The 72,089-nt window shown below is 30.0% G+C and overlaps 6 protein-coding genes and 1 non-coding gene across 10 annotated transcripts in view; 1 reads left to right on the forward strand and 6 right to left on the reverse strand.

Annotated features, from left to right (window-relative positions):
- The first annotated feature begins 6,276 nt into the window (after positions 1 to 6,276).
- LOC115706144 (protein OXIDATIVE STRESS 3 LIKE 1) lies at positions 6,277 to 7,364 on the forward strand. Its single transcript, XM_030633684.2, has 2 exons — positions 6,277 to 6,682; positions 6,762 to 7,364. The coding sequence occupies exons 1-2, from the start codon at positions 6,456 to 6,458 to the stop codon at positions 7,180 to 7,182; spliced, it is 648 nt and encodes a 215-aa protein (XP_030489544.2). The 5' UTR covers positions 6,277 to 6,455; the 3' UTR covers positions 7,183 to 7,364.
- Positions 7,365 to 9,746: 2,382 nt separating this feature from the next.
- Positions 9,747 to 23,955, reverse strand: LOC115706112 (myosin-15). Of its 3 annotated transcripts, none has more exons than XM_030633643.2 (39): positions 23,803 to 23,955; positions 23,563 to 23,691; positions 23,327 to 23,473; positions 22,249 to 22,394; positions 21,983 to 22,139; positions 21,589 to 21,647; positions 21,328 to 21,484; positions 20,949 to 21,098; positions 20,706 to 20,842; positions 20,218 to 20,364; positions 20,024 to 20,125; positions 19,573 to 19,630; positions 19,293 to 19,394; positions 18,938 to 18,975; positions 18,716 to 18,842; positions 18,436 to 18,609; positions 17,905 to 18,036; positions 17,390 to 17,499; positions 17,151 to 17,211; positions 16,864 to 17,041; positions 16,180 to 16,385; positions 15,766 to 15,885; positions 15,578 to 15,676; positions 14,715 to 14,936; positions 14,417 to 14,556; positions 14,066 to 14,174; positions 13,824 to 13,874; positions 13,646 to 13,735; positions 12,989 to 13,159; positions 12,672 to 12,824; positions 12,296 to 12,472; positions 11,967 to 12,110; positions 11,520 to 11,590; positions 11,316 to 11,415; positions 11,178 to 11,234; positions 11,008 to 11,064; positions 10,851 to 10,931; positions 10,674 to 10,756; positions 9,747 to 10,357 (listed from the first exon to the last, which is right to left on the reverse strand). In XM_030633643.2, the coding sequence occupies exons 1-39, from the start codon at positions 23,806 to 23,808 to the stop codon at positions 10,249 to 10,251; spliced, it is 4,557 nt and encodes a 1,518-aa protein (XP_030489503.2). In that variant the 5' UTR covers positions 23,809 to 23,955; the 3' UTR covers positions 9,747 to 10,248. The 3 variants fall into 3 exon arrangements, with proteins under 3 accessions (XP_030489503.2, XP_030489511.2, XP_030489533.1); XM_030633651.2 differs by having other exon boundaries at positions 23,822 to 23,948; XM_030633673.2 differs by lacking the exons at positions 23,327 to 23,473; positions 23,563 to 23,691; positions 23,803 to 23,955 and having other exon boundaries at positions 21,432 to 21,484; positions 22,249 to 22,389.
- An 18,962-nt stretch (positions 23,956 to 42,917) lies between these two features.
- LOC115706175 (LRR receptor-like serine/threonine-protein kinase ERECTA) lies at positions 42,918 to 49,384 on the reverse strand. The gene is made up of 26 exons (XM_030633726.2): positions 48,808 to 49,384; positions 48,549 to 48,687; positions 48,376 to 48,447; positions 48,191 to 48,262; positions 47,687 to 47,758; positions 47,488 to 47,559; positions 47,324 to 47,395; positions 47,154 to 47,225; positions 46,933 to 47,004; positions 46,779 to 46,847; positions 46,619 to 46,690; positions 46,456 to 46,527; positions 46,301 to 46,372; positions 46,130 to 46,201; positions 45,974 to 46,045; positions 45,802 to 45,873; positions 45,585 to 45,728; positions 45,431 to 45,502; positions 45,273 to 45,344; positions 45,101 to 45,169; positions 44,940 to 45,011; positions 44,785 to 44,858; positions 44,569 to 44,697; positions 44,133 to 44,483; positions 43,678 to 44,048; positions 42,918 to 43,590 (listed from the first exon to the last, which is right to left on the reverse strand). The coding sequence occupies exons 1-26, from the start codon at positions 48,875 to 48,877 to the stop codon at positions 43,213 to 43,215; spliced, it is 2,946 nt and encodes a 981-aa protein (XP_030489586.2). The 5' UTR covers positions 48,878 to 49,384; the 3' UTR covers positions 42,918 to 43,212.
- An 8,177-nt stretch (positions 49,385 to 57,561) lies between these two features.
- Positions 57,562 to 68,342, reverse strand: LOC115706181 (copper-transporting ATPase PAA2, chloroplastic). Of its 2 annotated transcripts, none has more exons than XM_030633739.2 (17): positions 67,512 to 68,342; positions 66,702 to 66,779; positions 66,307 to 66,404; positions 66,156 to 66,209; positions 65,785 to 65,871; positions 65,510 to 65,674; positions 65,112 to 65,222; positions 64,681 to 64,749; positions 63,014 to 63,123; positions 62,586 to 62,691; positions 61,884 to 61,950; positions 61,375 to 61,454; positions 60,843 to 61,294; positions 60,565 to 60,739; positions 60,321 to 60,452; positions 59,986 to 60,136; positions 57,562 to 57,892 (listed from the first exon to the last, which is right to left on the reverse strand). In XM_030633739.2, the coding sequence occupies exons 1-17, from the start codon at positions 68,167 to 68,169 to the stop codon at positions 57,801 to 57,803; spliced, it is 2,685 nt and encodes an 894-aa protein (XP_030489599.2). In that variant the 5' UTR covers positions 68,170 to 68,342; the 3' UTR covers positions 57,562 to 57,800. The 2 variants fall into 2 exon arrangements, with proteins under 2 accessions (XP_030489599.2, XP_060962969.1); XM_061106986.1 differs by lacking the exon at positions 57,562 to 57,892 and adding an exon at positions 59,820 to 59,881 and having other exon boundaries at positions 59,912 to 60,136; positions 67,512 to 68,304.
- On the reverse strand, positions 63,800 to 63,916 carry LOC115703442 (small nucleolar RNA snoR143). The gene has a single exon (XR_004009206.2). It is a non-coding gene; the product is annotated as a small nucleolar RNA snoR143 (small nucleolar RNA).
- A 2,151-nt stretch (positions 68,343 to 70,493) lies between the features above and the next one.
- LOC133031962 (protein FAR1-RELATED SEQUENCE 9-like) lies at positions 70,494 to 71,444 on the reverse strand. The gene has a single exon (XM_061105764.1). It carries the CDS (start codon positions 71,442 to 71,444, stop codon positions 70,494 to 70,496), a length of 951 nt encoding a protein of 316 aa, XP_060961747.1.
- A 92-nt stretch (positions 71,445 to 71,536) lies between these two features.
- Positions 71,537 to 72,089, reverse strand: part of LOC133031963 (protein FAR-RED IMPAIRED RESPONSE 1-like) — an 11,514-nt gene continuing 10,961 nt past the window's right edge. The window contains exon 2 of the mRNA XM_061105765.1: positions 71,537 to 72,089. This exon is cut by the window's right edge and continues 234 nt beyond it. Within this exon, the coding sequence (XP_060961748.1) occupies positions 71,537 to 72,089 (553 nt within the window).

Raw genomic sequence — 72,089 nt, forward strand, 5'->3', positions numbered from 1 at the left:
CTGATTATGTTTCCTAATAAAGTAAACAAAATAAATCACTATCATTTTATTTCCAATTAATTTGATAAATAACATATTATAAATATTGAATCCGAATATTTTTTATTTATTCTGTTACATTTTTTTATTACTTTATTTTGATTCTGAATATTGTGTAGTAAACATACTATTAATATAGTGAAGATTTTTGTGAGAGGAGAAAAAAAAAATAATAATTTTAATTGTTGAGTTGAGAAGTACATAATGGTACTCTCAATTCAAATTTGATTATGAACAAATTTAAATTTCTAATGACATGTTTACTAATAAATAATGAAAATCAATAAAAAAGAATCATTTCTTTATATTTATTTATTAAATTTAAGGGAAAAAAAAAACTTAATTAAATAAGGGAGGAAAAAAAAAACTTTCCTCACTAATTTTTTAAAAAATGCTATTGAAGGTAATCAATTTTATTTATTTTTATTTTATTCTTTTAATATAATAACAATTTTATTATTTAAAATATGTCTTACAAAATAACCACCATATATTATAGTTTAACTTAAAAAGGTAATTTAATCAATTTAAACATTCTGATTATGTTTCATAATAAAGTAAACAAAATAAACACTATCATTTTATTTCCAATTAATTTGATAAATAACATATTACAAATATTGAATCCGATTATTTTTTTATTTATTCCGTTACATTTTTTTATTACTTTATTTTGATTCTGAATACTGTGTAGTAAACATGATATTAATATAGTGAAGATTTTTGTGAGAGGAGAAAAAAAAAATAATAATTTTAATTGTTGAGTTGAAAAGTACATAATGTTATTCTTTCTGTTTTAGACTTATTTACAAGAATTCACAATTAGATAACCAAACCAAATTATCTTTATAAACTAATCTAATGTCTATTTGTATAAATGAAAAAAAATATGGATAACCACTTATATTTAAATGCAATAATTATTAACCACTTATAAAAGTAGTAAAAAATAGTAATATATACCATTAATATCAAGTTAAATGTCATAAATGATGAAGTAACACCTATTAATTAAATGTTATATATATATACTAGATAGATGTTACCTGACTTTTAATTTTATTTTAGTTTTTAGTTTTTTTTAATATCATAATTTTAAAATTAATAATATTTAATGTAGTGATAATCATTGAAATTTCAAAACATAATAGTGATTTAAATAAAAATAAAGATTACTATTATATTTTGTAATAGTAATTAAAAAAAATTATTATTCGTCCTAAATTTATCTTCAGAATTAATGAAAATGCTCATGTGGTTAAACTATCAAAACATTTAAATTTAATTTAAAATAATATTTAAAATTTAACTAATTTTAAATGTAGGGTGATGACCCTTTGCGTGACAACATCTAATAATTTGTTATTTTTTTTATTTAAAAAAAAAAATTCACCCAATAATTTCTCATAAACCAATAAATGTGGAGCCAAACAATTATAACCTGATCGAGCCAAAAAAAAAACAAATAGAAAAATTCTTTAGCAATATATATAATATATAAATAGTAGTAAATTCTTATTTAGAATAAAATCCAACTAAATAACATAAGTATATTTAGAAAACTTAATCGTAGATGTACAAAAGCAAAAACCCAATTGTATTTTTTTGGATTTAATGGGATTTAATTTATTTTTTATATTATATATAAATAAAAAGTGACTCATGATTCTCATAAATCATTTTATTTTTAATAATAAACCATTTTATTTTTTATTAAATAAAAAGTCACCCATAAATTTCTCATAATCCAAGAATTCTGTTATATAAACACACTTTATATAAAAAATAGATATATGTTGCTTCTAAGTCATCCATAGTTTTTTTTTTTTTTTGTGAAAATAATTCATCCATAGCTAATTCATATTAGGAATTCTTTTAAAAATATTTTTTTTATTTATATATATATTTTATTTATAATTTTACGATGTAAAGTTTTTAGTTACAAAGATATTATTATTATTATTATTATTATTATTTTGTAAAAAGTAAAAAAATAATTAAAAAATAACACACAATAATTATATATAAACTATAAAATAAAAAAAATTAACGAAAAAATTAACTTCATGCCATCTATAAAAAAACAAAAAAGAATATAGAACAGTTTAATAAAATCTATATTTTTGTAAATAAAAACAATTAATCGTAAAAGTGAAATTTTTTCCAACGTATTGTTATTAATTTTTTTTTAAAAAAAAATTAGTTTATTATGCAAATATTTCTAAATATTAATACTTCTAATAATATTTTCAAGCATTAGTAATAAAATTATTACTCTTTTTTAAAACATTTTTAAATAATAAATATCTTAGACCATCTTCATCGAGAGATGTAAAAATTAAGTTATATTTAGTATAAAAAATAATTTTGTGATATTTTTACATCAATTTTAAGTATTGTGTTTTAATGTATAATTATAAATATTGATGCAAAATTTAATACTTACTTAATAATTAATTAAAAAATATAGAATAATAATACAACCTTAAATAGGTGATTGACGGATTATATTTGTATTAATCGTGTTAATCCAAATACAATCCTTTTATTAAACAGGTTAGACAAATCAATCTAAACACGATCCAAACCTATTTAAGAAAAACCCAAATTCACTAAGGGCCAATTTGGCACAGCTGTGCTGTGGGAAAAAACAGTTGTAGTTGTGTTGTGAGCAGGCTCGGCCCTAGGCATAGGCGGGCTAGGCCTGTGCCTAGGGCCCACCTAGCCCAGGGCCCAAAAAAAAATTTCCCTTTAAAAATTCTACAATTTTTTTTTATTTTGAAAAATACCACATTTTTTTCTAAATAAGGGCCCAAAATATTTTTTTTTTCTATGGTCCACTAAATTTTTGAGCCGGCCCTAGCTGTGAGAAAAAGCAACTGTAACAAAACTGTAGAAAAAGACCGAGTTGAGTGTTTGGTAAATTATAAATTTTAAAGTACTGTGAGTTGTTAATAAATTCTAAGTTGATGTTGTTTATTAATATTAAAATAAAATTTTTTATATTATTTTTTTTTAAAAAAAAATAAGAGATTTAATAATTATTTATTTTATTATATTTATTTATTTTTATTTTGGGTAAATTATGGCATAAATGCTTAATATTTCAGAATTTATACACTTAAATACCTAATGTTTATTTTTGGAGGCAAAAATACCTAATGTTACAATTCTCTTACACCGTTACTACTATTTCCGTTAACTCATAAATATAGACACGTGGAGGGTTCAGATGCATTACATTTATTTTTACTTTATTTTAAAACTTAATATTCTTAATATCAGAAACTAAATGCTACTTGTTCCAAAAAAAAATCAGTTCTTATAACAATTTTCACATGATATTGGTACTTCAATTCGATAATCATGTTCCATATACTGCACTGGTTCACTCAGCTATAGTAATTTATCTCTCTTTTTTTTAACAAGTAGTATTTAGTTTTTGATTTAAGAATATTAAATTTTAAAATAAAATAAATAAATGTAATGCATTTGAGCCATCTACGTGTCTATATTTATGATAAGTTAACGGAAGTGGTAGTAACGGTGTAAGAGAAATGTAACATTAGGTATTTTTGCCACCAAAAATAAACATTATGTATTTAAGTGTATAAAATTTAAAATATTAAGTATTTATGCCGCAATTTATCCTTTTATTTTTTTAATATGTAATAAATAAGTAAATATGATTTTAGTACAAAAAAAATTATTATAGTCTTTTAATCAAAATAATTCTTTTTAAAAGTTGTATTAGATGTAGTTTTTCTAAAAAAATTTCAAAAAACTATTTTTTGACGGTTTGTCAAACACATTTTTATCACAATTTTTTCAAAAAATAACTTTTAACTTTTGTAAAAGTTGTGAGAAACGAGTCCTCACTCTCATCTACTTACCAATGGCAATGTTCATTATCTCGAAGAAAAGTAAATAATTGTGATGGATAACATGGCTCGGCTCGGCTTAAGCTGATAAAGAAAATAGAAATAATAAAATATTATTATTGTTATTTATGGAGAAAGGGTAGAGGTAGTTGGGACCCACCAACACAACCCAATATGGATAAGGCTTAAAAATGCCACGTAATATCCTCCACCCGACAATATATTCATTAAACCTAAGTAGACCAAACCAAACCAAACCCCATACTCTTCTCCTTCTGCCACGTGGACACACACTCTCTTCTCTTTTTCTTTTCTATCCTGTACTTCTATTACTATACCAACTATTTTCTCAGCCCTCTGATTTCATATCCCACATGATCTTTTTTTGTTTCTTTTTTCTTTTCTTTAAAATAAAAAATATATGAGTTTTTTTCTACTAAAGCCTTTCAATTATTATTACTTGTTTAAGTTTAACTTTTAATATTAAAAACTTTTATTAATAAATTTAAAGTACTATCTATTTTTCATAATTAACTGCTTATATGTACATTCTTATCACGCGACATATTTATATAAGTACACTTAATACTATTATTATAAAATTATAAGACAATTTATAGTATTTTTCTTTTATTTTTTTAAATATTTTATTTTATTTAATTTTTATAATTTTGAAATAATAATATTAGATGTAGTAATATAAACGTACAGAGCCGACCCTGAAACAAAGTGGGCCACAGGGAAAAAAAAATTTGGGCCCTTATGTTAGAAAAAATTTGGTATTTTTCAAAATCAATAAAAAAAATATATAATTTTAAAAGAGGAAAAAAAAAATTGGGCCCCTGGGCTGGGTGGGCCCTAAGCACAGGCCTAGCCCGCCTATGTCCAGGGCCGGGCCTGTAAACGTATCATGTATACAAAAGTATATATATAAGCAGGGGATAACTTCAAGAATACCTGTTTTTTGTGTTAGTCAATCAAAACTACCAGCAAACTATATTCATTTAAATTATATCCACTTTTATAAGGAGATTGCCTAATATACCCCCACATTAACATTAAAGATTGAAAATTAAGTCTTTCTGTTTTGGATTGAAGAAAAGGTATTATAGGAACATTAACTATAAAAGTGGGTAAAAAAAAATGAAATATTAAAAAGAGGATAAAAATTAAAATGGTTAACTTAAAGTGGGTACCCCACGCAATTTCCTCTATAAGCAGTCCATAGTAGCAATTAACCATATGACGTCTTATATTTACTAACATTTCAATAGTTTTGAAAATTTTACCGCTAAAATTTAAACTTAAAGAGTTAAGTGAAAGTAAAACCATAATTGAGAGAGTTTAACTGCAAAAAAACTCAAAATGTGGTGAAATTATACTTTTAAGAGAGATAAATTTGAAATAATATTTTTGAAAATTTCTGTGCCGATCCAAAATGTAAAATTTTAAATTGCATTGGATGAACACCTTACCCAATAAAGTACAAAGAAACTCGTTACTCTCAAATGATCACCACTTTTAAAGCCCAGGATAAGTACTATCACGGGGACTCAAATTCTGAAAGACAACTAAATGAGGGACATAACGTAAAGTCATAATTTCCTAATTATTATTATTATATGAAAAAAAAACAAATTTGTTTAAAATTGGTGGCAACAAGAAGCGAGGTTGTTAAGTTAGTTATGCAATAACAAACTTAACTAATTATCCTTAGAGCGAGATCTCCATGTCAACATATGTATGAGTGCTTCTAAAAGCGTTTATGAGGATTTCTAGAATCACAAACCAAGGTACTTGCCAGAAGAAAAGAGTAAGCTGGAGTCGATTATCTAAAACTCCTTTCTAAGAAGAATAACTAGCCATCTGAAATTCCTTTTCGAAATTTTCTTAAAAGGACAAGAAAGTCTTTCAAGACATGCTTGCGCAAACAAGTTTTCAAAAATGTTAATAACTTTTAGAGATATTTTTATTTAGAAGAACTATTTCACTAAAATACTAAGTCATAATTTCCCTAATTATTATTATGATATGAAATAAAAAAAAAAAAAACAAAATTTATTTAAAAAAATATATTAATTTGGTGATGTGATTGGAAAAAGGGCAATGTGGGGTTACACTTTAAGAAGAATGTGACGTGAAGCAGAATAACACACCACAATTTCATTAATTTATTAAATTAAATAAAAAAGAATTTGAAAGCAACGTATTTATACAAAACGAAACGTTTCGATTACCCAAAAGTACAATTGCTGACCTGTAAGGATAAGATCCCATCCCATCAAATTAAAACCTTTAATTAAAATTTAAAACACTATTATTAAATATTATCTTATCTTAATAATAATAATTACTCACTTTATCCACTAATTATAATTAATTAAAAAATTAATATAAAAGGTTGTTACTCACTCCAACTTTACCTTTCTCTCTCTTTAAGCTCTGATAAGGTTTATCCATGGCGGTTTTCACTTTTCTCTGAATAACAATTTGAAGACTCTCTTAAAGATCGATCGATTCATTGATCTGTTCAGCATGGAAAGTAATCGGAGGAGGATTGAATCGGAAACGGGAGAAGACGGAGCCGAAGACGGAGCGGAAGACGCGACTTGTTCTTATTCTTCTTCTTCGTCTTCGTCTTCGATCGGGAAGAATAGCGATGTGTGTACGGAAGTAGAAGATGATGATGATTCAGAGGCTCAGAGTTCGTACAAAGAACCACTGGAAATGATGGAGTCGTTAGAAGATTCATTACCTTCAAGGTATTATTATTATTATTATCTTCGATTCTTGTTTTTTGACCTAAAAACGAAACAGATCTGATCCGATTTTGTTTTACAGGAAAGGAATCTCGAGTTTCTACAATGGAAAATCGAAATCGTATACGAGTTTAAGAGACGCAATCACAACAACATCGTCAATTTCAGACATTGCTAAACCTGAAAACGCTTATTCGAGAAGACGAAGGAATCTTTTAGTATTCAATCAGATTTGGGAGAAGAATCGGAGTTACGGCGGAGGAAGGATATCGAAGAGACCGATCAGTTTGAGTAAAAGCACTTTGGCTTTCGCTATGGCTGCCATGAGTAATGGTGGTGGAAGCAGTAGTAGTAACAGTAGTTGTTGTAGTTCGGAGAACAGTGATGAGTCTTCTCCGTCGCCGGCTCCGCCGTGTCTTCCGCCGTTACATCCCCAAAGCAAGAAGAGAAGTGTGTTTTTGGGTTCTTCAAGGTCGTTTTCTTTGGCTGATTTACGACAATGAGAGTTTTTTCTTTGAGTAAAACGACACTAACAACAACTAAAACGACAACATCTATATATATATATATATCTAATCTCTGTTTTTGAATTGAAGTTTTATTTTAACTATATCTATATATGTATGTTTATGTATGTATGTGTATGTATTAATTATTAATTAATCGAAGTTAATCTTTTTTTTGGGCAATTGGTGGTGTTATATTTAGAGTTTGATTAATATTGTTTTGATTAGATAAGTGTTCTCATAATTGATGAATTAGATTGGTCTTAAAAAAAAGATCACATACATAATACATTGCGGTTAGGAGAATGCATATATACATGAGTAATTTAATTTGCTGCAAAATCTCTCAACTATCAATTTACTTACAAAAAATCATCCAAACTCGTATTTTGGTGGGAAAACTTCTAAAGTAATGTTCCGTTTATATTTTTAAGGTGTCGTCTGTTCAGTTTCGTTAAGTCCTAATTTTATTCACGTGGCAATGACAGGTCACTAAAAAATTATCCTATGTGACCATATTTTACAAGATAAAATAAAACTTTAAGAGTAATTTGCGGCAAAACCCCTCCTAACTATCAATTTACTTGCAAAAAACCATCCAAAAAACTTTAAGGTTGGATGGTTTTTTGTAAATAAATTGATAGTTAGGAGAGTTTTGCCGCAAATTACTCTTAAATTTTTTATTTTAATTTTAATTTTAATTTTGTAAAATATTGCCACATAGGATAATTTTTTAGTGACCTGTCATTGCCACGTGGGTAAAATTAGTACTTAACGAGACTGGACAGACGACACCTTAAAAATGTAAACGAACAAAACTTTGGAGGGTTTTCCCATTAAAATATGAGGTTGGATAGTTTTTTGCAAGTAAATTGATAGTTAAGGAGATTTTGCCGCAAATTACTCTATATACATATATACTTGTAATTAATTTTGTGGTTTTTTTTTTTTTTGAATAAAAGCTTATATAGATAAAAAAAAAAACAATAATTAGATCTCTCGATCATTATATAAGATGTAATTTGGTATAGAAGAAAATTTTACTATAAGCCCACCCCGCTACATTGAGGGCTATAAAATTACAAAGTTTAGAAATAAACGAACAATTACAACTAAATAGAAGATTAGAGTGATGTTTACAATATAGTTATCAATACACCAAATAAAATAGTTTCTTTTCAGAGTCTTGATAACCGTCTCAAAATTACTCTCAATCATAAATTACTTGAATATAATTAATTTTATAGTTCGATCTATAAATTATTTAAATTAATAAATAATTCATAATATTTTATAATAATATTTTGTAATTTAAGTAATGTTACTTAATAATACTAATTAAGTAAGTAATATTACTTAATTACATTAATAGCTATGGTGCTCAACAAATGTTACCTTAAAAGCACACTTGGTTAAATTGTAAAAAAAATTAGAAACATTGACAAATTACATTCCAAAAAAGAGTTATTAAGGCTTTTTTATAGTACACTACATAATTCTCAATTTCCCATATCCAGTTTAACCTCACAACTTTAATAACTATGTAGAACATATTCTATAATCACAAATTACAAGTCTTTCTTTGTAGAAAGTTCCAACTACCGTACCAACCCAAAGTATATTCCTAAGATGATCTCGTGCCATTCATTACATTTTTCCTAACCGTCATGTTGCACTTAGTCAATATAATAATGTATGCTATACATATAGTTATTGAGTATTTTGTTATTTCTCACTCACCAATATTCACATTTCTCACATTTAAACCTTAAAAGAATTTGACACAATCCCACAAACTAGTTCTTGATTCCTAAATCGAAATGAGAATCGAAGCAGAAGCTCTCCTCAAATGAGAAGCCATGTTACAATGAAAAGAAAGATGTTTTATAATTTTTTTTTTCTCTTCCCAAAAATCGTACAAGAGAAAACTTCAATGTTCATTCATTCTCTAAGAATGAATCGAATTAGAAGGGCATTGGAAAGAGTACTCCACCAAAGCACTTCATGTCATTCTTGTGTTTTGCTATTTCAAAGCTTGTTCCACAAAAGAGCAACATGACAGTATTGATCTCTCTCACGAACATGCGAAAGGTAAGCGTAAGGTGATTTGTTGAAAATTTTACCATTCAGTTCCTTTATTCAAACCCAATGATCTCTCCCATCACCTGCTTTCTCTAAAATGGCTCCTAAATATATATATCATCATTATACAACCTATTCAGTTTACCAAAATCCCCCACTCACTATTATATATTTATTTCAAAGTAAACAATAATAAAAAGGATATATGAAAATAGAATACGAGACATATGTTAATTATCATAGATTCATGAAAGGGCATATTTTCAGCCTTTTTCTAAAAAATTTGAAATAAAATATCTTCTTTTACATTATCTATGTGGGTGTGTGGGTTTTATAAGTAAATATTTAAGAGAATTACTAAAAGAAAACTAGTGCCCAACACAACACACTGCTTAATATCTATCAAAGTGTATAAAGGTTGAAAGAGCTTTCAACTTTAATGTGAAGGGAACTTTAAATTAGAAAAGAACAAATATACATAAAAACAAATGTAAAATCAAATTAATTGCCTATACTTAAGGTTTTACACTACTAATAGATGTTCATGTACAAAGCAACAAATGTACAACATAACTATTAACTATATATAAATATATATATATATATATATATAATTATAAAGTACATTTAGACCTAATTCAATGATTCTCAAACTATATATGATAAAAGCTTTCATGAAAAGTGAAGCACCATCTTCGGGATGAAAGAAGGGTTAACAAAAATGAAAAAATTGAAAAATCTAAACATTGAAAAATTCTACTTCTCATCAAAGAATGAGAAACCCTTTGGATGTTGGAACATTCTTTCTTGTGATGACCGACCCGAAAATGCGAGAGCTTCATGTTATCTAATCTTTCATAGGAGCTATCTATCTGTCTAGCTACATTCTAAAATGATGCATTCTTTTTTTCTTTTTGATTCTAATTCTGTACACTTGAACTTAGCAGATAAATGTTAAGACACTGAAATAGCTCATAATAGCTAATTTTGTGGCGCAACAGGGTACTCGGACAAGAAATTTGGAAGTTGTATATCTGAAGGGTCTATCACAGGAATAGCCATATCAATATCTTCTGTCGAGAACGGAATGCTGCAATGAGAAAAGTAGAAAATTTGTGTTATAAATTCGCCCTTTAATTCAGATATTCTAGTTGAAGAGTGCTTAACTACTATACAAACGACAATTTCCGATCTATCTTACAGTCTAATTTCACGAACGATTCCCAAAGTCACTCTAATTGCCCAAAGGTTTTCTCAGCATTTTAACAAGTTTTAATTCAATTTTCTCAGTTAACTGTATTGTTGTGAACATTTTGCGTAAAAATTAAGAGTATTCTAGCATCACTCTTCCAGACATTATATTTGCAACTCCTAAATAAATTGTTGATAGGGCCAAAAAAATTTACCTTAAATCATCGTCAAGCAAGAATGAATTGGAGGTCAGATTCTGATTGTCCTTGTTTAAAATCTCTCTCATTTCAGCAACCACCTGGAGAAATAAGACGATTAATCTTCAGAAACCAAAAAGGAAAAACTCAAATGACCAAATATTGCAAAAGAAAGGAATTGAAAATGCAACATGCCTCATTTGATACGCTCTGAGTTCCGTATTTGTCATCCCAATACATTGTACTTATCCGATAGATTTGTCGAACTGTCAGTTTCTGCATATTCAGAATTCAATATTAAAGTCTCCAAATAAATAAATTATACACAAAAATCAATGAAAAGATTAAGTACCGGACAAAGATCCTGTCTAATCTCATCCAAAGATTTTTTCCTCTTCTGGTGTATTACCTACAAGATGCAATAAAAAAGACCTTAACCAATCATATAAATATATATATATATATATTTATATATATACATGAACAAAAGAAAATAAAAAGGAAGTGAATGCCTTTATATACCAGAAAACCAACAGCTTGTCTAATATAGTTGAGCTCATGCCACGAGGTTCCTGCGAACTAAACATAGCAAAAACAAAATAGAGTAAATGTTTCAGATATCTGTTGGGACATGCCGAGAGAAGTGCTTTTGAAGTTTACCTCGTCCCCTGCATTAACTATCCATTTCTCTAGTTCTGCTAGACCCGACTTTACATATTCCCCATTTGAAAACGTACAACATTCTCGTCGCAGCAACAAACTATGAAAAAAGAGTTTCACTCAGTATGGTAATGCTCTTAATATATAAGAGTTAAAGAAATTGAAAGGTATAAAGGAATTGGTATAAAGGAATTGAACTCTTACCTGTTGAATAGTGATATATTAATGAAAGAGAAAACCTGAGTAACCAGCTTGCGGATGAAAAAGGAAGGTACCTGTATGACACAAGTTGTTTTGACTCGTAAATACAAAAACATAACAAGGCTCAAACATTATTATTATTAATCCTCTGACTAGCAAATCTATATTCATCTGACAAGTAACAAGTTTTCTTCCTACATTTCAAAAACAAATTAATGAAAAACATGTATGAAAACACTAGAAGAACAAAGAACCAAAACAGCTCAGAAACCTTAAATTCTGATGATCATTTTAGTCACCATTTTTAATAAATATATGAAAAGAGTAATAACACTACAAACATTACAACTAACAAAGTAAACTGTAATTACTAGGCATCTTTCGGATCATCAATAACATCTACCGATGCAGACATTATTAAATAAAAAGCAAATATTAGTTGTTACGTACGTGATTTTTACGTAATTGATCCATAAGAGAATCAAGAAACTTGATGATGTTGTCCCACTGATTACCAGGTGCTGCTGCTGGCTGAGGACCACCACTACTAGGTGATTTGGATGACTTTCCATGTACTCGTGAATTTTTTGGCGCCTTAACAAGTATCACAAAAACACAATAATATCCCATATCAAGCTTATATATAATGAATAAAAACAAAGCAGTAATTTATCCTACTATTCCATAAAGAAAAAAAGGAAATAAAGATAGCATTAAAGTACAATAAAACCAAATTCCTGGCAGTTATTATGTAAATTATACTGAGCAAGAAAACATACCTGAATGCAAAAGCCCAACAGTGGAGACAATTCTTTCTTCAAATTGTCACGAATTAAGCCAAAAATCTTCTCTACGCAAGCAGTCAATTGTTGTTTGAACAGTATAGCTGGATACCTTGCTTCAAGGTGTGTTACACCATCGTCAAACCCAAAATATTTAGAAGAAGATTTTAATCCCTGCAAAAGTGAAACTACTAATAAGACTGGATACAGATTTCAAAAATAACCTCACAATTACAGAGAAACAACCAAACAATGTCACAATTGTGAAGATTTTATCTTTCTGACTGATGAGTAGGAAAAGAGTATAATCTAGTAAACGCAAGAGTAAATTCACTGTATTACAACATTTAGAGTAACAGCTTTGGTAACTCACATGTCCAATCCTGGCCGCCAACCCAGTAGACCCAGCAGAACGCTGAGGAGTTGCCGTCAAGAAACCATTTGATTTTAAATTCCTTTGAAGGAGGCATAGAAGTGCAGATGCATTGGACAGCCAATAGGGCAACACAGCGTTCTCATCACCAACCTGTTACAGAAGTGAAAAGAAAAATTTCTAGTACCCCATAATCCAAATTATTGAAATAAACTTTTAAGTATATCAAAAACTATTTCTCAAATCTTTTTCATCTCTCACTAGCTCTGCATAACATCTTTTTTGAAGGAAAAAGAAAAAAGAAGATATTTGGTTACCTTCAGAGCCTCATTTATTCCTTCAATTATATAGTCAAAAATGGCTGTTCGTTCAGACTCGAAGGAACGCCAGTGAAGAAGACTTTTGTATATGATACAGGCTGCCAGTGGCTTTCCATCTACAAAACCCATATCTTCTTTGATACACCTTGAAAGGAATATACAATTCTCCTGCATATTACATACATTATAGCCGAGGGTGAACAATATTTAATATGCTCATCATATTAAAATCACCAGGTGCTATCTTCCTAAGGATAATACTATACCAAGAAAATAGGAGAGAAAAACAAAAAACACTACAGAGAATATTCACCAGACCCTGTACCAATATTGTTTCGGCAAAGTAATACGTAATATATATGACTATTTTAGGTGTTAAATTTGTTTAGAGTTGAGTTGTAATTCATGACTTTGAATGTTCTTTTATATTAATATAAGATGCAGAAAATAGCTTTAAAGTTGGATACCATGGGATGTTTCTCTATTCTCATTCAAACCAAAGAAACAAGAAAAAAAATCCTTTGAAATCAGGAACAATACAATCTCATAAAATCCTGAAAAGCAAATAAATAGAGAAAATAAAAGCCTAACTAACAGATACATTCAGTTTCAATGTGCTAGTTTTAAAATAGTGAAAGAAACAAGAAAAAAGACCTGATGCTTCTCAGCAGCTAATTTTGGTCGGCGTGATTCTGACAAGCTATGTTGAAGAGGAACAATAACCTTCGTAGGGGTAGGAGACTCCTGCACACAATATATTATATTTTATAACGAGAAGAAACATTTTGGGAACTATGCTCAGCTGTGAAAAAGGAAAAAGGCTACAACTCACAAATAGTAGCTTCCGATCAGAGTTTGAAAGAGCAAGTGCATTAGAGTTTTTCTGGAACCAATTCAAAAAAGAAAACAAAACAAATCAGAACTGCAGAATGTTATGAGTCATTAGCTTTTCACCATATGCCAAAACCATAGATGATATTGAATCAACATACAAACTACCTTAGTATCCACATGCAAATGAAACCCAAAATTCATAATCCTAAATTTTCATTAGCAATGTTTATCACAACTTACCTCAGAATATGTCCTTGCAAAACCAGGACGAATGCTCTTTGGAGTGGCCAACGCTTTTTGTCGCATAATGTGATTCTCGCCTTCTAAAAGTGAGACTTTCTCTTCAAGACTAACATTTAAAGAGTAGATTATTAGATAGTTGGTTTTCTTTTTCACAATACATTCTGAATTGGAAAAAATCAAAGTGCATTTAAATTTTACATTATAGAATTTTTTTAATAAGCCAGTTTGTTGGTTCAGATAATTACGAGTTTAATTCAAGCTTCTTATTGTTTTGCTAATATCTAGTGCAATCGAATTCAAATTGAAAATGAAATACTTCAATAATTTATTCATTTGATGGCAGAATACCTTTTAACATTCTGCTGAAGCTGTGAGCACTTTTCTTCGAACTCCTTCAACTTCTGAATCATGTCACTATTGTCCTTTTGCACCCTGTGAAGCTCGGTCTCCATATCTGAATTCTTCTTTTCCAGAGAATTCAATGAACTCTGCACAAAACAATCAGATTAGCATACTCGGCGCTCCCCACCACTTATCCCTCTAACCAAAAAGAAATGCTATTGATACAAACCCTAAATAGACAAACCATAAATAAATATAAAATAATAATGAAAAACAAAATATTGTACAAAAGAAAATGACGCACCCTCAATAATGAATTTTCTTTTCTTAATTCGGACATTGTTATGAGTTCCCTCTCCAATGCAGATTTCTCCTTTGAAGACAATTCTAACTGATTTTGGAGCACCGCATTTTTGTTGCACTCATTAATTGTCGCTAATTTTGCTGCATCTAACTCAAGGTTCAAAGTTTCCACCATCTTCTGAAGTTTCGAATTTTCTATTGACTTGGCATCTTCATTAGAAACCTGTCCATAAAACAATTACCAAAACGAATGAAATTTCATATAAAAGTTTAAAAGAAAAAAAAAATTGCAGAGGGCGATAACACTATATGTGCTTGAATTAAAAAAACGTCATAACGCCAGCTAAAATTTTGATACACAACATTAGTGTATTGGATTCAGTAAATGAAATAGATAGAAAATAGTAGGGAACTTTTATTGAAATAGCAAAATAACACAAACACTCCCAGGATGTTTGAGAGTCCTAGTACCTCTCTCCCAAGCCTAAGCTTAACTACAATAATCCAGACCTAATTATCCCTTCCCTTTCCTCTCCTTAAATCCCTCCAAACTTTCCCGATATAAACAAAATAGAAATAGAAAATACCTCAAAACAGAAACAAAATAAATGAATAATATCATTTAAAAAAAAAAAAAAAAATCATAGTATTATTAATTTCCCAAAAACAACCCAATCCCAAATCCTCTCATTACTTGTGATTCCTTCTACCATATAAGTGAAACAAATTTGTGGTTTATCAAGTTTGTCATGGATATATAATACCACTTTAAACATACAATGGCCAAATAAAACTATCAAATGTTCTAAATAATAACCAAACAACTCAATAAAAACAAAACAGAATCAAAACAAAAGGCAATACCCGCAATCGTTTTTCAAGATGCAATCGCCAAGTCAAATCTTCTAACTGCTTCTCGAGTTTATTCTTAGCTAAACGCAATGCACCAGTTTCATTTGCTTCCTGCCAATGAAAAACAAATTGAATGAATAATAGAATAGAGCATAAATTCATGTATTTCAGTTCATCAAATGTGGCACAACAGTTTTCACCTTTCTAAGCTTTCGAAGCTCTCTTTTTGCCAATTTTCTTCTCCAGAGACTTTGTATTGCTATTATAGAAGTCTGTTCATGTCTGAAAGCTGTCCGAACCTTACACATCCTCCACCGAGCCTAATAAAATTAAATTGGTCAAAGAGAAAATGTGATGAAGTTAGTTGAAGTAGACAGCAAAAATACTGTGTGAGAATATTGTAATAAGACATTTTAACAAGAAAACCATAACAGTGCACAATAAGAAATCCTTCTTGTATTCTACATGTGCTGCTTGTAGTGCTCACACAAATACTATTAAAGGTTTTCCACCCAATTAAAGAATTGCATAATGAATATGGAGAAATATTCATAATATAATGCTATTAAATTATAAAGAGAAACGTAAATCATATGAACCTTGAAAAGAATCACCTGAATTAAAACAGCAGCTCTATGTTTTTTCCAATGTATAAACCTTTTGCGAGTTGAGAATCCACGAAATCTGGATTGTATGGTAACAGCAGCTGAAAGTATTTGCAAGTATGCCTTCCTTGAAAGCCAGCTTCGGACTTGTTTCTGTAGTACAAGAGCAGCTGCTTCCTCTCGTTTGACAATGTACATCTTCCGTGCTAGGCATCCTATAATAATGAAAACCATTAAGAACAAATTTAAAAGAAAACAAGAAAGACAAAGCAGAAATTGAAGTAGCTCAGCCTAACAGCAGCCGCCATTGACCTTCATTGTAGAGATTTGCAATTTGTCCGTTATTAAGCAACAGCCAATTCAATGATAAAAATAAGTAATTAAAAGAGTGATAAAATCATCCAACTATAGGCTGATAGCACTAGAATGGCTGTGGATGTTGAATGGAACCCTCAACATAGTCTCCCTAGATTAAACTAAATGCAACATTTAGTTGGGGCTTACCATTTAACAATCTAAAAAAGTAGGTAGAGAGTAACAAATATGACAATAAACGGATGACCAGCACGGATGTATCATAATTTTGCGAACAGAAAGAAAGTAAATCTATCACAACATCAATACGAACAAAATGTGGAAGGGGAAAAACAACAAACAAAGAATCTGAAATTTCAACAAGTTTAGCACAAGAACCTCTACAGTAAGCTTGGAGTAACAATGCAGAAGTTCGAGTTGAGATAAAATCCCTGCGAGCAATATATGTTCGTATCTGACGCTGAATAAGTTTTGCAGAATTGTCTAAAACCTCAGCACGACGAGAATCCAAAACACCAATTTGTCCAGCCCTGAGAAATACTTTGGTTCTACCCAACTGCAAAGGTAATAGATGACTAAATAAAGGCATCCAGAGGCATGCATCCAAACATAAGCAACTTGAAAAATGAGTAACGAGACATTCATATAAAATATGGAAAACATACCTGGAAATTATCAAGGTTTAACTTTCTCAGAATTTTCTCTGTGATGGCTGTTTCATCAAAACTACAGAATACAAATACCAGGAAAGTACGTTAATAATTGCAAGAAACAAATGGAGCTCTTACAAAAGTTGTTTAAAAATTATTAGTGATATTCAAACTTCCACAACTGTAGTGCACATGCACACAACTACACCTCCATGGATTGAATTAAGCATTGAAAAAACCACAGACGGACCCACCTTCCATCCATATATTCAGGAGCTAATATTCCAAATCGATCTACAAACTCTGAATAAGTCCTTCGAGTGGGATAGCCTGCCAAACTAATCCGAACAGCCTCTAATACACCCTACATCAAAACAAATAACTACTACAATAAATCTAACAATTATTAAATAAATGAAAAACACATACAATTACTACAGGGTAACAATTGGGAGACAATCATTTACGCAATTGTTTTGCTTTGTGGTCAATGTACTTATAATCCTACATAGTACACCATATCCCACAGCAAATGAGCTTCACTGTTATTTTTGGTAAAGCTCAAAATTCATACAACTATTATCAATAGCAGTGTTGAAAAAGAAAGCCTAAAACAGAAATGTGAAACAAGAACAGATCCTTGAACTCAAGTTAAAATATTGTGCATGACTTAATTGACTACATCATCTTGAACAGTAAATATATAGATGGCTAGTTAAAAATGCATCAACACTCCACAGAATAACATAGAAGTTCTAGAGTTACCCACCCCACACCGTAGCTGATGAAGTATACTCAGGTTCTCAAACTTTTGTGGTCGGTTCAAAGAATTTGGTTTCACACAACGTATATAATGTGGCTCTGTTGTATTGAGTGTTTCCATCAGAGCTTGGAGTTGGTGCTACAAGCAGAAATAGGAAAAGGAAAAGTTGTATCAATGTCAGGAAGAAAAAAATATGCAAGTGATAATGCAGAGGCAGAGTGACAGGAACATCCAAAACCTAAACAGAATATATTAATTGTCACCAAGGCATTCAAAATTTACATAAAAGCAAATACTATCCAGAAGTTACAAGGCAACACTACAGTAAAGAAATTCAAGGTAAAAAATAAAGGTTCTCAAGACAAGACATTGTAGAATAATAAAGGAGAAACACTTTCTTCAGTCAGACGACTATCACAATCACTGCCCAGTATTGTTGACAGTACTGCAAACAACTAGTCAGAACAAGATAAATAACTTACATCTTGTGTAAGAAAATTACCAACAAAGTAACTACACAACACAAAAGTCGTCTACCTTAAATCTTGAGGCAACAGAAGAAAACTTGTATGATGATCTCAATGATTCCTCTGGAAGTAAGGGGAAAAGACCAGCGATAAGGGTGCATTTGGAAGAGGATAGCAGATTGCAGTGTTCAACCACAACATAATCACGATTTTTATCTAAAAAGGTATCTGTATGGTAAGTAACCTACAAAAAGTAATACATAAATTATTTTAATTAAAATTATCTAGGACACAGGTCTAATTTTCTAACTGTGATTCTATTTGCAAATACAACAAGACATATAACATGCCTTTCCAGCATAATGGGAAACAGTAAAATCTGTTTCGGAAAATTTTGCCTTTTCCAATCTCGAGTGTGATCGGAAATGCTGAAATAACTTCATGGAAAAAGTTTCATGTGTTGATCTTGGGAACATGCTGCAAAAGTAAGAGAATCAGGATAAGGATAAATTACAGCAAAAAACTATACAGAACTACACGCACCAATTTATACTGAAGAACTCAAATTGTACCAAGCTTCATCCAATAATGCAATTATCCCAATAGGTTTCTGCATAAGGAAATGTAACATAAGGTCCAACAATTAAAATATAATAAAGATATACTAAATTTAGACCTGAAGACATCAGCCAAATTACGTATACATTCTAAACATTTTTCGGTGCACTCTCAATTTCCATCAATCCTATGACAGATAAATATGCAGAGTTCCTCAACTACAATAATACATTTTACTAATCTAGCCACACATGTACATGGTATCTTCTATCCTTAAGGTCCCAACACAAAGGAAAGTGAAAGAAGATTGTGCAGTTTTAATCCATTAACCAAAAATAAGTCTACAAAATTTTTGATAACGAAGAAAACCTTCTCAATCAAATCTAGAACATCTTGATTATCTATAAACTCGATGTAGCTCCAATTGATTTCCTCTTTGCTGTACTCATCCTGCTCCATCTTGAAGACATGCTGGAATAAAGGAAAGAGATAAATAATAATAAGTTTGTATTGATCCTTTCCAGCAAACAGGGAGAGAGGGAAAGAAAGTTTATACTGAAGAAGGTAGAATCACTAGCCTCATTAAAACTAATACTTCATATTGTAATAAGTTTACATTATACTTACAAAAAATAAATAAATGGTGTACCTCATTAAAATGTTGCTGAAGTTTTTCATTCGCAAAATTTATGCAAAATTGCTCAAAACTGCAAAACATAAAAATAAAAGTCAATATACAAAAAAAAAAAAGTAAAAAATCATTAAATTAATAACTAAGGAGTAAACTTCTTTTGATCAAACATTGAAACCTCTAAGAAGTAAGTACTAAGTAATCTCTTTATTCCCCTTTAAACTGAAAAATAACCCTAGTGTCATGTATGAAAAGATTATTCTCTGATTAAACCTTAACAAGTATCATCTAAATGTTCATTGTAATCAAAGTAAACTAATTTGTCCTAGTTATTTTAAACTGTCAAAAGAAACTGCATGAAATGATACCAAAAGTTCAATACTTTTTCATCACACAAACATGAATAAACTTACATGGCTAACCATAAATACAAATAACTATTGTTAGTAAACAAATATAAAATAATTACCTATTATCCTTGAAACATTCAAAACCATAAATGTCCAGAACTCCAATTTGTACTTGAGAATTCAAATCTTGCCCAACAGACTTATTAATTTTATCAACCAACCTGAAACAGAAATTTAGATTGTCATCAACATCTCCCAATAAAGAGAACACTACAAGAGAATGATTCTTTCTTTAAGAAGCAACAAAATTTACCAGTCAAATAATCGTGCATAAACAGTTTTTGCCAGAGCATCTCTACCAGCAACAGCAGCATTACAATCAAGAGCCTTAACAATACTTCCTTCACGGGTTTGAATTGAACGAGTACATAGTGTTGCTAGTAAGAGATCTACATCACACCTAATAGAAGGAATAACCAATTTAATCAAAACAAAATTAAGAACAAATCGATCTATCAAAATATGGTCAGAGTGATAGTTGAGCTTTCTCAATCCAAATTCCAAATTATAAGAATTATTCTTCAGTACTTTTAAAATAAATCTCAGAGATATTCTCCTGAAAACTCAATATTATAAATTCACATTATTAAAACATATATCTACCTAACTTGACGTCTAAAATTACAAAATTAACATTTAGACATACAGATAATTGCTAATTAAAAAAAAATACTTCCTATAACTCTACTTCATATGAATTCCTATAAAATAAATTTTCAAGCTATCTTGTTGATCACTTACATGAAAAGATTAGCAACCATCTGCAGATGAAAGTTTGATTTCTGATCCTTTAGAATGGAAGAGTCGTGCTCTTTCCCAGGAGAAAATTCAATGTTGCCCAGATGAAGAATTCCAGCCAAGGAGCGAAATATTGCTTCCTAATAGAACAAAAATATAATATAAAAAAGATTATTTTAAAGAAGAAACCAAATACACCATAATTCTTAATTTCTAAAGTTAAAGTAGCATGCAGAGTTTTAAAACCTGGTCCTCATGACTAATGCCAACAATGTCCATTGCTCTCCTTGTCTTAATATATTCCTCTGCATTGCTTACTCCATCCAATTCATAAACCTTACTTTGATTTAAATAATGGAAATGGGTTGGATGATCTAGCTTGTACTTTTCCGCATCCTGGACATAAAAAAACAAACCCAAAAACAATGTTAAGAAGCTTAATGAATCTGAAAGGGATGGCCAAGTATCGGAATGAGGATCTATTTATTTACATATACATCTAGTCCCTTTTGTTCAAAGAAATGATGCAAACACAAACACATGACAGGGGGGAGAGTCGAGAGGGACAGAGATATACATACAAATTACATATAAAGAGAGAGAATGGGGAGGGGGAAGAGAGTACCCTTCCAGAAGCACACAAATGATAAAAGCAGTGATAATTTCTTTCAGGATCTGTAATCTGTACAACACGAGATCTTTCCAATAGGTAAGTTCTAATAGCAGCACCTGATATTCTACCATTTGCATCAAACTGGATCTCAACAAACTTGCCAAAGCGACTGCAAAAGCATGAAAATGAAAGCAATAGTTGTTTAGACAAAGATACCTAGAGAATAATTCATGAAGCAGTAAAGCGAGCAACTCCAGTGGCTAAATTGCAAACCTTGAATTGTCATTTCTAACAGTCCTTGCATTACCAAACGCTTCCAAAAGAGGATTTGACTGGGAAAAAATTGAAATTATGAATCAACAAAAATAAGAAAGCAAAGAATTTCCAATGACATAAAAGTAAAACAAACATAAATGTTCACAATACAAAAACAAAGCAGCTCTTAAGTTTTAGCAACTAAAACAATCCATTATACAAGAAAGTTAATCCATCTAAGTGTCCGTGTTCAGAGCAAGGCTCCCCTCCATTAAATTACAATCTAGCTTGCCTGTGAAAAACTAATGGCTTTCTATTCAAAACCTTTTGGGTACCTGGCCTAAATCATCTTGTTCAAAATTGTTTCCCTGTTGAGCCATACAAAGTGCATTAATTTGAGGATAATTCTTACTTCAAGAACTTGCTGCTCGACAGTTCTGTCACCACCCGCAGCTCGGCCTCCAACATAAGTAAGGTACTGCATGATAAGTTTAGTCGTCTCGGTTTTCCCAGCCCCACTTTCTCCACTGACCAGTATAGACTGGCTTCGACCATCATTCATCATTGCCCTGGATTATACAAAATCACAAGGGGCTAAGAAAAGATCTTACTTGCACAGTTGAACTAAAAATATATGAAAAAAGTTGCAACTTATTTGAAAATATAAAATCATTAAACCTATATGAAGCATCAGCCACGGCAAAGACATGGGGGCTCAACTCGCCAAAAGGAGCTCCCTTATACATCTCCATCATATGGCCATTGTATAAATGAGGAAGCTTTGTGAACGGATTGACCGCAATCAAAATGCTTCCTGTGTATGTCTAACAAAGACAGAACAATGCAAGCAGAGGTCACTGCAAAATCCATGGAATTTACCTAACGCGATAATTTCAAGAATAAAAGGAAATATTCAAGTTTACGAGGTAACGGAAAGTGTCTCATACGACAATGACTAGGAAAGATTAAGCAAATTTAACGCCATCTAAATATCGTATATTATATTTATTAATTTTAAATTGCAGACTAGTTAAAGTCATTCCATTTAAGCACCAACATAATGAATATGGAAAAATAAAGCTACTCTCTACCTAATTAATCGATCGAATAAAAGTTAGTATAGGACAGATCAAATACTAAATTCGACCCAGTTAGGCGTTACACTTCAAAAGGAAATAAAAAAATTTTACTATCTTTTCTCTAGGAACAATCCCAAGGTTTAGTAGACAATAAACAGCCCATGATTTACCAAAAGACAAATCAAATACCGAATTCGACCCGGTTAGGCGTTATACTTCAAAAGGAAATGATAAAATTTACTCTCTTTTCACTAGAAACAATCCCAAGGTTGAGTAGACAATAAATAGCCAATGATTACTCACATAAGAATCCAATGATTCACCACATAAGAACAATCAAAACACCATCAAACTTTTATTTATAGGTCAACTCTAATTACCTAATCATTTTTATCCCAAGCTTTTGAGAATATACCAAAAAAAAAAACAAAAATCACTTGAGTTCATGATTTGAAAATTTAAAAAAGTTGGTTGGCTTTGTACAGTTAACAATAATTTCTTGTCCTTCTCTTAAGGTTTGAGTAAAACAAATTCACTCCCTTTAAAACACACTCATAACTAAACATAATTGAACAACAACCAAACCTAACAAAACCCTAAAATATTATCAAAAAGAAAACACAACATTAATGGCATTGCCAATCAGTACAAATATATATATTAAATGCACCACTAACATATATATCATTGAGAGCATATCTTCTCTGAAGATTGTAAAGAACTCCTGGTTCATTCAAATAAGTCAATTTCGTCATATCATCAACACCACCATGCTCATCCTCATCAGCATCCCTAGGAAAAACTTTCTCAGGAGAAACCAAAATCTATACCAAAAACAAAAATCAAAACCACATTACAATCAAAATAACTCCAAATTCAAAATTCAAAAAACGAAGAAGCAAAAGAAGACCACCTTCTTCCCTGAAACTGTAACAGCATGAACTTGCTTTCCACCATAATCGACGACCTCAGCCGCAACCCAAGCTAAATTCTTGTCCTCGACCCAAACCTTCGAGCCTTTCCGTATACTCATCGTAGATTCCTGTAAAAGTTAAAAGAAAACATTAACGAAATCAAAACCCTAGGTAACCGAAATGGAATCGGAGAATAGAAGATGAAAAACCCTAGCGCGAGAGAGATAAGAGCGAGTTACGAGCATGAGTGAGTCGAACCGAGTCGAGTCGAGTCCGAGTTGAGGTTGAGAGAGAGAGAAATGGGGTTCCCGCCCTAACAGGTGTGTTTGGACAAAAAAAAAAATATGAGAGAAGCTTCGGTGTGGTGGTTTTTGGTAACGTAACTGACACGTCACTCTCTGTTCTGTCACCCACGCTCCAATTTGATTTGGAATTTCTTGACTGTGACGCTACGATGTTTGTGTACTCTAGCAAAACCCTCGCTTACCCTTCTTCCTCACGGCTGACCGTGACCGTGAGACCGTTTGGTTCCTTAAATGAAAAATGTATAAATATATAAATAATTATTATAATATTTCAAATGATGAAAAGTAAATAAGACAAAAATGACTTTTATTACAAATCTAGTAAAAAAAATAATTAATTTTAATTATTCTTTGATTGTATTAAAAAGCAAAGAGATTAATGTGGTTTTTAAAAAAAAAAAATACTAATAATAAAAAACTTATTCGGGTGTTTAAAAAATGTTTGATGATATGGATATATTTTTTTAGTATTTTTTAATGAATTGATGATGGTAGTTTGGTGAATATTAAGAATGAATATTGACAGTAAAATTATAAAAAAATAAATATTCAATTAAAATTAGATTAGATTGGATGTTGGATTCTAATTGAATTATATTAGTTATTGAATCTCAAAATCTAATTAAAAACCGATTAAATCAAATAACATTTATATATATATTTAAAAAAATTATTTATATTGATTTATATAATAAAAGTAATAAATAAATAAAAAGTATATATTAATTGTATTTTAAGTGGTTTTTTGTTCAACTTGTAGCCGTTGGTTGTTCTATATATTTATTTTCATGATATTTTGTTATATTTTATTACTTGGTAATATTATTGTTTTAGTTATTTTAAATGTTTAGTTACATTATGCTTGTAACAATGATATTTTTATAAAGTATTAAACTTAAATAAATGGTGATGTTTAGTTTTTAAGTATTTTTCTTCAAATTTTTAGGTTAATATAAAAAATTAGGTGTGTAATTAGAAATCTAATTGAAAAATCGATCCAATCCAATTAATAATTGGATCGGATAGTAATTTTTCAAATTCAACTACTAATTAGATTGGATCAGATGTGGAGAAAAAAGTTGGATTGGATCGGATGTCTAGTCCTACACTTAACCACATAAATTGATTTTTTGGTGGTAAAACCCTCCAAACCGCACTTCTATTAACTATATTAACTATTTACCTCTTCTGTTTAAAAGGCTTTGTTAAGTGTCACAGTGGACATGCCACAGTGCACAATGTACACAAGTATACACGTGGAAAAATTTTAGTAAGGATATTGGCGGTAAAACTACCTGTACTTTATGATTAGTGACACTTAACCACGTAAATCGATTTTTTAGTGGTAGAACCCTCTAAACCTTACTTATGTTAGCTATTTACTTTTTTTGTCCAAAAAACTCTGTTAAGTGTCATGGTGGACATGCCACAGTATACACAAGTGTACACATGGCAAATTTTTAATGGTCCACATAATTTCAATTGATTAAATATTTTAAAAAATAATCAAAAATATTTTTCTTTTCTTTATGTTTTTTGTTTTTTCTTATTCTTCTCTTTTTTTATATTTTTCTCCATGTAACCCTAATTTCCACCAGCACTCCTTCTCTCTTCCGTTCTCCTTCTCGCACAACTCCGACAAGTCACCTCCAGCCACCTTCAACCCAAACGAACCCCAAAACCGACTTCGCGACCTTACAAATCCAACCATTCAACCTCCCTCTTAACCCTGAGACCAACCCTTCTTTGAAGTTTCTCTTTCTCACCTCAACCTCGTTTAATCTAATTCTCTCTCTCCCACAACTCTTTGTCGATACCATCACAATTGGAGGGATTTGCTGGGTTCGATGGTTCATCCCTGGATTCATCGTGGTCTGGTAGGTTTGTCACAGGAGAAGACGAAAGAATGGAGGAAAGGGAGATCTAATGGTTTTAATCTCAGAGCACTTAACACAACATTTTGAACGAAATGGATAAATAGCTTATAGAATTGAGGTTTGAAGGGTTTTACCACTAAAAAATTGGTTTATGTGGTTAAGTGTCACTAATCATAAATGCCAAGTAGTTTTTCTACCAATATTCTCTACTAAAAATTTACCACGTGTACACTTGTGTGCATTGTGGCATATTCACCGTAACACTTAACAGAGCCTTTTAAATGGAATGAATAAATAGCTAACATAAGTGAGGTTTGAAAGGTTTTACCACTAAAATATCAGTTTATATGGTTAAGTATCACTAATTATAAAATTTAAGTAATTTTGTCGTTAATATCTCTTTTAAAAATGATGTTTGAATTCTTAAGATTGTGACTTACTCTTTCGTGGGCATCCTTGTATTACTAGTGTTGTTCAAGATCTTAAGTTAATGGGAATTAAAATTGTGCTCTGATTGAGTCTTTTCTCAATGAGTATTTATCTTAATACTTGTAAAAGTTCAAATATAGTTTCACTATCAATAACAAAAAAAAAAATATATTTATCTCTCATATTAAAAAAATTTAAGTAAATATAATTGAACCAAAGATTAAGTATGCATCAAATTCAAGACATTCCTTCAAAGAAAATGAATTAATAAGAATAATCTTGTGACTATCTTACTTTTATTATAATTATATTGAATATTTTATTTAAAGTAATATTTTTTAATGGACATTTGATTTATATTTAAGTTAATAAATATGAATATATCTAAATGTCACCATTAGATTTTGTTCTTAATAGGTTTTTTATTTTATTTTTGATGATTGTTATTTGGACCAAGCATTATCCAAATAATTGGTCACATGCCACCTATTTAAATATTATTATTTTTATTTAAAATATATGTTTCTTGTTTACTTAGTTATCATATATATATTTATTTATTTAAATGAAAGCTAAAGATTGTGAGTTTATAAGTTTCATAGTAGACTTTTCTTTTGGGAGTTTTTAGTTTTCGTAAAAAATGTGTAATGAAAAATTTAATATTAATTTGCAAACTCTATTTTAAACTAAAATTGTATAAAAACAAACTTTTTAGAGAATTGACAAGGATCAAAATTAAAATTATATCTTTTAAAAAAATTAAAATTTATATTTTAAAAAAAATATATTATTATATTATGTAAGACTCACATATTAGGTAAGTTAGTGTTTTATTTCAATATTATCATCATGAACTAATTAATGTTCAAATAAAATAACAAACCATTTCACATTTATAATTTGTACAATGGAAAAACTAAATATTGGGAGATAAATAAATTATAAGAAGATTAATTACAGAGACAAATTAAAAATAATTATGTATAACTTTTTTCTTAGACCTATAATCCCTGCTAACCTTCATAAGTGGCCGATTTGTGCTTGCTTGTTTGCTTACTTAAAATTAAGTTAAGACATTTTATAAAATTTTAAAAAACTCAGAATAATTTATAATATAAAATGTTATATTTAAATAATTTTATTTTACACGCATATAAAATAAAAGAGGTACGCGTGTAATAAATAATTTAAACGTTGTTTTCGATTAGAACATTAATTTTTTTTTTTTAATTTTATAGAATGTCTTAAATAATTATAACATACAGGAATACAAAAAAATGGACTAAAAAAAATTTCTTAGATGCCAAAAAGGATAAGGATGTATCGGTGCAACTTTTTATAGCACCCCATAGAATTTTTCTAACACTGTGTTTGGTAAGGTAGAAAATAGTGGAATGAGATGGATGGAAGGAAAAAGATGAAGGAATATGTGAAATCAATTGTTTGGCAAAAAAGAACGAGGAAAGGAAAGGTAGAGGGAGATTTTTTTCTCCAAACTTAAAATTTTCAATCCTTCTTAAAGCGGGGGTTTAAGAACAAAACAAAAAATATATATTTAATATTATATTTATTCTTAAATAAATAATAAATAATTATATTAGAAATGATAATATTGTAATTTTAGTAATTAATTTACATTCTATCATTTCAATTCCACTTTTAATATTAAACAATATAGAGGAGGAGACCTACTTTCTTCTCCATCCTTCATATTCACTACAAAAAATTCTCATTTTTAGTCACAACAAAACTTATGACTAAAAATGAAAAAGTTGTGACTAATTATAAATAATAATTCATATGTTGCGACTAAAAAGTTCGTGACTAAAAATATTAGTTACAGAAATCACAATTTGTTATGATTAAATGAGTTTTTTGTCACAATACTTGTTGTAACTAAAATTAAATTAGTAACAATTTGTATCTAAATACTATATTTTAGTCACAAGTAACTTTTTGTTGTGATTAAAAGCCACATTTAGTCACAAAAAAATTATATTGTGACTACAAAATTGTTACTAAAGATAGTTTTTTTTTTTTTTTTGTAGTAATTCTCTGTCCTTCATATTCATTCATTCAATTCTACTTTCCATCCTTCCTACCAAACATAGCCTAAAGGGATATAATAATGAGAAGTTATTTAAGATTTTTTCCTCTTGAATTATGACTATGACATATGCATTATATTGTGCTCCTTGAATTTTTCAGCTCGTTACATAGTCCTTGAACTATTCGCAGTATTGTAAATTGGTCATTTTGTCACACGTAGAAAAAAAAAATAATGACATGACTACTTACCTAATTGTCACATTAACGCCACATGTATATTTTAACTTAAAAAAAATTATATATTTTTAGAAAATCATTAAACTAAAAATTAATTAATGATTATTTAAAAAAATAATGATCAAGAAAATTTCACAAAACTAAACCAAAAAAAGTTTAAATTATTTTTCTCAAATTAATTACAAGCGTGGTATTGACATGATATTGACGCGGCAACTGACTAAGTAGTCATGTCATCATTTTTATTTGTTATATGTGATAAACTTAACAGAGTGACTAATTTACAACACTTTGAATAGTTCAAGAATAATTTTTAAGGGGCTAAAAAGTTAAGGCAACACAATAATGCATAAGTTATAGTTCGGGATTATAAATTCTAAGAGCATCTCCAATGATAAAATTTTAGAGGATGCTTGGTGAGGTGGACATAGTATATGGTAAAATATTAAGATACTATACTATTAGAGAGAAAATGATGTCATTTTAAAAATTTGAATGGATGTTATGTTGTAGCATTGATGCTATTCATTTTTTTAATAAAAAAATTAAAGCTAAAAAGTTATTGTAGCTAAAAAATAGGATATATATTAAATAATAATATGTGAGATCATAATTATAGCATTTGTCAAGGATACTATACATTGGAGTGTAAATAGCCAACAATTTCTACATTATCTTAAAATATTATATTTTATTTTTTCTTTCATCCATATCATTTTTGACCACTTTACTCTTAAAATTACTTCAATGCTAAACAATTTTAAAAATTACGAGAATGGACCCACACTTTATTATTTAATATATTATTAAATTACTTTCAATATTTTAAATATTATGGTATTGTTCGGTAACAATTATATAATCAATTTTTTGATTAATTAATCAAAAACTGTGAACAAATTACAAGATTTTGTTAAGTGAAATTTAAAAAAATAAAAAACATAAAGGTTACCGAACAAGCCTTATATTAATACACCTTTTTTATAGAAAAATAACTCACTTACTTTGTTTGAAAATAGCAATTATAACAGCTCGCACAATCTTTTTAGTGGTTAAGCAATTTTGATTGTTGTTCTTAGAATGACAAAAGGCTGATGAGCAACGTGAATATATAGAGCATTGAAGCTGCTCTTAAAGAATACTACCATTGGAGACTCTTTAAATAATTTTAGATGAAAATGGTTAAAATTAGTATTATTTTAAGCCAATTATGTATTATTTTATTTTATTTTTTGCTAAAAATCTAGGACATGACATAAAATGCAATATGTGTAGAGTTAACGGAGTTAAAAGACGTAGCTAGTAGGTGACCAACATTAATGGCATCTTTTTGAATTTTCAAATTTGAATTTATTTATTTATTTTAAAAAAAAAAGGTCCAAAAAGAAAAGGTGTGTTGTTATGGGTCCACAATTCCACATGTAGTAACAAGGAAAATAAAACTAAATAAAATATAGGAAATTTGCAGCAAAAATTTTCCAAAAGTTGACTTTGATGTAGATTAGTCCCAACTTCGAAAAATAGCGGCAATAGTTCTCAAGGTCATGTTTTTTTCAAGTCCGTCAATACCCAGTTTGACAGCCCCGTTAAGTACTGGCAAGAATGACACGTGTTAAATTATTATTGGTCTAAATTTTAATTTTAATTAAAAATAATTTAAAATAAAACAAACTAAAAAAATATAATTTTTTCTATAAAAAAATATAGAAAAAATTATATAATTAAAAATAATTATTTTTATATAAAAAATTATATTTTTTTCCTTTTTTTTTCTTTCTCTTTTACCCTTATTCATCTTCTACCCAGCCACATCATCGACATCCTTTTCATCCAGCCACACCATCGACGTCTTCTTCATCTAGTCACACGCCGACTCCCAACCCCCACCCACCCTTCTCCCGTCAAATTTAGTGGCGAAACCACATCATCCATCTACAGATCGCAACCGCCCTAGGTCGCCTGAAACTCCATCATCCAGGTCTCCATATGCAGCTTCAATTCATGAAACTCAAATTGAAAAACTCGTTAAGGGAAACTCGCGAGATCCCAAGTCACCACCATCTTTGATTCGTGAAAGCCCAAGCTCCGATATGCTGATTTTCTCTGTCCCCATGAGCTTTGGGCCTTGTCTGTAGCCAACCCCGTCGTCGGAGCCTCACCTTGCCATGGCTCTGATGTGGGCATTTTTGAAGCCCAACGAGCCAATCTCCATTTCTGGATTTTAAATCAATGATGGTGGAAGGGGGAGAAAGAGATAAGGTGATGAGCATAGAGATTGAAAAAAAAAAAAATAGGCGGCTGGTTGAGGAGATCGGGAGGGGCAGTGAGCAACATGTTCTTGGGCCTCTCAGTTGTTGTGTTTTCCATGGCCATGGATGGATTGGAATTGTGCCCCATGAAGAAGAAGAAGGATAAACACAAACAGTGAAGAAAAAAAATAAGAAAATAAAAAATAATATTAAAATTTTTATTTATTTTTAATTAAAATTAATATTTGGACTAATAATACTTCAACACGTGGCATTCTTGCCAGTACTTAACATGACTGTCAAACTGGGTATCAACGGACTTAGAAAAAACATGACCTTGAGGACTATTGTTGTTATTTTTTGAGGTTGGGGACTAATCTGCATGAAAGTCAACTTTTAGGAGATTTTTGCCGCAAATTTCCCTAAAATATAGTTTGCTTGTATTTTTATTTGACTCTAGTAAATGTCTATCCAATAATTAACAATTTTGAATAATATAGTTATTAAAATTAAAAGTTAAAATTTAATTATACTAATAATTATTAAAAAAAATTACACTAATAATAGTATAAAATTTAAAATGAGGATAAAATTTTACAAATTATTGTTATTTTTTTTTTTTTTGAGTCAAAGTAAAAATTTTATTTAAACACTTTCAGCCATTACAATAGACTTGAAACCAGCAGAGACATTATGCTGATTAAAAACACAATCTGACGAAAAACAAAACTCTCTAGCAAGACAATGAGCAGCCCTATTTGTAGATTGTTTAACAAATTTTAAAGAAACATTATTCAAAGACGAAAGTAAAGCCCGACAATCCCCAATAAGTAATCCATACTGATAAGGCATTAAAATTGAGCTATTAATAGCTTGCACCACCACCAAAGCATCAGTTTCTATTACTACACTGGACCATTGTTTTCTTTCTATCCAACTCAAGGCTTCCTTAATGTCAATTATCTCAGCAATTTCGGGTTTAACCACCCCAAACCGAGAGGCAGAAATAGCTTCAAGGAGCATTCCATTCGTATCACGGGCCACACACCCAAAGCCAAACTTGTTTTGTTCCTGAAAAATAGCCCCATCAACATTAATCTTAACCATGTGAGAATTTGGTTTCTTCCACCGCTCATCTACATTATTGATATCATCAATCAACAATGCCCCCCGTCTTTTGAATTTGAGCAGTACAATATTGGTTAAGCACTATCCTAGCCGATCGAACCACATCCATAACAGAACAAGTTTTTTTTATTCCATAGAAGCTCATTACGAACAGACCATATCTTCCAATTGACACACGTTGCTTCATTAACCACAACAGTCGATTGTTGCACAGTTGATGCAGAAAACCATCTGTTGAAGCCGCCACTATCCACACCAGTCGGAACTATGGAGACGCACCAGCAGCTTCTTGCAAATCGATACTCGAGCAGGATATGAGTGATAGTTTCCACAGCCAGATTACAAAATGGACAATACAAATCAACATTAACCTTTTTGGTGCTGAGTTGAACCTTTGTTGGGAGGCAACCAACTAGCACACGCCACAAGAAATGCTGCACTTTCAGAGGAACTTCCAACTGCCATATAGCCTTGAACATTTTTTGATCTTCAACCGAAACATGCGCACCAGAATCCTGCTGTAGCAGTCGGTATGCACTCTTGACAGTGTAAAGGCCATTGGTTTCTTCATTCCAACACCACCTATCAGCCGTAGCATGTACACTCAATTGTATTGACAGCACAAGATTCTTATCCCTTCATGAAATAGATCATTGATAACATCATGGTCCCAGCTCTTAGATTGCATCGAGAATAAGCTAAAAACATTTTGATTCACTAAGCCAGGATGATCAGATAAGACAAAAGGATTAGAAGGGTCAGGAAGCCATGGATCCAACAAAATACTTACATTATCTCCATTGCCAATAGACTTTCTTACACCAGCCTTGACTAGCCCTTGTGCTTCCAAAATACTCTTCCAAATAAAGCTTGGGTTTTGTCCCAAAGTAGCATTAAAAAAACTACCTGAAGGATAATACCGAGCTTTGTAAATCTTGCTTACCAAGGAGTCTTCATTAGTCAATAACCGCCACACTTGTTTACTAAGGAAAGAAAGATTATAGTCTCGAAGATCCCTAAAACCCATCCCTTCATTAGTCAATAACTGCCACCCTTGTTTACAAATTATTGTTATTAATTTGTTAAAAATAAGTAAAAAGATCTCATAAGATTACAAACGAGAATATTCGATAAAGGAAGAAATGAAAATACAAGAAATTATGTAGACTATCAGCAAAGAGTTAGCTATAGTTTTATTATTATTCAATCCATATATAAGGGTAAATATTATTTTAGATCTTGTGTTTTGTAAAAGTTAATAATTGGACCATCTGTTTTGTTAAATGACAAATAGATCCTATATTTTCTAAAATTGTAAAAATAAGACATTGAGCTCAATTTTCGACAATTTTATTTTTTAATAAAATCAACTTGAAAACAATTTCTAACATGAACACGTATAAAAAATGTAACAAGTTTTGCCATAACAACTCTAAATCAGATTATTATTAAGTTTTATTTTGACAAAAAAAAAATTAATTCAGGGTCCTGTTTGGATCATTTTAAAAAAAGACAAGGTGTATTTTGTCATTTAACAAAACAGAAGGTCCAATTGATAACTTTTGTAAAATACGGGGTTCAAAATAGTATCTATCCTATATATAAATAAGAATAAATATGATTTTTCCTCCTCAATTATGATTTGTGTAGAGTTTTGTCCTTTATTTTACTTTTTGTAAAAATTCTTCCTCAATTATAAAAATCGTTGCATATATCTCACTTCAGTTATATTACGCTCATTTTTTAAAATAATTTGCTTATGTGGGCATGAGTTACAACTATAATTACAGTACAAAAGTCTATTTAACAACTTGAAATTTAATTTATTAACATTAAATATACAAATACCAACTCTAGTAATTCATATATATTCTCATAATTTATTATTATATTATTATTTATGCATTTATTTTTTATTTAAACTCTTGAACTAAGTCATATTAATATCACGTTTAATTAGGGCCTGCCCTGAGTTAAATTGGACCTTAGGAAAAAAATAGACCCTTATTACAAGAATAAATAATATTTTTAAAAGTTTATTAAAAAATATGTACATTTTTGAAAGATATTTTTTTGTTTGGTCCCCTAACGTAGGTAGGTCATAAACATTGCCTTAGCTTAGGGTCAGCCCTGCCGTTAATGCTTCATCAACAAATTGTTTTAAAAAATTAGTATAATGTCCAATTCAAACAATTTTATTAAGGCTAATTAGTAATTTTTCCCTTGAACTTTGACATGTGCCAAATCGTGCCCCCTGAACTTTTTTGGCCATTAAAATTTTCCCCCGAACTATTGAGATTGTTAGATTTAAGGATTTTTGTCTAATTTCATTTAATTTTACTATTTTAGTGATTGTTTATATCCTAAGCTATGCTTCCCAGCCTTTGATATCTACCAAATCATGCCTCTTAAATTTTGATATGTACTAAATCATGCCCCTTAAACTTTCATCCATGTTAGAATTTTTTTACTAAAATTAGACAAAAGTCCTTAAATCTAACAATCTCAATAGTTTAGGGGAAATTTTTAATGGCAAAAATTATTCATGGGGCATCATTTGGTACATGTCAAAGTTCGGAGGGAAAAATTACTAAGTAACTTTTTTATAATTCAACTAAAATTTTTGCAACAAAAAAAAAAGTTCAAAAAAACAAAATTAGTCATATTTAAAGGAGACAAATCCTATTTATTCTACTATTATAATTGTTGTAAAACGATACATATTACAATTGATTTAGTTAAAATTTATGACAATTTTTTTTTGTTTTGGTACAAAAAAAAGTTGACAAAATTGAAAATGTGAAAGTGACCAATATTTATCAGCTAAAGCGTAAAGGGCCCGAATATTTTCTTAAATGTGGTCCATGTCACAAAATCTTCAATTTTGATACAATGTCAATTAATAGATTTCTTTCATTAATTACTTTGGATAATGTGTATATATATATGGGTGACTATTCAATGGTTACATTTTTATTGTAACCATATGGTTACATTTTTATTGTAACCATATGGTTACATTTTTCCTTTAACCTGTAATAGCAGGTTACTAATAGGTAGACTTTCCTGTTTTAGATTTAATTAATTATAATTAACTATTTTCTTAAAATAATTAATTAAATAGTAGACATTCCTTTTTTAGAATTATTTAATTATAATTAACTATTTTCTTAAAATAATTAATTAAATATTTAACAAGACCTCTTTTAGCAATTAATGTTTATATTTAAATCCTTACTTGAATTATTTTAATAATTAAGCCATTTAATTATAATATTTACAATAAAATTTATTTATTTTTACAAAAATTAAACTTCTTTTGACACAAATTAAAATTCTCTTCTTATAATAAATTTTTAAATAATTAATTATTTTTAAGTAATATTTAATTATTTTGTTACAATTATATGAACTAAGGAGGCGTTTGGTTGGGAGGAATGAAAATATAATAGGAATGGGAATGGGAATAGAAATAGGAATGGAATGGAATAAAATTTAAAATGCATAAAAAAAATTGATAAAAAAATAATTAAATTTTTTTTCTTGTTACATTTGAATGGTCATTCCTTTCTTTTTAAAATGGAATAGCCATTCCACCAAAATGGTGGAAAGAGCATTCTATTGGAATGTCATTCTAATACTTTAAAATGCAACCAAACAAAGGAATGGAATGAAAATTATTTTCTTTCCATTCCATTCCATTTCATTACCTCCAACCAAACGCCACCTAAGTATGAGGCATCAAGCTAATCAATCAATAACAAGTGCAGCTATTTTTTTTTTCTAAAAAATCCTTCAACTTATTTCATTTTTTACTTTTTAAATATTTGAATAAAAAATTAAATAATTAAGTGTAATAATTTAAAATTAAGATTACAAGTATAATAAAATTTAAATTATGAAATTGTATGTGTATAATTTTAAATTATAAAAAGTTTTGCTATAAAATTTTAAATAATTTAAGTATAAGAAAATAAATTGCTAAAAAATCCTTATATAGTAATAAATTGCAAAAAATTAATTAATAATTATAATTAATTTAATTTTAAAATATAATTAATCTTAATTAAAGTTTTATAAGGAAATAAATGATTAGGTTACTTTCAGGTTACAAGTTATTTATTATTTATTTTTATTTAGTTTTCAAATTAATCACAACCATTTAATAGTAATCCAATGGCTTAAAAAAATATAACCATGATGGTTAGAATAAAAATGTAACCATTGAAACCTCTTCCATATATATATATATTAGACATATTTTTGTTTATTTTGAAGGGACATTTTTATTTTCAACAATAATTAATTTTTTTTTATATAATTATATTGTAGTTATAATCATAGCTGACTCTATAGGTAGCGAGCTAGACGTGCATCTCAGGTCCCTGAATACTCAAGATTTTAAAATTGTGCAAAAGAAAATTGTTAGAATATAGATAGAATATTAAATAATAAGAATGTACAACAAATACAGTCAAAAAACTTTACAATTACACCAAAGTATTAAAATTATTGATTTGAAAATAATTAAACTATATATCAGAATCCTAAAATTTAATTTTGTCTTAGACCCCACATATCTTAAGACCGATCCTACTTATAATGGGTTATATTTGAATTTAATTTTATGTACTAAAATTATTATTATTTTTTAAATAAGATAAATTTCTAATATAATTATAATATAGAATAATTATCTTTTTTACCCCCTGTACTTATGACACTATACTATTATGCCCCTTAATCTATTCAGCTTGTTACAAATAGTCCTTGTATAATTTTATATGCATACATTTAGTCCTTCTGTTTATTTTGTTTAAAAATACCGTATTATAACAAAGGATAGAGTAGTAATTTCATCTCTTTTTAAAGGGAAAATTGACTATGAGGTGGCATAATAACTGACAATGAAAGATGATTAAAAAATGATTTCATAACCTTTTAAAAAAATTTAATAAAAATAATTTTATTAAAATAATTCCAATCGTTTTTTAGCAGTTCAAATTAGAAAAGGTGTAAAATTAGGATTCTACAGTATTTGAAGAGATGGATATCACTAGAAAGAACATGGGATTTTTGGAAAATTAAGGTAATGATATTCTAATTTTTGGGATGTTATTTTTCATTTTTTTTTTTCCTGTGATTGTAATTTTTATGACTTGTAATTTATTTTCCTAATGGTATATAATTTTTCAACTACTATCTATGTATAATGCCACATTATTAATTTAACAGTTAACTTTAGTCAATTTTAACAGAATTAAATAGAAGGATTATACTATTCCAACTGATATATTTTAGGGGGTATTTTTAACTACACTTATAAATTAAGGGGCATCATAGTATAGTGTCATAAGTACAGGGACTAAAAAAGCTAATTATTCTATAATATACGATGTCATATTAGGGATGTAATTTAATTATGTATGCATTGAAAATAAAAGACACTCCTACAATAGGAACAAAAATGATAATTCTATAGTTAAAAGATAAAAAAGAAAGTTTCTTTATATCATGTGCTAATGTGCAATTATAATGTACTAAGTAATGAAAACTTTTTGGAATTTTTAATATTATCATATATATTTAGTAATTTTATATTTTTGTTAAAATTATTTGTAGTTTATTTGATCTTAATATGAAAGTTAACCAATAAATTCAAACCTTAATAATTATGTACTCAACTAGAACATGCACAATAAGTCACTTCAACTTTGGTATAGAATGATTTAAAGTTGAAAAGTATTTTAAAAAGAAAATAAAGATTTCACTTTCCATTTTTTAAGATTACAAAATGAAGCTTAATCATAATTAACTTTATTAAATAATTTATTATCATATATTCTTCTTGTAATCATAAATTTCTTTACAACTCTTAAGTTTGTCAACATTTAAATCTTGTTTTTACCATATAGATATAATGATATTAGACAAGAAACAAAGAAAAGTTCATTTATTTTAGTGTTGATGAAATTGTTAAAAATTAATTTATAACATTAAAGCGTTATTATTGAACATCAAATTTATTTTATTATATATTTCTCAAAAAAAAAAAAAATTATTTTATTATATATGTTTTATTTTTATTTTTTTAAAAAGAATCATTAAAATTTACAAGCAGAGTTGTGACAGTCAGTAGTCCCGTGATCCGTAAGGGGAAATACCGGGTAAGCTGTGCAATCCCACATCGCCTGGGGAAGGTCAAGTGGGATGATTCTGAGACTGTGTAGGTATGGGACTACACAGTTTAAGAGAGCTTAAATGGATTGATTGGTACTACCTATATCAACAAGGTGCATCTTGTTTTTCGGTAGCCCATCACGAAAAAACTCCACAGTTATGCATGCTTGACCTGGAGCAATTTAGGATGGGTGACCTCCTGGGAAGTTTTCCCAGGAAGCGTGTGAGTGAGGACAAAGCATGCTGGAAACACTTGTGTTGGTCTGTAGGGTCAGTCATCAGTCCATGAAGCAGCCTGAGTGACTTACTCGTGTATAAGAGCCATTCATTCCGTGGGTGTAAGGACCCAATGGAGGCTTGAAGCGAGGACGTTACAAATGATATCAGAGCCTTGACCCAGCCGGAAGTGTGGTCGACGAGGACGTCGGACCCCGTAAGGGGGGGGGTGATTGTGACAGTCAGTAGTCCCGTGATCCGTAAGGGGAAATACCGGGTAAGCTGTGCAATCCCACATCGCCTGGGGAAGGTCAAGTGGGATGATTCTGAGACTGTGTAGGTATGGGACTACACAGTTTAAGAGAGCTTAAATGGATTGATTGGTACTATCTATATCAACAAGGTGCATCTTGTTTTTCAGTAGTCCATCACGAAAAAACTCCACAGTTAAGCGTGCTTGACCTGGAGCAATTTTAGGATGGGTGACTTCCTGGGAAGTTTTCCCAGGAAGCGTGTGAGCGAGGATAAAGCACGCTGGAAACACTTGTATTGGTCTGTAGGGTCAGTCATCAGTCCATGAAGCAGCCAGAGTGACTTACTCGTGTATAAGAGCCATTCATTCCGTAGGTATAAGGACCCAATGGAAGCTTAAAGCGGGGACGTTACAAGAGTGTCTGGCCGAACCTTATTCTACAGCGTCTAGGACCCACTCAATCGAGGGCCCAGAAGAAAAAAAAAAGTTTTTTTTCTTTGAAAAATACATATAATTTCTCAATAACTTTTATAATTATTACACATTATTTTAATAAAGGCTCGAAAATAATTACATAGAACATTATTTTTTGTAAAATTTTTATATTTATACGTTTAAAGTTATTTTTTTTTTCACATTTTTACGGTATTTGATAAAAACACAAGAAAACAACATAAAAGTAACAAGAAAATCATATGAAAGTAACAAGAAAATAACATAAAAAATAATTTATAAATAACAAAAAATTAATAACAAATAACAATAGTACAACATAAAAATACATAAAAACCATATTTTATATAAATAAAATGTAAAAAACTGTAAAACTGTTAAAAATGTTAGAAATTACATACAAACCGTATTTTTGTATTTTTTTTTTTGTTGTTTTTGTATTATTTTTTTTTTGAAATTATCCCATTTTAATTTTTGCTAAGACTTGTTAATTGTTTTAATCCTTGTTAACAACTTCCAAACTCGAAAAATTAACCAACCCAAAATTGGATTATAAAATTTTGCATAATTTTATTCAAGATTTTTATTATTTTTATTTTTTGGAAAGAACATTTTACACAATTTATTTATTTTAATTTTTGAAAAAAATTGAGAGGTGTGTAAGTGAAGTGTCTATAAATTGGTAAGACATGATTGGAAAAATATACTTGGAGACTACGTACCATATAGAAGCATACTATAATATATAATATATTGTTATTTCTTCTTAAGAAAAAAGTCACATTAATTATTAATACAAACTTTTACTTTTATTTTTATTTTTCAACAATAAAAAATTTATTGAAAATAATTAAAGTGTAACACTTTCTGAAAATCTGAATAAAAATCTATGAGCTTAATCATTGCATAAACTATATAAAAAGAATTTATTGCAAAAATAATAATGTTGTTAGAATCATTATCATGCATTTCAAAAATACAACTAAAAAATTGGATTTGTATAAAATTAATATTCTCAAATCTAATTTTATCAAAATTATACTATTTGAGGCTTTTTTTTTCTTTTTTAATATTAATATTTTCTTTTAGTAATTTGAATTAGGGGTGTTCATCCGATCCAATCCGCACTTTTTTGGTCAAACAACATCCAATCCGCACTAAGTGCGGATTTCATATTTTGGATCCAATCCGATCCGCATAAAAGTTTAAATCCAATCCAATCCAATCCACAATAGTGCGGATTGGATCGGTTATTTTGGATCGGTTACTTTTTTAATAATAAATTATTTAATATTTCATAGAAAAAAAATTAAAAAAAAGACTATTGTTTCTTAATCTCCAATACTAATCTATTTCCATCTCTATTTATATACAAATTAAACCAGTATACATATATATATCAATATATATACTTATCTTTAAATTTACACTAAAATATATATGTATCTAATTACTAAAATAAATAAACTAGTATATATATATTTAAACTTTATGTGTATGTGTCTATGTGAATAAGAATTATTTTTCTTGTGTTTTTTATTACAAAATAAATAAAATGCACAAACTTAATATATTACTAAAAAAGATTAAGAAATTAAAAGTTTGTGTCTTTTTTTAATTAATATATATTACATATTATAATTTTTTAAAAATATATATAATTAAGTGCGGATTGGATTGGATCGGTTACTTTTTGAGGTCAAACAACATCCAATCCGCACAAGTGCGGATTTTAGATTTTTCAATCCAATCCAATCCGCACAAGTGCGGATATCCGCATTTTGCGGATTGGATTAGATTGGATCGTGCGGATTGGATTGGATCGGATACTTTGTGAACACCCCTAATTTGAATTCATTATTTTGTATTATAATCTTAGAGATCAGACTCCATTGAAGAGAACAGTCATTTGACATTAGTCAATGAAAATTTTGTAAATATCAGAGGCATAATAATTATTTTAAAAAATCGTTAATATTTAATATGCTATAAAATAATTCATTCCCAATTTTTAATAAAAAAAAGAGTACTTATGGCGAAAGTGTTTTGATTTTTTATACTCTCTTATCTTTTGTTTTTCGTGGTAAAATTTCTTTATGTTTATTTTTTTTATATAAATTTGAGATGTCAGCTAGACATTACCGTTAAATACAAACTAAATTATTAATGTATTGGCTTCAAAATTTTACTTTCACGTATACACATATGTACACAGTGGTTATCTAGTTGATATTAAGGGTGAGCAACAGTCAGTTTAATCAGTTTTTTACACACAAAAAATATAAAATTCGATTTTCGATTTACATGGTTATAATACGAAAACCGATCGTCGACTATATTATATAAATGTAAAAAAACCGACCATTTTAATTGACGATTTGGTCGATTTAAACTAACCAAACCGAACTTTATTTTTATTATTTTTTTTTAGAAAATAAGTCTTTAAATTTGCTACAATTATTTAGAAACTAAAAAAACTAAAGTATTATATCAAATATCATACAATTTAAGAACAAAAACTTTTTTAGTAAAATAAATAATGTAAAATATTTTTTTTTAAAAAAAAATTTGCTCAAATTATTTGTACTATTAATGTGGTAATGAATTATATTAAAAAACGCATATTATTTTATGAATGTGTGTATATAATACATAAATACATTAAATTATAATAAAATAAAGCAATGGAGAATTGAGACTTTAAATGAAAAAGATAAAAAGTAAAACTAGTTTAATAAAATTGTATATTAAATATGTACAAAAATAATTATATTATATACACCAAAATAACAAAACACAACATAAGAAAAAATAATATGCAAATAAAAAAAATCGTATTTTATACAAATCATACCTTAAAAATTGTCAAAATGTTTAAAATTTTGTATAAGTATATTTTTGTAATTTTTTTTTATTGTTTTTAAAATTATCCCAAAAGAAAAAAGCCATTAAAAAAAATAAATAAATAACACAATTCATTTTCCTACATAACTTGCAAAGAAAGGGTCCCAAGGCAAGAGACTGAAAAGGGACAATTCATTCTCTCATCTCAAGTGGCAAAACAAAAAAATAGAGTACTAAAGTAAGTTGGCACTAAATTTAATGCTGTCACTCACTGCCATCTCTCTCTTGAAAGCTTTGAAAAAGAGATAAGTGAAGAAGAGATCAAGAAATTGAGATTCCCAATGGCTCCCACAACCACACAACACAACACAACACAACACAAGAGAAGAGTTCACTCACTCCATTATTGCTACTCACACATACCATGCACACCAACTGACCCTTCTTCTGACCACTCCCACCACTCTATTAAAACCACCCAACCCAACCCCACCATACCATTTGGTCCCACCACCAATAACTCATCAAAAATTTACTAACCCTTTGTTTCAGAACATAACGAGTACACATCGATAATTCAGTTGATATTTAACGTCAAAGTTTAATTAAGAAAATTTTACTATTAATTACTTGTTAGGACATCGAACACCATTTATCTTCACTATTAGTATGATATTCGCTTTGGACTATCTCGAGTACTTTTCACAATCTTTCTCATTTCTAACCAATGTAAGACTTTAGTTGCACACCCAATACCCTTTTTCGGTAGACTTTCTACCTCAAAATTTCAAAAATCTAATCCCTCTACTTTTAGAAAGATTATAAGACAAATTAAATTATACCAAATTTATACTTTTTTTTTTATATAAAAAAAATGTTTACATTAAAAAAAAAAAGATTAGTAATTTTAACTATTAACTTCCTCTCTATTCTTCAAACTTCACTTACTCTTCTACCAAAGGTAGCCTTAGTGAGAAAAAATAGTGGAAAACAAAAGAGAGTCCAAAAAAAATTGTAGGTCCTCCAAAACACTTTGAAAAACAAGTAGAAAACTTTTTAAAACTACTAATAAGATTTAATTACTAATGTACCCTTTACTAATTTAATTGTTACAAAAACAATCAAAGGGTAAAATTGTAATTTCAAACAACCTAACTTTCTTTCTTTCCTTTCTACCAAACATAGTGTAATTAAAGAAAAACAAGAGGGACCCCATTTTTTGAAAAATCATTCTTCCTTAATTTTTTTTACATTGTGATTACAAATTTCATAACAAAAACATCCATGAAACATTTTCTCAAGTTTTACAAACTAACCCTTCAATTTTTTTTTCTCTATATAACATTTTTTCTCCATCTATTTTTCATTAACAAAACTAACCATAATACTAATTATAATAATGTTTTTTTTTTTTTTACTTTTCTTGATTTCACTCAGTACTATTCTGAGAAATTACCTCACCAAACTTGACAAACAATTGTGCATCTGATGTGCTCATTGATGGGCAATTGACAATGTGGGGTGTCTTGATATTTGCATACTCATCGATATAGCCCGAAACTTTGGCTGCACCTCCTGCTGAAGAGAGTGTGCATTGCGCTGTTGCTGTAGAAGCCAGTTTAGTTGGCAAGAGACTGCTGAGAACTCGTGTTACTTCATGCATTGTTGGCCGATCAGTTGGTTGTTTCTTGCTGCAAAGCAATGCAAGTTGAAATACCTTCCTAACCGCCCCGAGATCCTTACATGTAGCTGTGATTTCGGGGTCTACAGTCTCCATAACCGCGTTGTTTGCTGTTTTGGACAATATCTAAGGCAAAACAGAGAGTTTAATTAGTTCAAAAACTTGATAGAATAAAAAGCTCGATCGAGTTAAGCAATGACTACTACTACTAACCAAATGGTGGAGATTTGATTCATTGTCAACAGCTTTTCTTCCTGTTAGTAACTCGAGTAGAACAATCCCATAACTGTAAACATCAGACTTCTCAGTAAGCCTCGAAGTTCGAGCATACTCGGGGTCTATGTAACCAATGGTGCCCAATATGTAAGTTGTAGTGTATGATTTTGTGATGCACAAGTTCTTGGCAATGCCGAAATCTGTAAGATGGGCATCGAAATCCTTGTCTAGCAAAATGTTGGACGATTTCACGTCTCTGTGGATTATGCGTGGACTGCAATCGTGATGCAAATAGGCTAGTCCTTGGGCTGCACCGAGCGCTATCTTGAGGCGAGTATCCCAATCGAGTTTTTGCTTTTTGCTAGGACCTGTAGAAAAACAGTATTAAGGTAACTGGTTACTCCTCTGGTTACCATAAACTGAAAATGAAGTCTTTTAACAAAGAAACTTACCATGAAGGAAATCCCAAAGACTACCATTTTCCATGTAATCATAGAAAAGAAGGTAACCAGAAGAGGACAATGAGTATCCTTGAAGGCTGACAAGATTTCGATGTTTGATGCTTCCAACCGTCGAGAGTTCTGTCTCGAATTCCTTGAGGCACCGAGGGTAATGGGAGTAAAGCTTTTTGATAGCAACCGGCTTGCAATTCTTAAGAACACATTTGTATACTGTGCTTGATGCACCGTAACCAATTATGTATTTCTCGCTCAAATTCTCAGTCATCCTCATAATGTCTTCGTAGACATGAAGCGCCATATTCATGTGAAGAATGACTAGCTTTGGTGTTGAGTAATAAACAGCTGTTTCACAAAAATGCATCGAAATTTAGTACAAAATCGCATGAAACTTAACAAAAGATGATAGTCTTATGATTTGATTGCATACCTGGCTTGTCGAGCGAACCATCGGGGAAAGGTACTTGATTGTGAGGCCGACATGCTGCAACTAAGATCATGAGAAGTATCACAAGAGCACCAAGAGCAATCCCGAGGATAGCTGCTTTCGATATAGTAACTATAACAAGTAGAATGGGAACCAAAATCAGACCGAAAAACACATGAAAAGAGAATTTAAGCATGCTTAAGTGAAAGTAGTATTAACCTCGCTCGGTTGGATGAGGCACATGACATGATGAGCTAAGCCAGTAGCCGCATAGACGAGGGTTTCCAATGAAACTGTAAAACATAATTTACATCAGTACAAATCACAGAAACGAAACCGAAAAACTATATACAAAACAAAGATTGTTGTCTAACCTGTCTGGTGAAAACTTTGAGAAGTTATTGTTTGTGGGAATATTGCCTGCTAAGTTGTTGTAAGATACATTTCTGTGTGGATTACATTCGAGTTTTTCGATTAGAAAGATTGCTTTACAGAAAGAAAAGAAGGAAAATGCAGAATTTTGTGAATAACTCACAGTAGAGTAAGGCTGAGGCAATTGAGCAATGACATTAGATCACCCGAAATGTTGTTGTGTTCTAGTCTCCTACGAAAAATAACAAGCCAAAACAAGAGCTTGCTTGGGATCATGTTGTTCGGGGCAATGAGTCTCGAGTCATGTACAATGAAATCAACAAATGAAAACTTACAATGAAAACAAGTTCTGAAGCTGACCGAGTTCTGGAGGTATGGAACCCGCGAGGCTGTTGCTTGAAAGATCTCTGCAATTCAAACACACACGAAAGAAGCGTTACATAACAAAACAAGCGAAAAATAGCATAAACTCAAAATTGTTGAATGTACTCACATTTCCATAACACTTCTTAGATTACCAAACTCGGCTGGAATACTTCCTGTTAAATGGTTTTTGCTCAAATTCCTGAAAATGTGAATACCAAGTGTCAGCAAAAGAATTCAAAGGTGCAAAAGGGTTTTATTCGAAACAATTTGTTGAAACTCACAGCTTTAGAAGATGCTCCAAATCGCCAAGAGACGCAGGAATTGATCCAGTTATCTTATTATTGGAAATGTCCAATGTGTCCAGGTTACCAATCCGAGATAGCTCGATAGGAATGGCACCCAAAAGATGGTTGGAGGAGAGATTTCTGCAAATGGTCAACAGAATTAGAAACCGAAAGCTTAACATAACGGTTAACAACACGACAAAAGAATCCTTACAGATAAGTCATACTCTCCAGCCTTTGGAAAGCTGTTGAAATCGTTCCATTAAGCTTGTTCCCATGCACATTGCTGAGATTTTGGGGGAAAAACATAAAATTTCAAACCATGTTGTAATAAAAACTGAAACTTACAAAAGCATAACAGAAACTGAGTTTAGATAGATGCTCACAGGCTGTTGAGATTTGTACATGAACTAAGATTCTCCGGGATTGGCCCCTCGAGATTGTTGTTAGCAACATTTCTAAAAACGATATAGTATAAGTAAATCAGATTTAACATAAGAAGATAGTAATGAAACAAGATTATCATAGTAAGAGAACTTTACAGGTCAAATAAATTGGTAAGCTTCCCAAGCTCAGGTGGAATACGCCCCGAAAGATGGTTATCATTCAATTCCCTGAAAAAAGAAAAGAAAGAACAAGAAAAACCGAATTCAGAAGTAAGCACATTGTCTTCAAACATGTCATAACAATTTCATCGAAATGAGTCTGCATACAAGTAATGAAGCTTTGTCATGTTCCCGAGCTCAGGAGGAATCGATCCAGTAAGCTTGTTGCTATGCAAATACCTGTGATGTTTTAAGATAAACAACTTAAAACCGAGTAACATAAAGGGACAACCTTGAAAGAAGTTTCAAAAAGTATGACTTACATTTTTTCTGTGTATGTCAAATTTCCCAGAATAGGAGGGATCGATCCACTTAACATGTTGGAACTCAAATCTCTGATGAATTGCAAGAAAAGAGACGCGACAAGCATGAGATAATTGAAGAAAAAAATAGTGATTACTCAAGTCAAAGAGTGTAAGAGCTTACAATACAGCAAGTGCCTGCATCAGACCGATCACAGAAGGTATATGCCCCGATAATCTATTACCTTGCAATGATCTACAGACAAAAATGCCCATTTCAAATCGCGGTAGAGATAACAACATTGTCAAGAACAAATGATGAAACAAATACTACAAGAACATACAATGTAGCTACTTGAAGAAATCCAATATTGAAAGGAATCTCCCCTGTGAGCTGGTTATAAGACAAGTCCCTACAAGCCATCAAAGGATAAGAAATCGCTCTATAAACAACTATTTTTCACATGTTTGATCCCTCGAATCGGGCGAAATACTTACAAGACTTGGAAGGCAGTGCAGTTCCCTATATTCGGGGGAATACTACCGGTTAAGCTGTTGTTCCTCACATCACTGCAATAAGGCAAAAATCGAATGTTAGCTTCTATAATCAAATCCAAATAGTAAAAATCAGTCGAAATATACATGTTAGATACTTCTAGCTATGAGCAAAAGTAAAAGTATTTTTGAGGGTAAAGGATTTGAGAATTGGATATACTTACAAATACCACAATCCAGTTAACTGGCAAATATCCGGGGAAAGAGTACCGACCAAGTTGTTCCCTCGTAAACCACTACACAATCGAAAAAACAACAATGTAGTTAAGAATAACCGACAATCAAATCAAATCAAATCGCCAAGGAAGAAACTTTAACAACTGATTTCACTCACAGATATTGAAGAACTTCATTCCAATATAGAAGCCTTGGTATTTCCCCACTAAGATTATTTTGTGCCAAGTCTCTTGAGAACCACAGTTGTTAAGATCAGACAAATAATTAAGAACATTATTAAAGAAATGAAAGAATCAAACATGAATGGATTAAGAAACTTACAAAATCTTCAAGTTGGGAATCTGAGATAATGTTGAAGGAATTGGTCCAATTAACTTGTTGTTTTTCAATATACTGAAAAACAAAAAATCCCATTTGGCAAGAAAAGTTCACAAAGTCATTTTTTACTAAAACAAAGTCCAAATTATTTCAATAACTAACAAAGAAAAATGATGAAAAAAAAAGTGTTATTAAAACTTACAGAAACACCAGTTGCTTTAACTTTGAGATTGAAAATGGTATATCTCCACTTAGCTCATTGAATGACAAATCCCTATTAAAAAAAAAAAGTCATTAACAAAATTTTTATATTAGCAAAATAATCATGTTTGGTCGTAAAAGAGATCAAAAATTACACTATGAGACCATTTAAAACAACTATTATAGTCATTATGGTCGCAAAGTGTAATTTTAATGTGGTTATTTTGGCAAAGTGCTTTGTCAAAATGGTCATCATGAAAAATTTCATTAGCAAAATAACCACGTTCATTACCATAATGAATGTGGTTATTTTGCTAATTAAACACTTTCATGTTGTTATTTTGACAAATTTCGCATAACAAAGAGTGAGTGGTAAAAAGGGTCTTTACGAAAAAAATTTCACTATAAATTTACACTGTACGTCGCAAAGTGTAACTTCAATGTGGTAAATTTGCAAATTAAACACTTAAATATTGTTATTTTGGTAAATTTAAGCAACACTTACAAGTTTATTAAAGATGAACAATCACCAATCTCATCTGGGATCTGACCTGATAATCTGTTTCCTTTCAACTCACTGAATGAAACCATCAAATAATCAAAAACCATTTTTCCCAAATCTTAGAAAAAGAACCAAAAAAAAAAAAAAAGAAAAATCAAAACTTTAATAAAAGGGTAAAGAAAAGTTACATATTTTGCACACTCTTTAGATTACCAATAGCTGGTGAAATTTCTCCATCAAGATTCAAACTTGATAAATTACTAAACAAAAGGTACAAAAAAACAAAATCATATTATTAATATTATAATCATTTGAAACAAAAAAAATTGAAAAAAATCAAAATAAATAAGTAAAGACTTACAGTGTAAGAACACTAAAGGTGACATTATCACAAGTGATACCTCTCCAAACACAATAATCTGAAGAAGGTGAATCAGTCCAATCATACAAAACATTATCAACATCTCTAAATGATTTCTTAATCTCCAAAAGTGTTTCTCCTACAATATTTAAAAACCAACAAAAAAAAGTTAGTAAAGATAACAATGTGGTTAGTTTTAATGACTAAAAACATAATCTTTCTGCATTTTCCCGAGAAACAAACAGACCCCTTAACTTACCATCATCAGAATCCACTCTACCAAAAGGGAGCAAAACCAGAAGAAGAACAAACCCAACTCGAAATGCCATAACTTTACACCAAATCAAACCTCATTCAAACTAAAAAACCCCTTCTTCTTCTTCTTCTTACAGACATTAGAAAAACCAGTTATGAAGAAGAAGAAGAACACCACACTCCTCACTTTCTCACTCAATTCACTTCCATTTCAGTAAAGATACATACTTTAATCTTTAAATAGCAGAAAACACTTCTGGGTATCAAAGCAAATTTTAAGAACTGAAAAAAGATTACAGCTTTATTTTCCTTTCTTCTGTTTGTTCAATCACATCGTTTTTTCTTTCTTTCTTTCTTCTTCTGCCACATATAGACAGAAGACCTCTAAATACAACTGTAACAACTAGAGAGAGAAAGCTTGAAGAGAGAGAGAGAGAGGGAGAGAATTATTTTACATGAATAAAGTTAAAAAACAATCTGCCACAACCTCTGCAATAAGACTCTGCAACATTTTGCAGCTCTTTCTCTCTCCTTTTCACTCTCTCTCTCTCTCTCCCTCTCTCTCTCATATATATACATAAAGAGAAGAGAGAGAAATGTGTGTATATAATGTATATATATTTTTTCTATTTTTTGAATAATGAATAATGAAAAATGAGTCCCTTTCTTTGTAGTTTTTCTCCAAAAAAGAGTTTTTTACTCTCTATTTATTTGTTGTAATACACATTGGAAATGAAACAATAATAGTCAATTGAATAAATTCTCTTTTTTTTAGAGATTTTTAATTAACTTATTTTGTTCCATAAATAAATAAATTGTAAAATAAAAATATTATTTAAAACGTTCTATTTCGCAAAATTTACTAATTAAATTCCTGTTTTTAATATGTATATATTTAGAATAAACATCATTTTTTATAAAATTACCAATTTTAACCCAAAATAGTATTAATCCTAAAATTAATTTACTTAAACAAACTTATAAAACTACAAAAGTAATATTTAGAAAATACTCCTTCATCATTATACCCTTTTATGTTGCAAATAAAACTTCTCTTGAAAAAATTTATATTATAGGGGTAATTATATAAATACCACTATTTAATATTTAACCATAAACTATAGACTATAAAGAATAGAAGTAAATAAAAATATTTAATATTAAAAAAACTATATTTAACAAAACCATGAAAAAGAGTTTATGGCATATGGTTGACAAAGCATATTAATATTAAACAAATAAAAACATAGGTACATTGGAATTAAGGCCAAATAATCTAATATTAAGGTACTATAAGTTTAATTGTTTATTTATTGGATAATGTACAAATTAAGAATGTCAACTTTTGGTATATTCTTTATTTATTTTTTATTTTATTCTTAATTTAAATATAATTATATATAAAAACAATACTTATAATTACCAAGACCAATGCCACATGCCTAATTCTTTTAAAATATTTTATTATTTGCTATAAAGTTATTATTAGAAGCCTTGGGATAAATAATTATATATTTTTATTTAACAAATGTGTATATATAAATACTCTACTAATCCTCTATTAACAAAAGTACTCAAATTTTACCAATTATTTATTTTATTTTTGTAAATATACTCTATTATAAATTTGCCAAAATAATTATTCTATCAAATTTTATTTGCTATATTATTTAAATTAATTCAACTAATTATATTTTTAATTACTTTCATCTTATCATAGAGTACTCTATTACAAAATAGTAGGTATTAATGCCTGCTATTTGGTAATTTAAAAGGTGTTAGATATTTTTGATAATAATTATCCTCAAATATATTAAAAATATATTTTATAATTGGTAATATAATATATCTCATCAAACTCTTTATATTTATTTAAGATTAATTTACAACATAAATATATAAATTTATTTTCTATTTATAGATAAATATTTAAGTTTAATTTTTAACTATAATAATACCTAAGTTATATTTCTGAAACTCCGTCAAATGAAAATCAATAGCTACCTGACAGTCTTAAATTAGTACAAGTTATTAAATTTTTATTTTCTTTTTAAAAATTAATTTAAATAAACTAATAATAAAGTGACTGGTAGATAATATCTTAACACTTAACAAAAATTTTAAAAATATAATTTAAATATTATAATAATAAAAAATTAAATTTAAATAATTATATATAACTGATAACATAATTAAATTTAAATATTAAGGAACAATTCAATCTTAAATTAACTCTCGTTTTCTACCAAACACATCCTAACAATTATGTAGGTCAAAGAAAAAGAATAAAAGTCAAACCAATATATATATATTTCTTCCTAAAAAAAAGAAGACTTTAAATAGATAGTCTTATCAAAATCAATTATACTATGTGTACGTTACTATAGGTTGCAGAGAGTAAAAAGTAAAAAGTAAAAAATAAATAAAAGAAATAAAAAGTGAAATAGGTCATTTATGGAAATAGAGTGGGCCCACCTCTACTCTGTCTCATGTAATAACTAAACCAATAATAAATAAATAAAAACTTTCTTAAAAATAATAATAATAATTAAATTTAAAATAAAAAAATAATAAAAAAGAGTGACCTTGGGAAGGTCAATTGTCCCATCCTTTCACTCTGAAACTTGACAGAAACCCCTACGATGATTTCTAGTGGGTCCCACCTTATTTTTGACGGACTTCTTTCTTTTCTTTAACGCCGTTTAACACCTTTTATTACTATTATTATTATTATTATTATTATTATTATTATTATTATTATTTCGGCTAAACTCTCAACTATTATTGTATTTTATTCTCTGTTTAAATTTTAATAGTAAAATTCTTTAAATTATTGAATTATTAACAAATTGACAGTGATATCTATTCTTACAAGTAACTGAATATAGACTACTTATAATTTAATTTCATTTGTGAACCGAAAAACACAGAGAACCAAAAAGAATATAGACTACTTATATATATATTTTTATATTACGTTATAATTTTATTATTATTATTTAATTTTTAATTTTTATAATTTTATTTATTTTAAATAAATTTTCAAATAAAAATATTAGATGTATTAATATAAATATATCACTTGTATAAGAGTGTATACATAAGCAGACTATAATTCGTAGTGATAGTTAATCAGATGACACCTTAAATTTACTAATAATTTAGTATTTTGAAAAATTTTGCCGCTAAAATTTAAAGTTAGGGAGTTAATTGCAAGTAAAACAATAATAAGAGGATTTAGTTACTAAAAACTCTTTAAAAATAGTATTTGCAATTAGTAGTATTATTTAGAGTAATTTTCGGTGTAAATAATTAAGTTTATTTTTCAGTTGGAGATAAATATTAAGTTATATTTTTAAAATTTCGTGTAGCTATATCACCATTAAGTGATAAGTTATAACATGTCATTTTTTATTGGTATATATAAATTATTTTTTAAAAAAAAAATAAAAATTTAATAAGCTAAACTAATCAAAAATTACCACTTATTAATTTGATAGTTAATAGCTAGGTACATACTAAGTTCTAAAAATATAATTTAAGTGTTATCCATTACAAATTAAAGTTAGATATTTATTAAAGGGTAAATAGCGGCATAAGTACCCAAAGATTTGGGAATAACTGATACTATATATTTTCGTAACTATACTGATAAAATTGGAAGAAAATTGCAGTTTTATAAATATTTGGTACTTATGCTGCTAAAAAAAATCATTAATTTATGCCGCTTACAAATTTAAAATTTTGAGTTTATGCCACTATTTAACCTTTATTCAATTTAAGTATTTATTTCCTAAATTATTTTATTATTTATTATAAAAAATGCCGTTAACTCCGTTAAAGTCCCTATCTCTTTCCCTAGTTGTCGTTTTCACCCTTCTGCTTCTGCCTTTGCTTTTATTTTGTTTTGTCCTTTTTTTCAATATTATTATTATTATTTATTTATTGCTTTATGGCCCCACTTAATTATTTTTTTATAATATATAATAAAAACATGAGAGTGATTTTTTTTAATTATTATTAAGACAATTTTATTTCTTTTTTTAAAAATGTTTCCTGGTTTAGAGAATGCTCCTCCAAACCCCACAAGTGACACGTGTCATTATATAAGTGGTTGATCTTTTACTTACTCCGTTAATTGTGTTTGCATGCATGTAAATACGTTAAAGTTTGTAATTAATTAGAGATCTTAAATCATTATTATATAATTTTTCTATCCTCTTTAACGTTTCCTTAAAAGAAATTCATTAATAATATGTTGGATTTTTCTTTTTAAATTAATAAATATATATAAAAAATTAGAAATTTATGTAGTAGATCATAAAGAATTGTTGTAGTAGATTTTTTATTTATTTTAGTATTTTAAAAAAAATAGTCTATTTATTTTTTATTTAAAACTACTTATAAATTTTTAAAAAAATTTAAATAATTTATAATATAGAAAATAATATTAAAAGAATTACTTATTATGCGTATAACAAAAAACAGTCTTACGTGTAATAAAATATATATGTACAATTGTACATCTTGTTTTTAATATTGTAAACTATTCAAAATTTTCTAAAAATTTATAGATGTTCTTAAATAATTATAACATACACGATTATAAAAAAAGATTGAATTAAAAAATTCTCTTCGGTACCAAAATAAATAAAAGTCTAGTGAAATACCTCTTTATGGACAATGTTATTCTATAAAGAATGTTAAGTCAATTTATACCACACAATATTAAATTACAAACAACAAATAGGAAAATTGTTTTTGGAAAAATTGACAAAAAAAAATTTTTAGATATCTTTTTCATTACTATTTTATAATAAAATATAAATAGAGATGATGCATATTTTTTTTCAATAGAATTAGAATGAATAGAGATTTTTTAATTTAGAAAAAAAATCATTTTTAAAAATGAAATTGATATTCATATTCTTAATATGAACACTCCTCACTAGGCCTGTACATCGGTCGGTTTTGGTGGTTTATCTTATTTATTTTCTAATCCAATTTAAAGTTCGGGTTGCTAAAATTTAAGTGCAACCCACCCATTTTTTTTTAAAAAAAATATGTAAACTGACCAACAGTTTGGTCGGGTTAACCTGCCCAAACCGGCCAAACTTTTTATTTTTTTTTAATTTCAAAGTCAAAATCAATAAAAATTAAAAATATCACATTCCACCAAAGTACAACACAATATATATGACTTTAAAACAAACAATTAAGTATATAACTTTATATTATTATATATTTAATAATTTATATTATATAATAAAAACTAAAAGAATTAAAAAAAAATTAAAGTCCAAAATTGGATTGGTCGGTTTAATTGGGCGGGTTGGACCTATTTTCAACCCGCCCAATTAACAGATAGGGCGGTTTGTAATTTTTTCGAGTTATTTTGGTTTATAATTTTTATCGATTTTTTCAATTTGGCTTGGGCAATTTACGAATTTTTTTGTACATCCCTACTCTTTACCTCATTTCTGTTAGTTCAATAAACAAATTAAAACTCAATCTAAATTCATAAAACTATTTCATTATTATAAATTGTTTCGATTTGTCATACATTATTTATTCATACATAAATAAAAAATCTTTGTCTAGCCTTGTGAATTAGGCAAAGACGATAGAATTTTATTAGAGAAAGAATCGAGAACAAAGATCACAATCTTCGCTTTCTTTCACATTTATTGTACATCGCGAAATAAATTTAAGATTATTTTTATTTTAAAAGCACTCCAAAATCCAAATAACAATGATAAAGAAAAGTACAATAAATGAAATAGGGCCATCACCTAAGTCATTAATTATTTGTTGGGTTAAAAATAAAAATCAAACTCTTTAATTATAACTAGAAGTGAACCCTTTAATAGAAAGGACAAGTCAATAATATTCAACATTATAGTACAATAAAGTTGGCAAGTTGTTTCAAAATAAAAATTATAGACCAAATTATTTAAAGGCCCATAAATATTGTACTACACATTTATCATATTATTGGTATCATATGATGATTGTTATAAATACTTATGTGGCATGTCAAGTTAAAATAAAATTTTGTATGCAAACATATAAAATTTTAGTTTATCCAATTTCAAAAATAAAGAACAATAAAAATAAATTACCTCAATTGGACCATATCATAGCAATTTGTTAAAATGGAATGCCTAATATTGAGTAACTTTTTTGGAAAAATGCCAACTTGGGGGATTGATTGAAATTTACCTTCTTCTTTTTTTCATCTTTTTTTTTTTTTTTTGAGAAAAATAAAAATAAAAATAAAATCTTTTTGGGTTTTAGGAGTAGTGAAGAGGACCCCACTAATCACATGCAAAGCGTTTCAAAATGAAGAGTCTCTCAACAACAATTGTTCTTGATCACGTGCCCTATTCAATGTTGTATATTAAAGTTCAATGGGGCCCTATCTATTATAATTTTTCATTTTAATTATTTTTTATTTTAATGATTTTTTTCTTCTTTAATGTATTATGTTTTATAACCAGCCATAAAATTAGATCCTTTTTATCTATATTAAAAAATAAATAAAAGAAAAAAAAAGGTATTGAAGTTAGATAAGATGGGCTCCTCATTTAGTGGGGTGTTATTTTTAAAGTAGAATATCTAGTTGTGTGGGGAATAAAAAAAAACCATTTTAGTTGTAGTGTACAATTTTGAGGCAAGTACAATGTTACTACTTGTTTAAATTTCTAGGGAAGAGTTTTTTTTTCTTTCTTTTATTTGAGTTAAAATTTATAAAGAGTTAATTACTCTAGTTATGCAATAATTGGCAATTTTTTTTAGAATTGATTTTAGATTTTAGCTTTGTTTTGATAATTATTAGTAAAATAATATTTTCAAAAAATAAGACTAAATTTCTAAACTTTTATTTTTTGATGATTTGTCTAAAAAAATGTGGCCATCTATCTAGTTAGACATGGAAATAATTATCGAAATTAAGATGAAGTGTAAAATAATTTGTTAAACAAAATTACTTTGTAAAAAACTCTGCAAAATGTGAGATTTTAAGACTCGTTTCTTATGTTGTATTTGGTCTTATAATATAGTATTGTATTATATTAAATTGAGTTATATATTATATTTTTATATATTATTTTATATGTTTATAAAAGTCAATATCATATATATATTTTTATATAAAATATGATTCAATGTATTATAATACAATACAATAGGATATAATACGACTTACCAAACTAAGTCATTTAAATAAACATGATGAAATATTTCATGCTATCCAATTAATATCCTTCATTGTAAATAGATAATTAAATACACTTGGTAAGTAAATCTATATACAATAGCCAACTAGCCATTTTTATAAAAAAAAATTAAAAATAATTTGGAAGACATCTTATTTAACACACTGGCCCTTTGTCTGAAAAAAAGTACTTGTAAAAAAATGTGACAATAAAATTACATAATTGCACCTATTATTAATGGTAATATAATTAATTTCTACCGTACAAAATAAGAAGGAAGAAAAGTAGATAGTATTGTAAATGTGAGGTTTCTTTATTTCCAAGAATTAATAATATCTTTCTCTGTATTTTAAGAATTCAATTTTTTATTATTAGAACAAATCCAAATAGGGTCCTTAGAATCCTTCCTTTTATTTGGTTTTTGTTTGTTTCCCCAAATTTTGTTTTTATATTTGTTCATTTTGAGTTGAAGTGAAGGGACTTGACTTGATATAAAAAAGACTTGATGTAATGAAAAAGCTTTTCCAAAAAAAAAAAGAAAAATTTGGATAATTCTCTAAGTACAATATATATAAGAAATAAATAAATGTTACTCTAAGTCTTGTGGAGTTTTGTTTGTAAGATGAATATAGCAATAAAATATAAAAGTAGAAATATGAATGTTGTTTTGTTGAAACTAATGATAATTTACTTTCATATTTCGAAATTACTAAAATTATAGTTACAATTAATTTAAAATAGAAAGATTTTTTTTTTTTTTTGTGAAGAATATTTGATTATGATGCGATAATTATTTATTGCCAAAATAATTAGTAATTATACACAAAAATAATAATTACTAGTACTTAACATTTAAAGTGAAATTTTTTTAGTAATTACACATGAGAATTGTGAAGTGTAATTGAGAATGGAGACCACTCAATTATCTCCAATTACACATTTTAGGTAATCAAACAAACACACAAGATAAAATTGTGTAATTATCTACAATTACACCAAATCTAATTCTCTTTTAGCTTTCCAAACACGCCCAAAATTTTTTCTTTACATCAAGAGTAATTATGATGAACTTTTAATTGCACCGTAAATATGAACTGAAAATTAAAATTATGTACCTACTTAAAAATACACAAGTATTTAAGTGTAATTTTTAACACAACGTTAAGGCTATGCTTATAAATTGAATTTTAGTAAGAAAAGAAAAAGGTAAGAAAAATAAAATATGATAAAAATTGTATAGAAAAACACTCATTTCAACAAAATTCACCGTATCAAACTTGAAAAATTTATTTATTTATTTTTTGTTCTCCACACTATTTTTTTTCCTACTTTTTTTTCTTTTCTCACCAAAATTTAACTTCTAAACATAGCCTAAGTATTTTGGTCACCAAATAAGCTATGTCAACATTAAACAACAAAATTAACATCAGATATACATATGTAAATATATTGTATACTGAAATAGAAGAATGGAGCCATATAAAACTGTTGTATTGTAGCTCATTATTTCGGGGTTTGAAAAAAGAAGCTATGTTTCAACCTTTGTCTAAGATGCCATGACCAATTTATTATCAAATATCAAAAACCTCTGTCGCAAAACAAGCTCTATAAAATAAGTGTCCATATTTACAAAATTTCATCTAGGTGAGTCACAATATTTGTGATTATTTTATCATCTTATCATATTTATTTTATTTTTAATAGTATGTTGTTGTATTGAATAAGGTCTGGCGTGGTAGGAAGAAATATGTATGAATATTATTACTCTTACTATTTTGGGTTAAGTGATGTTTTTGTTGTCAGAGCCTTGGTGAAGCTGTAGAAGCAATGAATTTGTAACAACAAATATTGAGCTTAACGCCATTAAACCACCTGTCAAGTGTCAAAGCATGTCAACCCAACAATCAGTCATTGGTAAAGCTTCTTTAAACTTTGATGCAGCTATAGTAGAGTTGTTGTGAATAGTAGAGTTGTTGTGACTAGGGGTGTTCGCGGTGCGGGTAGTGCGGTTTTTAACCATTTTTTCAAACCAACCCGCACATGCAGTTTTTTCAATTTTCCAAACCGCACCCGCACCGCGATATTAAAAATCCGCAAAAACCGTACCACAAAAAATGATGCGGTGTGGTGCGGTTTATGGGGTTTGAACTATCACAATTTTTTTTTTGAAATCATCATAAAATAATTAAACTATCATTAATATAATTATTCCAAAACACTTAAGAAAATACAACAAACTTGAGACTAATAAAAGTTATAACAACAATAAGTCAATAATTTTTTTAAAGTTTCAACAATACACCTAAATCAAAATAACAAACTTGAAACTAATTAAATTCCAACAACAATATAAATGTACAACTAACATACTTTCAATAATAGATTAAAAATAAAACAAACACAAACTTCCAATTCCAAATTTCAATACACAATATGGGTTTGGGTTTGTTGCTAAGAAGAGAGGATTTGTGAAGAGTTATGGATTTTGCCCTAAGATTTATGGGCTTGGGTTGGGCTCATATGTATGGGCTTAATTAAATAAATATAAAAATTAAAATTTTAAAACATGCGGTGCAGTGCGGTTTGAATCGCGGTTTAATAATTCAAAACCGCAAACCGTACCGCACCGCGAAGAATTTCAAACCGCATTTTTTTTTGCGGTGCGGCGGTTTGAGCAGTTTGATGTACACCCCTAGTTGTGACTATTACATCTTTCTTTTCGGTATTACAAATTTTTTATTAACTTTCATTTGTTTCCGAAATTTGTAAATAAATTACTATACTAAAAACAATATTCAAAATAGTAGATTGTATATGTATAAATAAAAAGTACTTTTGTAACTATAGACGGATTAGACCATGTACCTAGAGTCCACTAATTCAAGGACCCAAACCTTTTCTCTTTTAAAAACACATTTTTTTTATTAATTTTGAAAAATACCACATTTTTTTTAATATATATATAAATAAGAGCCCAAAAATATTTCTCTGAGCCGACCTTGAACTATATATTTGAGTCTTGTATTCGACACTGTAAATAATTTTAAATTTTTAAAAAACTCGTAGAATGTTTGTTATAACTACAATGTATTTATTATAGGATAATTGGCAGCGGAACCCTTTCATGTTTTAATTTTTGTAAGGTAAATAGCTGCATAAATACCTTAAGTTTCAAGTTTGTAAGTCTCATAAACCTAATGTTTATTTTTAGCGGTATAAATACCCAATATTTGTAAAACTGTAATTTTTTTCTAATTTCGTCGGTACAGACTCTGTTATTATCTTAAACAAGACAAATATAAGGCCCAAATTCTACATTATTGGGTCTAGACGAAAACATGCAGTATTAGTTACTTCTAAATGTTCTTTTAAGGAGTCTGTACTGGCGAAACTGGAGAAAGATTACAGTTTTACAAACATTGAGTACTTCTGCTGCTAAAAATAAATATTGGGTTTATGTAGCTTACATTAAAACTTTGGGTACTTATACTGCTAATTACTCATTTTTATATATTTAGCCCCTTTTATATTTTTTTGGTGGCAAAATTTACTTAATTTTACTTTTCTTCACAAATTTAAGACGTCAGCTAAATATCGCTGTTAAATACCAACTGGATAGATATACGAAAGTAAAACTTTGAAGCTAATATAACAATCCAGTTTGTTATTTAATGGTGATTTACAGTTGACACCTCAAATTTATAAAGAAAAGCAAAATACAAAGGAGTTTTGCCAAAAAAAAAAAAATTTAAGTGTAAAAAATCAAAAACATAAGAATTTTGGTTATAAATTTTATAGGTGGTAAAAATAAAAACGTTCATACCTATAGGGACAAAAATGTTACTCCAAGTGTAAAATTACCTTTCTAGGAGAACTAACTTAGACAGACACCCCATAGTAATAATAATCATTATTCTCTAGTAACATAAAAGATAAATGAATAAAAACTACTAATGTTAAATTACCTGACAGTGATGGTGTCATGGCGAAATCGAATTTGGGTAGCAATACTCCGGCGGCAATAGGAATGGCTACTAAATTGTATGCTATTGCCCATGCAAGATTTTGGTATACCTTTGACATTGTTGCTTGAGAAAGTTCCAAAGCATTTACAACCTGGCATAAACAAGGTTCCAGTGAGTAACAAGTTTATAAACGGTATGCGCAGTTGCCATCCATTGGTATCGAAAAATGCAACTCAGTTGAGAATCCTAACTGATGATAAATGTTGCAATGCACATGAACTAACTAAATGGTATCCGCAAAAGAAAGCAATTCATGAGTTGGTGTAATAACATACTTGGGATAGTTTGTTTCCAAGGAGTATAATGGATGCAGCGTTGGAGGCTGCGTTTTCTTGAGCTTCGATCCTCAGAGCAATACCGACATCAGCAAGAGCCAATGATGGTGCATCATTTATGCCGTCACCAACCTTCGAAAAACAAAAAATAGTCAATTACAGATACTTTATATGAAGATTATTTCTTAAATAAATTATAAGAGCAAGCAACATTCTTGGTCAATTTAATGAGTTTAATTGATACCATGGCAATGCGGTGTCCTCCAGATTTAAGAGTGGAGATAATTTCTGATTTCTTTTGTGGGGTCAAGGAAGAATTGATAGATTCATTATCTATTCCAACTGCCTTGGCTATAGTTGCAACTGCTTCTTCCCTGTCCCCGGATAAGAGCAAAGTTTTGATACCCTTCTGCCGGAGCCTTAATCAACACAGCAACACAACGAAAAGTTGATAATCAAGTTAAGACAGTATAAGAAAAAGATGGACTAACAGTACCCAATTCACAAGTGAATGAAACTTACTTGCTTAAAGTGAATTTAGCATCATGGCGCAAATTGTCAGATACTGCAATAGCACCAATGATGCCTTCTCCTTCACGACCAACATAAACAACTGTTTTCGAGTAATCTGAAAATGTTACTCCTTTGGATGATTGATGTATAGAATGCTCCAAATTCATAACATGCGATATGTCTGTTTTAGTTGGGAATCGGTCACGAACCCATTCTAAACTACCGACCGCAACCAAACGTCCATCTACTTCAGCTAAGGTTCCAAAACCAGGCTCTACCAATTGGCCTTTTGTTAATGGGATACTCAGACCCAGTAATTCTGCTTGATTGGTGATGGCCTTGGCAATTGGATGTGAAGCTGTATATTCTACAGCAGCAGCAATTTGAAGAATTTCTGAGTCTTCGTAAGCAAAAGAAGCCACAGCCGAAACAGTTGGTTTACCCTCTGTAAGAGTTCCTGTCTGCAAGTAGAGAGAAATTGGGTGAGTTATTTTCTTCAACAATTAGTCTATGGAGGAGAGGGAGCAAGAATTGCATGTACCTTGTCCAGAGCAATATAGTCTATGCCGGCCAAGCGTTCCAATACATCTCCTCCTCTAATCAAAAGTCCTTGTCTTGCTCCTGCACATAGTTATTGAACAGGAAGAGGATAAGAGAATAATTTTCAATTATAAATCTTCCACATCATCGTAGCTAAATAGAATGTTTTTTAACCAGATACCTCATACGTTCTAGTGAGTTATCTTAGAATCAATAATCATTGACCAACAACTAACTATAATTTCAAGGGTCGAAGTTATAAGCATTCAAGCAAGGAAAAGAAGTCCTTCACATAGCGAATTATTTCTAGGGGAAGACATGCTAATTTGAAATAGAAGATGATAATTGTACAAAACATTTTCTGTCATATCAAGTTAGCAGCAACCTATAGTTTAACTTTTCGGTGATAAAGATCCTCAGCTCAACTTCATTTTAATTTCTTGCAAATTAACTGTAATTTCATTCAAACATGACACAAACTCATAGGAAAATGTCGTAAATATTTAGTACCAAGAGAGGTGCCGACTAGGATAGCAGTTGGTGTGGCGAGACCTAGCGCACACGGGCAGGAAACCACCTGTATTGAAAGGAAGTAAAAACAAGAAAACAGAAGAAAGGAAACTTCTCACTATCACAATATATCTTTTTACACACATTTCCTTAAAAAAAAAAAAGCACTCTCTATTAAAATGTGTTGTGAGGCAAAATGATTTAGAAGTGAAAAAGTACCATTTCTGCAATAACAAGTCAAACCAAATGTATCCTCGAAATTCAACATCAGCAATGATGTCACTCAAGGAACTAAAATTTTCCATAATACAACTAGATGGCCAAGATTGCAAATTTTACATTCTACCCTAGCCCATTCTATAAATTGAGGTTGCTTCTTCAAAAACATTAGAAATATACCTCTAGAAACCCTTGGAGGGCTATTTATGAATACGACACCAACCCCTAAAGAGGGAATCTAACTCCTGAGATCTACATTTCTACAAGGTTAATACATGCTCTTTGGTCTTCCTTGCCATCATTTATCAAGGTCTAAAAAATAGTCATTGTTGACGTATTAGATCTAACCCTACCTCAAATATGTGCCACTAAATTCAATATAATTCTCGGAATCAGACTACCCTTCAACAAAACCTACAGAGTGGCTTGATAAAATGCAACTCAGATCACACAGTGAGAAGGAGAAAAGTAACTTTTACTTACCAAAACATCCACTGCAAGTTTCATGCTCAAAAGCAATGGATCACCATCTGGTCCAGCAATATCGTTGAGCAAAACATCTGGGAATGCTTGACTTCCAATATAGTACCTAAGACACAGATACAAAGCTCAACAAGAGGATTGGAAGAACAAAAGGGGAACCATAAATCATCTTCTTGTTTTTTTCCCTTGGATATACAAATTACATTGTAAAGTTACTTCTTTTCCTTAGCAACTAAAGCTTCAGATCTCAAAGAAGAAAATTTATACCCCATAATCCATGTCTCCCATTCAGAATCAAAGAGCATATTGACATTAAAAATTATAATTATTTATAATAATTCATAAGTTTTGAATGGAAACTACTTTTGTTTCTAAGATATGAACACGAAACTGCTAGATAGAACATGGAAAATAAAATGAAGACCTACCAAAATGCAAATGTTGCGGCTGACAAAGTCATTACACTGTATACAAATGGCCCAGCTATTTTATCAGCCAACCGTTGTATTGGTGCTTCATGGCCTTGAGCATCTTCAACCTGAAAATTAAAATGCTGAGCAATGACACACGGTACAAGCAACAGCATTGCCAAACTATTCGACTCTTGCATAATTAATCATTTTCATAGGTGATTTGTTTGCCAATGAAACACATGTGCATGCTCCTGGCATCCACCAAGTGCACAAGCAAAAAAATCAAACTTATTTCAAATGGTAAGGAATAGTTTGTAAATCTATGTAGGATGTATGTGGATCAAAATTCAAAACCAAAAGAACCTTCCCCCCCCTCCCCCAAAAAAAAAAATCACACTCGTGGTGCACATGTGCCCACACACATGGACATGCTCATGCCATCTACCAGGTGCACAAGTAATGGAAATTCAAACTTATTTCAAATGATAAAAAATGGTTTTTAAATCCATATAGGATGCATACAAAACCAAAAGAAAAACAAAAATTGACAACCATAGTGCACAGGTAACCACACACACGTGGGCATGCTCATGCCATCCACCAAGTGCACAAACAACATATATGAAACTTTGAATTTTTAATGAGATTTTGCACAATGCTTAGACACACAAAACAAATGGTGATATAAATTTTCATGAGAAAAACAGATTAATATTTTTTTTTAATATTAATGATTATGAATAACCATTGGTTCGGTTAGGACTTACATTATTTATGTAAATATGAACATTGATTAAAAAAAAATGTGAGATGCTTTTAGTAGACAAAGGAATAAAATTAGCCCTTAATCTGTGGAAGTCATCGCTACGGTTGTCTGGCCGCTGCCTGATCTCAAATCCTCTTTGTAAATATTTACAAAAAGGTAGAAACAAGACATTTAATATCAGCACTGTTGATTGGGTGAGAAAACAAGAAATTTATTTCCTCACCATTCAAAATCAACAAGTGCAAAAATATAAAGATACAAAATCAAAAACCAAAGAGTTAAGCCGGTAAGGGCTCATATCAAGTGTATAAATATAGGACCATCACAGTGGTGAAAACCCGTCTTGAAAAAAGAAGAGTGAAGAAAAGAGGTAGAAGAATTTTCCCAGACACCAAATAAGCCTGCCTTTTAGGTTTGAACAAAGTAAAACTAGAAATGGGGTGGCAGCCATGGGTACCTTCTTCTTGTTCCTCCATGCACCTCTTAAATCGAAAGATGGGTAATCATGAATCCCACTCGAGCCTCTCTCTTTTTAATCACTGCCCCTTAAATAAAGAAATATGCATCGGCGCGAAGGCACAATGGGACAAAACGGAATATGCTAACCTCAGTTTGTGCTTGCAAGCATCACCAAGGCACAATAATGGGACAAAATCTGGCATGCTAAGTGCTAACCTCAGCATGTTGTACTCACTTAGTATGTTTAAGAGTGGTATGGTAATTTAGAAAGGAAAAAAATTGTGAATTCTTTAGCAAGAAATCTCTGAATTCTTTAGACAGAATACTCATTATTAGCTTGCATATACTCAGAAAAGTCACCAAAGATGATCAGGAAAATGTAGCTTCATTTCCATCATATATGCAATTATGCGTATACATTAGACTTTTATATCATTAATGAAAGTAGATCACTTACCATGCGAACAATCTTGGATATCGTTGAGTTGGTTCCAGTTGAGGTTGCTTCAATTCTTAAAGGACCATCCTGGAATTCATAAACAACTTCCAAACTTTAAAAATGGCAAAAATTTATTAATCAATTTATGGGGTAAGATTAAGATTTTAAAAAAAAAAAAACTCTTCCTTGATGGAATTTGAATGTAGACTAGACTCTCCAAAAAACTAGCAAAGAAAATAACACACCACAGTACAATTTTGAGCAATCCTACTATTTTAGATGGCTCACAACAAAACCAAAATTTGAATGACCATCACTGTTTTCAAATTGAAGAACTTATGGACTGCATCAAAATTTTTTTGATTAAATTAGGAAGAAAGAAAATCAGACATAAAACAACTTATCAAAATTATATTTCACTCTCCAGGATCAAGGCAACATAATCATACCCAGTTTATGGTTCCAGCAGATACAGAAAGACCTTCTTCCTTAAATACAGGAAGTGATTCTCCTGTAAGCATGGATTCATCCACAACACTTCTTCCAGCAAGCACAGTTCCCTGTGCAAGAAGTAAACAGAGACAGAAAGCTAATGTCAATAATTTTTTAGTTCCATCAGCATACCAATAGTATGGAAAATATATCATCTTCTAAACCACCAAGTATGGACCTTTTACAGTGAGCCTAAAGCTAAATGTGAGCATTCAAACCAACTTTAACAACAAATTCACAAGTATTGCTTGCTTCCAAGTTCCAACAACGTATGACTCACATTATTGATAGCTTAAACTAACAAATGAAAATGTTAAAAACAAAAAGTAGAAAGTGCACGACTTAAATTTCTTACATCTACAGGAATGGTTTCCCCAGGCAAAACCAATACCGAGTCTCCAACTCGAACATCATCAGTTGGGACTTCAACACAAATTGAATCAGAGCAAAGTACATTTTTGGTGGAGGATTCACTTCCTGAAGAAGTAATTACAAGCCTTGACTGGGTGGATATTAGTGACTGCAAAAATAGCAGAGAGCAAGCAAACAAATCGTTGAGTAATCTGTTACTGCAAACTCATCTACATAGATCATATGCTTGAATCACTAATATGAAAAAGATTGACTTACTAGAAGCTCGTTCATATCACTTGATGCTTTGATCCTAGCTCTTTCTTCAAGAGAACGTCCTAGGAGAACAAAACCAAGAAGCATAACCTGCATGCTAAAAAAAGGAGCTTCATGTAAGAAATGCATCATTAACCCAAAAGACCAAAGTATCATCTACTAAGTTATTATCCTACAAGAGTGCAGTTACCATGATTTTTTTTATTTGTTTGTTTAGTCTTTCAGAAAACAAATACTTATTGCATTAGGAGGACTAATACTTTCCTTTCGTCATATCAGACAAGCCAATAATAGATAGGGTGGATAAAAATAAAGCTACTCAGGCATTTTCTTTTCTTAAGAGAAAATGGAGAAAGAGAAATCAAAAAAATCACCGGCTCATCAAAGAATGTTGCATTCCACTGGAGCTCGGGATAAAGAAGGGAAACCTACAACAGCAAAGAATTTACAAATTAACACTAAAGCCAAAATCAAAATAGCACACCCAAAGAAATGAAAACAAAAACTAATCATCATATTCCCTACCGCACTAATGAAAAATGCGGCCAACGATCCAAATCCCACAAGAGAATTCATATTTGGAGATCCCTTCCATAATGCCCTTAGACCATCAAAAAGCAGGTCTGAAATGAAATTTAAACTACTTAAATCACAATGCATATTAAGCTTGGTTTTAAGATCATCTAATCATTGTGCTGGAAAGCATTTATCAAATAGCTAAAAATAACCATTTAAAAATCTATTCAAATAAAATATATAAGGATACAAATACATTTAAACAAAGATAAAGCATAACGTATCCAAACGGATTCACAAACCACTCAATGATCATATTCATATATTCCATTAAAAGCATGTTACTAATCAAATCGGCATTGAGATCTGAGTAAGACCAACATAAGAAAAGGCATCCAACCAACCTCGTCCAGGTCCCAACAAAGCACCCAAAGCCAAACCACCCTTCAGATATGAATTGTGAAGTAGCTCAAAAAATGATCCTGAACCACCAAAGAAAACGTAAAAGAGATTAGTAATTGAACATATGGAAAGTAGTAAACTTCTGAATCATTTACTTGCCCCCAAATTCTTCTGATGAAATACCAAACAAACAAATGGGTATTCAAATTTAGTAAGCAGCTATAACTTTAACTTGCAAAGTATAGCTATTTACCAGTCTTAACTTCAATTTGCAAAATAACATTCACTCATGGTCCTTCAACCCAGAATAAATTTACATTGGACTGTTTAGTGTGATGTAATATTTTCATGGGAATGGTTATCTTTCACATTCCCATGTTTAGTACGGGGAATTTTATTTGAAGTCTGAGAAAATTATCACCGTGATAATAAGATTACTCCATAAGGGAATAATCGTAAATCCTTTCAAAAAGATGGATTTCCAAGCATTACCTTCAATCTTAATACAAATAGATTCAATATATTAATAATTTTATACATTTCCCAACAATTGAACAATTCATCAATTCATGTAATTCAATTAAGTAATCTAAAAACACAGTTATAAGTTTCCAAACAACTATATTCCAATTCATATCATATTATTTTCAACTCCTCGTACCAAAACCCCGAGTAATATTGGGTAGCTAAATTTGAGCAAATTATCAGCTAATTAAGGCACCAAACTAGTTATATTTTGAAAAAAAATATATATATACATATATATACATAAATATAGCGAAAAGAAGTTAAAAAACCGTGAACAACATTACCATGGGCGACATGAATTCCAAGAGAATGTAATATATGCGAACCATGCGATCCACAGCACAAAGCCACCAAAGTCCAAGCAAAAGCCACACGATTCCGACTCCGAACAAGCATTTCATCCTTCTTCTTCAACATCTCCTTCCACTTCCTCACATTCTCCGCCACTCCCCTTCCCGATTCTCTCCTCTTCGACGAGAATCCACACTCCGTCAACCTCCTCGCCAAGCTCTCCGCCACACTCCCAGTATGATCCACCGCAACCTCCGATTTCAACTTGATCGCCGCCGTCTCAGTCAACATATTGACCGCAACAGAATCAACTCGTTCGTCAGACGAAAGCAACGATCTAACTCGAGAAACACAACCACCGCACATCATTCCCGATACATCTAACAGAACCGAAGTATCACCAGACGGTTCTTGTACGGACACGGCAGTAGTAGTCTGAGCTTGGAGCGAGCTAGAGATAACAAATGCAGGCTTGGAAGTCGCCGGAGGAAAACAACGCCGTCGATTGATGCTAAACTCTTTGCGTCGCCGTTGAATACTGAAGCTGAAGAATCGATCGACATTGGCGAGTTTGTTACTATTACTGTGAGGAAAGCTCAAGGAAAGGTTTGGCGGAGGCAAAGAATGAAGTGTCAGCAAATTCGAAGCCATGGAAAGAGAGATTCGGACATGGAAGTTTCAGGTAGAGAGAGAGAGTTAGGGATATTTTAGAGAGAGAAAGGATAAAACGGTCAAGGAATTTTGGGGGAGATGAAGCTCATCGGAGAAGAAGAGGTTAATTAATTAATTTAAAATTAAAAAGAATAAAATATAGACACGAAAAACATGTGGCAGGTAGAGTTAGCAGTTGACTGTTATTTAACTATCGTCACCGACAGTTCACGTTATAGTCAAAATGATACAAGTACTTAGGGGCTTTTCATCGAACTGTTGGCACTGCACCTTACTGCATACAAAATATAATTTGAAATTTTTTGCGGTGTGGTTATGGTTTGCATTTTTGCCAAACTGCAGATTGCGTTACGGTTTGCAATTTTAAATTTAATAATTACAATTCAAACAACACTATATATCATAAAATTACTAATTTTTACAATATGATTTTTATTTTTCATATAAGATAAAGTTTTTTATTATTGTTAAAACTTTATTAGATTTGTGACAATCAGCGCCCCGTGATTCGAAAGAAAAAGATCGGGAGTTGTACAATCCCACATCGCGTGGAAAAGGTCATGTGTGAGACTATATAGTTGAAGAGAGATTAAATGGATTAATTGGTACTACTTATATCAACAAAAATTACATATGCGGTTTGGTTTAAAAAAAATTATTACAACCCGCACTATTCGCACCGCGAATACCCCTACAACACTCTTATCAAACTCCAAAACTTCCTATTTTAAAAAAGAGAATTACTAAAAGGCACCACTGATTATTGGAATTTGAACTGTGAATCTCTTAATTATTAAGCTAATCAAATTACTACTAGGCTACAACACATATTTAGTATTAAGAGTATTATTATTTATTTTATAACTAATTATATTTTTATTTTATTTTTTTTGAAATAGGGGCCTGAGCGGTAGGGAGCCTAAGGCGACCGCCTTCTTCGTCTCACCTCAAGGTGTCCAATAGTAATGCTCTTTAAAAAAACATGAGAAGATAAATAGAAAAGATAAAGAATTTATTGTATGGTGCAATATAAAAGTTAGATGTAAATTAAGAAAATTAAATTTTTGTAAATGTATTTTAAAGGATAGAGTAGAGAAATATTAAGCGCCACTCAGGCGCCTTATTTTATTCATAATTTATTTGTGAAATGATATTATGTATTTGAATATTGCTATTAGACATAGGAATATAAGATTTAATAATTAATTATATTAATAGTAAATAATACGTCGGATGATGAAAGACACTTCCTATGTTGTCTTAAATTTATTGTTGAATTCTGTAAATGAAAGAATAGTGTAAAGGTGGTAGTGACTTTGATGACGGCAGTTGAATTTAGCAATGCTATGGGAAAGTAGATGAATGTGCTTATTAAATATTGAGCTTGCAAGTGTGTGGTGTGGTTACGTAGTTCAAATCAAATCTATGATTATCAAATTTGGTGGCTCACATAAAAACCAATCTATAGTATATTTATTTATTTATTCAATATTTGGATTTGAGAATGATTAATTAACTGTGAATATTAAACTATGATTTTGTGCCTATATGTGCAAAACACGGATTGCAATCCGTGTACGGCAGGTAAGTCCCACGTTAGAATAGTTTTATTTTTTAATTATTTAATTAAGTTGGCAACCGGTTATTCTAGGTTTGGTAACCGGTTGTACATTTGTATTTTTAATTAAAAAATAAAAAGGTACAATTAAATTACTGTTCACGTCAGTTAAAGTAAAAAAAAGTACAACAGCTTTACTGTTCGTGGCAGTTAATTGTACAAATATACTGTAGGCAGTGGGTCCATGTTGTCGGAATGAGGTTATTTTGGTATTTTACATCATGTATGTAATTTTGGAATTGTAGTTGAGTACAAAATATCACGTACCGAGTACATTAATTGTTTATGCATGTTGTTTAGTAAAATTAGTGTACAAAATATCACGTACCGAGTACAAAATATCAGGTATAGAGTACGTTCATTTTTGTTTCGTAGTACATTGTTAAGAATAATTTGTTATAAATTATGAAATTATGTGTTGGTATATATTGAGTTTTACGTTGGTGTATTATTTTTATTTTTATTATTGTGTATAAAAAAAATTAATTACTATGGAAATTTTGACCTTATAAGATTGAATTTTCTTGGGTAAAATAATTTATTTGTTCATTAATTATAAATTTGAGATTTGTTGAGATAAATACCTTAAACACGGCAAACATAACATGAAGTATATAAATGTAGAGTTTTTGAAGCAATAACTAGAGTCATAAACCTTAAAACATCAATGGTTAAAAATAACTAGTTATATATATGAATGACCATAGTATGATTCTTGTGTGGAGGAAGGCGGTTCAGGGAAATACGCGTTGGAGTGTTCATTGAATGAGTCAGTTGTTGGTTGATTGTGTGCTGACTGTTGCCCCTGAGATCCAGTATTCTGTTGACGGTTTGGACACCGCCGATAATCATGGCCTGATGAGCGACAAATGCGACAATGTCTTGAGTTTCTTGGGATCTGCTCCTCGTTTGGTCCTTCCCTTGGATTTCCTGTACCCTTTGTTCTCACAACTTCAGGGTCTTTAATAATGTTGGGGTTGTTACGATATCTTCCAGGTTGTGGCGTCTGTCCTTCTGGATTGGAACTCATCTCAAATTCTTCCTTGAACATTAGAGTTAGCCGTTCAATCTCTTCCTTTGCACGCGTGTACGAATCCTCTGTTTTTGCTGCATAAAAATTGTAGTTATAAGTTAATGAGCTGAGAGATCCAAACCTAGCCATCTCATAAATGTGTTGTTGTTCTTGTGCGGGGGGGTTAAAATGTAGGTGGAGATTTGTCTTCGCGGATTTGCTCCATCGCTTCATGAGAAGAGTATTAGGTATTCTTCTGATGTCTAATCTTTTCATTGTAGCCCATAAATGTCTACAAGGGTACCCCTGACTTTCATATAGCATGCAGCTACAGTGTAGTGCTCGTTGGCCTTCACAGTAATGAACTTGGTATTGGACTTCCGGATGCTGAAACTTTCCAATGGTGTATATCTGCCACTCTCCTTCTTGCTCCTGACTTATGACAAAATAATTATTCTCTAAATGAAGCTGCTCAGCAACCTTGTGGTACATAGTTCTTGTGTAGAATTTAGCACATTGGTTGTAGTACGTGGTCAAGCATGTGGGATTAGGTGGGTAAGGTCGAGTGCATCTGCTTTTGAAGTCATTTGCAGTCTCGTTGTGTCTGAGCTTTGAGACTGTCATATCTATGGTTGTTACAAATTCACGCAAGCAATAATTCTTCTCTAAAAATTTTTTTAGGGCTGAGTTGATCGATTCGCAACGTTGTGTGGTTCTCATTCACCGCAACGAATGAACCCCTTAAATAAGTTTACGCCTTGTTTTCTTGTGTCGAATGTTGTTTGGCACCATTCATTATCTGTTAGTTGTTGGGTTTCGACGACGTCTAACCATCTTGCTTCAAAATCCTCCTCCTCGTAGTAGTTGTACATTAGATCTTTAAATCTTTTCAAGAAGATCGGATCTTTAACCTTTTTGGAAGCATTTGTATTGAGATGCCAAGCACATAGACGGTGTGTAACATCAAGCATGTGTTCCATGATGGCCTGTTTCATGGCCACATCTTGGTCAGTAACTACAACATTTAGCTTCTTATCTCCATGGCATTCGAGAAATTTTTGAAGTAGCCAACGATAGGATGGAAGCTTCTCGTGGAGGAGGAGAGCGAACCCGAAGATGCATGTGTTGTAATGGTGGTTTACGCCAATGAGAACAGTGAGAGGCTTATTGTACTCATTTGTCATGTAGGTGGTATCAAACCCTAGTACATCCCCAAAAGCCACATAGTCGACACGTGAGTTTCCATCTGCCCAGAATAAGTTAGCCAAT

Source organism: Cannabis sativa, chromosome X, assembly GCF_029168945.1.
Source record: "Cannabis sativa cultivar Pink pepper isolate KNU-18-1 chromosome X, ASM2916894v1, whole genome shotgun sequence".
Lineage (NCBI taxonomy): Eukaryota > Viridiplantae > Streptophyta > Magnoliopsida > Rosales > Cannabaceae > Cannabis > Cannabis sativa.

Bases quoted from the DNA above. Each gene is read 5' to 3' on its own strand.
- LOC133031962 (XM_061105764.1), bottom strand. From the start codon at position 71,444: ATGACAGTCTCAAAGCTCAGACACAACGAGACTGCAAATGACTTCAAA.
- LOC115706112 (XM_030633643.2), bottom strand. The intron at 14,175-14,416 runs GTATTCTGCCAT...TTTAAATGTTAG, and splicing joins CTTCAGCAGAATGTTAAAAG to TCTTGAAGAGAAAGTCTCAC. The intron at 13,736-13,823 runs GTGAGTTGTAGC...TATTGTGTGCAG, and splicing joins CTGATCGGAAGCTACTATTT to GAGTCTCCTACCCCTACGAA.
- LOC115706144 (XM_030633684.2), top strand. From the start codon at position 6,456: ATGGAAAGTAATCGGAGGAGGATTGAATCGGAAACGGGAGAAGACGGA. The intron at 6,683-6,761 runs GTATTATTATTA...TTTGTTTTACAG, and splicing joins GAAGATTCATTACCTTCAAG to GAAAGGAATCTCGAGTTTCT.
- LOC115706181 (XM_061106986.1), bottom strand. From the start codon at position 68,169: ATGGCTTCGAATTTGCTGACACTTCATTCTTTGCCTCCGCCAAACCTT. The intron at 66,210-66,306 runs GTAGGGAATATG...TTGCTGTTGTAG, and splicing joins CCGCATTTTTCATTAGTGCG to GTTTCCCTTCTTTATCCCGA. The intron at 61,455-61,883 runs GTACTAAATATT...AACTATGTGCAG, and splicing joins CCTAGTCGGCACCTCTCTTG to GAGCAAGACAAGGACTTTTG.
- LOC115706175 (XM_030633726.2), bottom strand. From the start codon at position 48,877: ATGGCATTTCGAGTTGGGTTTGTTCTTCTTCTGGTTTTGCTCCCTTTT. The intron at 48,688-48,807 runs GTAAGTTAAGGG...TAAATATTGTAG, and splicing joins TAGAGTGGATTCTGATGATG to GAGAAACACTTTTGGAGATT. The intron at 46,046-46,129 runs GTAAAGTTCTCT...TATCGTTTTTAG, and splicing joins CTTACCAATTTATTTGACCT to AAATGTTGCTAACAACAATC.